Here is a 72,089-nt window from a genome sequence, read left to right as displayed (position 1 = left end):
TGGGCCATTCACGAGTGTCACACAGCGGCATGGCCCCACCCCTTTTTCTCCTCCATTTCGGGCAAATTTTTCACTGACTCGAGTATAAGCCGAGGCGGCTTTTTTCAGCCCAAAAAGTGGGCTGAAAAACTAGGCTTATACTCGAGTATATACAGTATACCAGTTTTCATTTGTTCCCCTATTAGAATTGCCTTATCAGCAGCGAAATATCATTATAATAAGTTCTTAACCTTATACATTATATCACCAGACCTTATATTAGTACTTCCTTATATCATTGTTGAATTATTTCACAGCATAATTATATCATCATTTACTTTTTCCAATTAAGACATAAGTGTATCATTTTTCATTTCCAAAATTTTGTTTTTTTTTCCTTAGCCATTGATAAAACAAGTCCCATATCTTATAAAATTGTTCATCCTCTTGCTCTCTAATTTCAAATGTCAATTTACTGATTTCGGCACAGTCCATTATTTTTCGAATGATTTCTTCCTCTTTTGGTATTGTTTCATTTTTCCAGTTTTTTGCAAATACAATTCTGGCTGCTGTTAACACATTTAAAATCAAATATTTTAAGTCTTTGTTGTAAATTTCTGGTAAGATTCCCAATAAGAAGACCTCTGGTTTAAAGTCTATTTGTTTGTGTATCATTTTCTCCAACCACATGTGGATTTTAGTCCAGTATCTTTTGGCTTCAGTGCAAGTTCACCACATGTGGTAGTATGAGCCAGGTATCTGGTGACATTTCCAACACTTTTCTGATTTATTCTTGAACATTCTTGCGATTCTGGTCGGGGGTAGGTGCCACCTGTAAAACATCTTATACAAGTTTTCTCTATATGCAGTAGACATTGTCATTTTGTAATTTTGAGATCACAATTTCTGCCAATTCTCTAAATCAATCCCATACTTAAAATTTTCCCCCCAAGCAATCATAGTTTCTTTAACTTGTTCTTCATGCAATTTAAACTCCAATAAATATCCATATAGTTTTTTAATTACTTTTTCATCGGTACCTGTTAGAATTTTGTCTAGCTCAGTCATTTTATTATAGAGACCTTTAGTTTTTCTATCCGCAACTTGGGAGTCCTCCTGGATCCACAGCTGAGTTTTGACCACCATTTGTCGGCTGTGACCAGGGGGGCATTTACCCAGGTTCGCCTGGTGCGCCAGTTGCAGCCCTACCTGAACCGGGAGGCTCTCACAACAGTCACTCGAGCCCTTGTGATCTCTAGGCTGGAATACTGCAATGTGCTCTACATGGGGCTGCCCTTGAAGAGCATCCGGCGACTTCAGCTAGTCCAGAACGCGGCCGTGCGAGTGATCATGGGCGCACCACGGTTCGCCCATATAACACCGATCCTCCGTGAGCTGCGCTGGCTACCTGTTGATCGTCGGGTGCACTTCAAGGTCCTACTTACCACCTATAAAGCGCTCCATGGTAGTGGATCTGGCTATCTGAGAGACCGCCTCCTGCCAATTACCTCCCTGCGTCCCATCAGATCGCACAGGGTAGGCCTCCTCCGAATTCCATCCGCCAGTCAGTGCCGACTGGCGACTACGCGGAGGAGAGCCTTCTCAGTTGCAGCTCCGACGCTATGGAACAACCTCCCCGTGGAGATCCGCACCCTCACCACAGTCCAGGCCTTCCGCACAGCCCTCAAGATCTGGCTATCCCGTCAGGCCTGGGGATAGGATTTATTCTCACCCCGCCCGAATGTTGAGTGAATGTTGTGTTTTTATGGTTAATTTTTTTACTCACGTTTTTTCTTTTAAGTTTTGTCTTGCACTCCCTTTCCCCATTGTTGTAAGCCGCCCTGAGTCCCCTCAGGGAAAAGGGCGGCATATAAATGTTCAATAAAATCTAAATCTAAATCTAAATCTATCTTCATTATATCTAGATTGTATCTGTACATATGAATACCAGTTCATTTCCATCCCTTCTTGCTTCAACTCTTGACTAGATTTGAGCTCACCCTCTGTATTCAATAATTCTATATATCTAACTGTTTGTTCCTTTTTATGTATTATCGGATACGAAAATGCTTCAATTGTTGATGTCCAGACTGGAATTTTTAAATAATGTAATTTTTTAATCTTTTCCCAATTTAACAACAACGCCTCCCTTATATAATGTCTTCTAAAATAACCATGTGGTTTAGTTCCCTTATACCATAAGAAAGCATGCCATCCCAACAGCAAATCGTGACCTTCTACGTTCAATAATCTAGAGTTTTTTAATGATATCCACTCCTTAATCCACATCAGGTTTGCTGCCTGATAGTATAGCTCCCAATCGGGTAAGCCAAAACCTCCTCTTGATCTAACATCTTGTAGTAATTTAAGCTTTATTCTAGCTTTTTTCCCTTGCCAAATAAATTTCAAAACTATTTTATTTAAGTCTAGAAAAAAATCCTTACCCAGTCTAATTGGGATTGTCTGAAACAGATATAGAATTCTAGGTAGAATGTTCATTTTAATTGTGGAAATTCTTCCCATCATTGATAAATGCAAGTTTCCCATTTCTCCAAATCGATTGCTATTTGTCGTTTTAATCTGGTATAATTATCCTCTTTAAGAGTGCTACATCTAGGTGATAGATGTATCCCCAAATATTTAATCTTACTTGTGTTTTGAATCTGCAACATTTCTGACAACTGTTCCTTTTGTGTAGCTGGGATATTCTTTGTCATGATCTTTGTTTTATCTTTGTTTATTTTCAAGCCTGCTACTTCTCCATATTCCTCTATTCTTTCTAACAATTTGGGTGCGGTTTCTAATGGATCTTCAAGAATAAAAACTAAGTCGTCTGCGAACGCTTGCAGTTTATACTCTTCTCTCTTAATTTTCATTCCTCTTATTTCTTCTTCTTCTCTGATCTTTCTATTTAAGACCTCTAGTGTTAGGACAAAGAGTAGCGGTGATAGTGGGCAGCCTTGTCTTGTACCTCTCTTTATTTCAATCGGTTCTGTTAGTTCTCCATTTACCATTATCTTTGCTGCTTGTTTCTGGTATATCGTTCGTATACTTTGAGTGAATTTCTTACCAAAGTTCATCTGCTCCAGTTGCAAAAACATAAACTGCCAATTCACATTATCAAAGGCCTTCTGCGCATCGAGGAACATCAGTGCCAATTGTTTTTCTGGGTGGGCCTCATAGTATTCCAAGGTATTCAAAATTATTCTCATATTGTCTTTGATTTGTCTTTTAGGTAAAAAGCCATTTTGATCTGAATGGATGAAGCCACTTAAGTATTTTTTAAGTCTCTCAGCTAGTATAGATGCAAATAGCTTGTAGTCTGAGTTTAATAAAGAAATTGGACTATAATTCTTGATTTGTGTTGAATCAGTTTCTTCCTTGGGTAGTAATGTGATATACGCTTCTGACCATGACTTCGGTATTTGGTTCTCAGTCATCACTTCATTCATGACTTGTAAGAGTGGGAGGGTCAATATTTCTTCAAATGTTCTGTAGAATTCCACGGGTAGGCCATCTGGTCCTGGGGCTTTCCCATTATTTTGTTTTTTAAGTGCCTCTGTTAGTTCCATCATTGTTATTTTTCTTTCTAACATTGTTCTAGTTTCATCTGGTACCTGGGGGAGATTGGCATCTTGTAGATACTTTTTGACTCGTCCCTCCTCCACCTTCTCTTGTTCATAGAGTTTAACGTAGTAGTCATGTATAATATTTTTTTTTTCGGTATTTCCATATTGAATTTATCTCTTAGTTGAAGTATTTTCTTTGTTTCTCTCTCTTTTTTCATCTTATATGCTAACCACCTGCCTGGTTTGTTCGCATTTTCAAAATAATTCTGTTTGGCACCTCTAATTTTTTGTGCCAGTTCTTCCTTTTCTAATAGGTCCATTTTGTGTTTAATTATGTCCCTTTTTATTTTAATATCTTTTTTTTGTGGTGCTCTCTGTAGGTCTCTTTCAAGTATTTTATAGTCATTGTCTAAAGCTTTGTGCATTTGTCTTTTTTTTGAGTTTCTCTTCCTTGTGTAGTCTATTGTCAAACCTCTGATAACAGCCTTCATTGTGTCCCAGAGATTCTGCAACGACGTATCTTCTTTCCTATTTTCTTTAAAAAAAAGGACTAGCTCTTTTTCCATTTTTTGTACAAACTCTTTTTCTTTCAATATAGTGTTATTTAGTGTCCATCTAGATCTTGCCCTTTGGCCTTTCCATTTAATTAAAATTGGATTGTGGTCCGCCCAGGTACTTGCTTCAATCTCAATTTCTTTTATGTTGGAGCTCAACTCCGCTGAGACCCATATCATATCTATTCTAGAGAATGAAGAATGTCTATTTGAGTAGAAGGTATATTGTTCTTTTTTAACGTTTCTTTCTCTCCATATATCTTTTAAATTTAGTTCATCTGTCATCCTAAAAAAAGATTTCGGCAGGGGCTTCCTATTTAATTTTTTTGTTTTATGTGTTTTATAGTCCATATTTTGATTCACAATGCCATTAAAGTCTCCCATCATACAAATATCAGCATAGTCTAGTTCCAAAACTTTTTTGTGTAGTTTTTTGTAGAATTCATCTTGTTTTTCATTGGGGGCGTAGATTCCAATTAGGAGTGTCTTTTTGGTATCCATAATTTCCACCATCAAAATTCTTCCCTCTTCCTCTGCGTATACTACTTTTGTTGGCATGTTGCCTTTAATATAGAAGACCACTCCTCTTTTCTTACAATTTGCCAATGATGAAAACATTTTCCCAAGCTTTGGTTGAGTTAGTAAATGTTCATATTTCTTTTGAATATGTACTTCTTGCAGACAGATTATGTCAAGTTGTAATTTCTCTAATTTATGAAATACTTTCTTCCTTTTAGTTACCGAATTGAGTCCATTAATGTTAATTGTGATCATTTTTCTTTCTTCCATGTTTATACTTTATATACAGGGTTTATCGCTCTAGTGGATCTAGGTTCTCGTTTTTCTTTGCGGCTCCCATTCCCTGTCTCCCCTTCTTTCTCACTTCCACCTACTGCTCCTTCTATTTTTTCGGTTGCGGTTACAGGTGGTTCCAGTATTTGTATCGCTGCATTGTCTTTCCCAGCTTTCTCCGCCGTTTCTCTAAAGTATTCTTCGTAGAAAGCTTCTGCCTTCTCAGTTGTATCTATCCTGTGTCTTTGTCCTTGCCAAGTACATAATAAACCTTTCGGTATGAGCCATCTGTAGTTAACACCTTTTTTATCAATACTTTGGTCAGAAATTGATATTCTCTTCTCCTCTCTCTCACCTCTCTTGGAATTTGTTTGAGTACTACAATCTCCTTTCCTTTATATTCTAATTTTCTATCTCTCATTTTCTGTAGGATTTGTGATTTAATTGTTTTCTTAGTAAATCTTACATGCACTTCCCTTGGAAGAGCATTTCTCATTGCATACCTTGTGTATACTCTAAAAGTCTCATCGATTGTTTCTTTTATTTGGTCCTGGGACATCCCCAGAACATCTATCAAAATATTTGAAATTATCTGAACTAAGTCCTCTCCTTTTTCTTCTTCTATGTTTTGAAATCTTAAAAAAAATTCAGACCTGTCCATCTCCCATCTTAATATTCCACTGCTCTCTCTTTCTACATCACTTAGTCTGATCTCTAGCTTTTCAGTTTTCTTCTCTCCTTCTTGAATCTTATTTTCAATTTTTTGAATCCTATTTTCATATTTCAGCATTCAGTTGTGTATACTTTCTACTTTTCCTTCCATATTATCAACTTTTTGCACTATGCTTTGGTTTTGTTGTTCCATTGCCTCCATTTTTTTTACAAGGGTATCGTTTCCTGCTTGCATTTTCTGCATCATTTGTATAAGTGTTTCAAAGTTGGCTTCCTTCTCTTTTTCCTGATGGGACATCGTCTGTGTTGTCCTCTGGCCTCCCGCAGGTGAGGGGGCAGGGGTTGATGTAAAGCCAGAGGCAGCTGCTTTTCTACTCATAGCCAATTAGTATTAGAGGGTGGAGGGTTATAAGTATAGTGGATTAAGTACGTAAAGTACACAGAGGAGAGGGGGGGAGATAAGAAAGGGGGGAAAAGAGAAAGGGAAGGAAAAGAGAGAAGGGAGAGAAAAGGAAGGAAAGAAGAGGAAACTTTTTTTTATTTCAAAGATGAAATGCAGTAGAATGCAATAGGAAATATATATATAAATAAGAGAGTATGAAATAGTAAAAAAAAAAAAAAAAAGGAAGACACCCCCCCTCCAAAAAGGGGAGAAGGGGTGCTTCAGTTACAAGTGAGAAAAGAAAGAAGCAGAAAAAATGTAAATAGTCAAGAGGTGATCCAAAGGTTAAAAAGAATAATCAAAACAGAAAAGAAAAAAAAAATGTAAAAGATCAAAAGGTCGATGGTGATGATCAAAAAGGAAAAACTCAATGTCGATGTCTCCACAGCCGGTAATATGAGAATGGTGTTGGGAGATGAAAGGATGCCAACAAGCTAAAACAAATGATTTTTTCCGGACTCTTTCCCCCCCCCCCCCCTAAGATAAGAGTCTCTTCAAGGTCACGCTCAGCTTTGCTGTTTTATCTCACAGGTTCCCAGCTGCGTAAACACGTAAATCAAATGCATTACAGGGGGGATTTTAATAACAAAGTTCGAGTCCACAAGATGGCAGTGTTGGCTTGTAGTTTGTAGTTTACAGCTTGTTTTAGTCCGTTCCGTTTGTTAATTACTAATTGTTAAAAAAAAACATCAAAAGGGCTAAAAGGCAACGAAGAAAAACAAACCAAAAAAAAAGAGAAAAAAAACCAGATCTTCAAAGCACTTTAAGTTTAAGATTTAGTGCCCCATTAGATTCAAAGTTAAAGGTATCGACAACAAAGAGAAGGAACGCAAAAAGCCGATTCGAATTACAGGAAAGTCCAGCCCGGCTTCCAGGAATTAAAAAAAAGGAACAGAAAAATAAACTTCCAAGTGGCAAACATTTATCACCGCCGCTTTTCTCACTTATCAGCCTTATTTTAAACTAAGTTTCCAAATTTAGAGTGTTCTCTTTCCAACAAGAAAAAAGGATTTAAAACTCACATCAAACGACATGTTCATATTCAGCTCTCTGTCTGGGCTATCGCAGTTACAGTCGGCATCGAGCCGATCCGGAAGTCACTGGATTAGGAAGGCTTTCCTTAGGTTCCCAGAGATTTTGCGAACATCTCTGGGACCACTGGAGTTCCTCCCACGTCACTGTCTCTACGAGACAGCTTAGATTCAAACGAATCCTCCAAAAAAGACTCCGGTATAGATGGTCATTCAGGAAATGCCTGAAAGTCCATCTTCTCACTGCTAAGCCCCGCCTTCTTCTCCTCCGATGGTGTTTGTTTAATAAAAAATTTTTTTAAAAAAGAATATTATGAAATTTTAGAGAAAGAGGTAAAATATATTTGTACTTATAACTCCGATGAAAAATATCGGAAGACTTCATACTAGCTTTTGTTAGTTTTTAATCATTTAAAACTTTCAATGAACATATTAAAAATCAATATATTTGCATTAAAAATATAGTTGGACTTTTCTATTAAAACCATGGATATTTGGTGCATTTAAACCTCTTGTCTTAGCTGACATTACAAGTTTTGACATTTGAAGAAGCTCAGTGTGGCTTAGTGGTAACGAACCCAAGCGTTACCACTAAATCGGAGACCGCAAGTTCCAATCCTGCCTTAAGCACAAACCATCTGATTTGGGAAGAGCCCTGGGAAGAAAGGGGCGAGGCAAAACCACTTCCAAAGTAAGTTGACAGGAAAACTTTTCCAGGCAGTCACCAGGAGTCAAAAACAGAATGGAAGGCATCAAAGCACCATCAACAACTGCTGAGGTTTTCATGGGTTTTTTAAAACCTTGCAGAGCACAATGCCTTTTTCATTGTTTTGCATCCTTAGCGATGCACATTGCTTCTTCCTCCCGGGGTCCTGCTTTCACCCAGACTCACCCAGGGAACTTACTCAGCTTCCCAAACCCTGTGATATTAGTGCAACTCTTGTCCTGCAATGAGTTGTCCTGTGGCAAGATGGCCGTGGCCAGTTGTCCTGCAGTGAGTTGGTCATGGCAAGTTGGCTGTGACAAGTTGGCCATGGCAACCTGTCCCAAACCCCTTCCAGGAGTCCATCACAGAGGCATCTTCATCAGATTGATCCTCTTCAGCAGATCACCTGTGTGTGCGCGCCCGCACACTCCCATGACAGTCTGTGCTCGTGCATGTGTGCGTGAGAGAGAGAGAGTGAGAGAACACAGAACGGTCAGCTGGGGCCGCATGGGATCGGGGGATAATGAAATCATCCAAAGGACACAATTACTGGGAAGCCTTCAGTTCTTCCATATGGGCTCTGGGAATCACATCCATGACATTAATAAAGGAACCAAAGAGCAGAAGTTCCCAGGCCAATATTTGCATTCACTTTGACAGACAACCCTAATGTAACTGATGGACTATTTTGAGTCAGCTCCGCCTCTCTTTAATGGGCAGGTCATCCAGCCTCATTTCTTTAGGTGGCCAAATTTTCAGTGCCCACTGCAAAACGGTAGCCAAATGGCACAGGAAAGAGGGATGCTCTGATGAGAACACTGAAGGCCCAAGCACACTTTTACACAGCATTCATGCATAAACAATTTAGAAGGGAAAGTCATCAAATTTGCAGACACCACCAAGCTGGTAGGAATAGCCAACACTCCAGAAGACAGGCTCAAGATACAGAAGGATCAGTTATTTTTACTAGGTATATGTACTGATTTTACAGTGGTAGAGACTAACTTGATTCTGCACCTAATAATGGCAGCAAGACTGTTGGTGGCGCAATACTGGAAGAAGGAAGACTTGCCTACAATCCAAGAATGGACATTGAAAGTCACAAACTTAGCCGAGATGGCTAAAATATCGGCATATCTTAAAGATCACTCAAATGAGAGATATAAACGAGACTGGAAAAAATGGATTGACTATATACAAAATAAATAAGGGACCAAGAAATTCCAGTTAGCCTATGCTTAAGATCAGAAATGATTTAAATTGTTTAAAGTTAGTTCAGCAAGAAGAAGCTAAGGTCAATGTAGAATGTCATTGATTTCTTTATTTCTTTTTTCTCAATAGATTTTAGACTGTGTTAGTTAAAAATCCATACCGTGTACGGGTTCTGGGAAGTCGGGGGGGGGGAGGAGGAGGGGGGTTGGGGGGTGGAGGGAGGGAGGGGCATACAAAAAAATTGTACTTCAATGTTTTAATGATTGACGAATGATGAAATATTTGTGTTTTTTAAAAGAAATAAAACCTTTGGAACATAAAAATATGAAATTCAATGGTGAGAAAAGTCAGGTTTTAGGCAAGAAAAACAAAATGTATAGGGGATTCTCTCTCCTTAGTTCTGAATCGGATCACTCTTTGATGAGCTTCCACTCGTCACTTATTGTCCTGCTTTCAGGTCCTTTGGAGAATAGGTCAAAGCCTCTCAAATATTAAAACACTGCTATCATGTCTGCCTTAGTCCTTCTTGTCATTAGACATTCCCTGAGCAAACTTCATTCTCCAGCCCCCAAACCCCAAATCATTCAAGATGATTATCTTTGTTGCTCTTCAGTATTCTAGCAGAATTCTAGAGGTCCAGTATTCAAGTATCCCAGTACTTCATCTAGCATTCTAGATTCTGAACTATTGCCGAATCTACAGTACTCCTCAGTGAATCTGTTAGAGTCAATGCGATGAAGTTGTAACCATAGAAGGGCTGGCAAAACAAGGAGCCTGGAATGAATGGAAGAAATGTCTCTCTACTTGTGGCAAAGGGATGGAAAGCAATCAATATGGAGAAAATTGGGGTGGAGCCTCATGTCTTGGTGCAATTCATCAGTTTGGTATATGCTCTCAATGAAAGCTTCCATGCCCAGAGTCAGGTGATCTGGTTGTCCAGCTGCTCTTCTGCTGCTAGGCTAAGATTAAGTCAGAAGGAAGGAAGAATCTGGTAGGTTTAGGCAATCAAGTTCTGTGGTTACTCTATCCTTGCGACCAAACCTCAGTCACAGGAGAAAGGAATTCTCCATCAAGGAAGAGGCAGGCTGAAGTGCTCCGACCTGAACCAACCCCTTCACAGGGCTGACTTTTGGTCAACTAAAGTTAAGCCAGATCTCTTGGCCTACAAGAGATCTGGGGGACAGGATCATCTCCCCATTGCCCTTTGGGGGGGTGTGGGGAGTTCATCAATCTGTTACTTAGATTGCTTCGTTAATTGCTCTCCATGATTTAGGAAGCAGGGCGGATGGGTTTGCTGGTAATAACAGCCTCCACAATGCTAGCTGGTTAGCTCACATGTATAAGAAGCTGGTTTCTAACTTTTGCTGAAGGCACACGGCTTAACAGCAAGCCCTCCGCCCCCCATTGGAAGGGGAAGAGACAGAGCAAAGGCTGGGGAGTGGGCTTGGCTTCCAGCATCTCTCTCGTCTTTCTGCACGACCAAACCATTTTCTCTCCTTCGCTTTCTCTGAGAATAAGGCATTGGAGGTATGGGGAGTTTTAACCCAGAGGCTTCACTGCTTCTCCCAACAGCTTCACTGTGCCTCTTGCAAAATGGCAGGTGAGACAGGTCACCTAAACAGGTGGGGAGACAAAAGGATGGGTATATTTTTATCTATAGACGGATTGTATTTATGGCTCATTTTCTCCCCATTGAGAACCAGTCTCTGGCTAGAAGCCAGCAGACCAGAGTTCGAGTCCCGCATGAAGCCAGCTGGGGGGCCCTGGCCGGACCCTTTCCCAGTTCCAAGGTAAACCATTCCCATAATTTTCCTAAGAAAACTCCAGGGATTGGTCCAGGCAGTTGCCAGAAGTCAACACTGACTCAAAGTCCCCAACAAACAAGCAAAGATGTTCTCCAAAGCTCCAGCCTACTCAACGCTCCCCTGTCCATCCCCTCCCTCCCCATTAAGTCATCAGGAAGGTGCCTGGGCTGAAGTCCTCTGCAGCAGCTCCAAGGGGGGGGGGGGCGGCAGACCAGGCCACCAACTCCTTGGGAAGGTGAGACCTTGGATCCAGAAGGGCGCTCAAAATAAAGCGTTGCACCCCCTCCCCTCTTTGTGCCTCCACCTGAGCTGCTTCCAAAATAGTTTTACTTATTTCCTGCAATAGACAGCCATCTCGTTTATGTGGGGTTTTGATTGTCTCATTTCTGAACTTAAAAGAGGCTTCAGTCTCTCTTGCCCTGGTGTATTTCCACCCCCCTCGATCTCCACACTCAAACCTGAACTGGGGTGCCCCAGATCTGACATCTTCAGTTGTTCTGGAGACGGTGCAGGCATGTTTCACCACTGGATGTGGAGAGGGAGGAGAAAGGCTGGCTGGCTGCATGTCGTCAGACACGTGTGCATGCCAGCATGTGTGTGCGTGTGCGTGAGATGCAATTATCACAATGTGAGCAGAGTAGATGAGATTTTCTGCTGGAACACAAGTGAGACCTGGTGCTTGTGCAGAATCAGGCCCTGCAGTGGCACTACTGATCCAGGCCCCCCACCCCCCGTCCTCCCCCAGGGAAGCCAGGCTGTCTGACATGCCGCTACACAAACTTAGCCTAAACTTGCCATTTATTCCCAAGTGGCTACTAAAGCTTCATGACAGAGACTGGTGGCAGGAAGAAGGATCAGCCGTGGCAGAGAGAGACTCGTGGCTGGCCAGGGGCCACTGAAGTGGGGGGGGGGGAGGTCCATGACAATTCGTCACAGTCAACCTACCATGACCAACTTGCTGCAGGACAAGAGTTACATTAGTATCAAAGAAATGGTGGAATAGAATCATTAAAGAAAGTGCAAAAGGAGGGATAGAATGAAATGTGAATGGCAAAAATTAAAATCATTTCTATTTATTTTAAATAATTAAATAGAACTGTTAAATTGTCCCATCTTGTGGGTAATTGTCCTGCACCAGGTTGGCTGCAGTGAGTTGATTGTGGCAAGTTGTCCCATTCCCTCTGGAGGGCGGGTGGTCCAAGGCCACCACTCTTACTAGGGGCTGGAGGAAGTTAGCACCCACCCTTCTCCTAGAAAAATGAAATATCCTGGGAAATATTGAAAAGGCAGAATATTCTATTTCCCTAGATCAGAAATGGGGAAACATGTTTTTAGGCAGGAAACAGGCTTACTCTTAATAGCCCCCACCTTTGTCAATGTTACTCTGCATAACGAAGATAGGATTAGCCTTCAACAGAAACTCACCACATGGCAGTCTAGAGAGTTGCCCTTCCATGGCCTGACAGAAGTCTGGCAACCAATCAGAATACATTTCTTACATGGGAAAAGGAAAAAGAGAGGCGGGGCCGAACAGAGCGTATAAAAAACCCAGCAAGGCCCTTATCTCTTTTCTTCTTCACCCAACATCTGGAAGCATCTGATCCCCCTTTTCTGTTCAGGACTCAAGCCATGTGGTCCTGTCCACCATTAAACCATATTTCCAAGCATCCTCCATGTTTCCAGTGTCTTTTTCCCCACTGAAACTGAACTGAACCCAGAAGGACATTTCTTCCAACAGGGCCACGTTTGAAATGTATTTATCAGCTTTCAAAAGTGCTTGCCAGTTATGCAGATGATGAAACAATGGACAGCTGAAGACACCTTGATCACTGCCTTTATTGGAATGTGATTCTGGAATCAATTGCGAGGGGAAAGCAAAGTATCTGAGAAAGAGGGAAGGAGAAGACGGCCAAGGCATCTGCAGGTGCGTGAAGGAATTCCAGGAAGCAGGAACAGAGGGGTGGGGGGCAGGCAAGAGCCACAGGTGGGAATGCCTGAGAACATCCTTCTGGAATGAGGGGAGGAGCACGTGTGCCCATCTGCAGCATCTGAGCTGGAAGAGGCTGGAATTCCCACTCCGTCTTAAGCGCTGCAGGCATCCCCAATGATTTCCAAGGCAGGACAGGCAAAATCCAGTTGACTGCAGATCAGAGCCCTTCCTTGGCTGCTCAGGGAGCACAGCTACTAGAAGGAAGGCTACTGTCCATGGCACCTTAAAATTTTAGAATACAACTGGAAGGCACCTTGGAGGTCTTCTAGTCCAGCCCCCTGGCTCAAGCAGGAGAACCTCCTCTCCTCCCTAAGCAAAGCCTTCCAGATCTGAAGTATCAACACAGCAGAGCTGAGAAGGGACGAGAGAGGCCCAAGGGCAGCCTCACTGAGCCCTTGCTAACTTGAGGCGGGTGGGGGCCAGAGGACTATGGTCTTCACAGTGAGCAGGCGCTGGCGTGGGCAATACTTGGGTGATTTTCGGTAAAGGTTGCTTTTCCCATTCACCCTAGAGAGAAAATGGAGATTTTAAGGGTCTGGAGTCCAAGCTATCAATCACCTACAAAGCCAGGTGACAATATGCCCCACCTTACTTGGAAAAGACAGATAAGCATTGACTTATATAGCTGCAGGGGCAGAAGGACCTCAACCTCACCCCTGGAACCTGGAGAAGCCCTTCCTGTAGTAACCATGAGAGTCCTAGTGGGTCCCACACTTCAGGAGGAGCCAGAGTCCGCTGCATCTGGCAAAAAAGCCAACGCAGTCCTTGGCTGCCTTAACAGAGGGAGGGCATCAAGTTCGTGTGAAGGGGAACGCATCGCTTTATACTGCATTAGTGAGGCCACACTCCGAGGACGATATACAACCAAGTTGAAGGTCTTCCAGTCCTACGTCCTGCTCCGTGGCACGACAAAACCACGCTCAACTAAAGTGCGCCCGATTAAACCGCGTCGCTGACGTCATCAACAGGGCGACAACAGCGAGCGCGGAGAAAGAAGGGCACTTTAAATAGCGCTTTGAAAGCAAGCCGATTCAAGTTAAGGTAAGGGTTAGGTTTAGGATTAAGTTTAGAGTTAGGTTTAGGGTTAGGTTAAGGGTTAGGATATTGGAAGACTGCTATCACGTCACCCCGAGCTTTTCTCTTCGTTAGATTACCACACAGTTCCTTGGTTAGGGAATTGTTTTTTGCCTGATGGTCTGGTATCAATCCCTGCTTCTCTGGTCTACACCACAGAAGTCTACGCTTCTGATGTCATCGAGCCCTTGGTGACTCCTCCAAGATGTTGGCTGTGGAGACAATTGGTTCTGATCTTTTTCTTTCTTAGCTTATTGTCTCTTTTGAAGGGTTTGTTTCTATGTCCATAGGTGGCTGATTTGTTCAAATGCCAAGCTTCCAGGGATTGACTGGGACCTCCAGGCTCCCACCCTTGGTCATGCCTCCTTCTCCGCCAGCCTCCCGCCATTTACAGCCAGTTTTCTTCCACCACTGGCCCTCCCCTAGTCATTCACCCTGGCCAATGGGCCTCCGCCCCGTATCCTTCGACCTGGCTCATTCATGGAGGCACTCTTTGTCCCGGATCTTTGGTTGCGCAGGACAGTTAGCTCCCAGCCAATCGGGTGGCAGGCGGAAACTGGTTCAAGATCACAGGGGCTGTGGGGCTCTGGGAGCAGTGCAGCAGCCAAACGGCAGAGACCTCAGGTGCTTGTTAGGGTAAGGAAGGGGAGGGAGGGAGGGAGATCACATCCTGCCCCCAGCCCCATGGAAGGCAGCAAGAAGCTCATCTCTTAGAGGTCCTAGTGGTTTGGGTCTTAATTTGATCTAGGTACAGGATGTTCATAAGTTTCCAGTGGACATGAACAGAGCCATAGTTCAGCCACAAACAAACAAACCCTCTCTCACACACAGACAGGAACTTCTCCCCCCTCCCTCCCTCCCTCCCTCCCTCCCTCCCTCTCATCAAGAGCCCATAGAAGCCCAATCAAAAGGGATGGGCTTGTATGGGCAAGAGGCCAGATTCAGCCCCAATCCAAGGGATCAGCAGAGCCCTCCAGCCAAGCATGCCCAAGGACGCCTTGAGGTTCCCCAGAGAGTCCTTCCTACCGGAAATCGGACAGCTGAGGATTTATTGCAGTGCATGGAAATTGGAGCAGAGTCATAAAGGGCTCTGAGGACTTCTCTGCTGAACAGGTTCCAAGAGACGGAAGAAAACTGCCTGGTGACTGAGGTGTCTGGGCATGTGCAGATGTCTTCATCGTTGAATCTACCGGAGGAGAGATGCTGTGCATCAGGAACGGGAAAGTGGGGAAGGGGGAAGGGGTCCCAACAACGAGAGCCAAGAATACAGAAGGATTTTACAAAGGCTCTGCAGTTTCAGTCTAGTGGTGTGGGAGAGATAAGGAACACATCTTTCAAAGGACCTGCTTTAGAAAATTCAGTGTAAAAGAAGATGAGGGGGAAGAAGAGGAGGAAAGTAATAATGAAACAATCCCATTTAATGAAAACACAGTAAACTAATCCTACGTTGCATCCTCCTTTGTCCACAGGGAGTTTTCAAGTATAAAGTGGATATAAGAGCCACAGTGGCACAGCGGTTAGAGTGTAGGACTGCAGGCTCCTTCTGCTGACTGCTGGCTGACTGCAATTTGGCAGTTAAATGTCAACAGGCTCCAGGTTGACTCAGCCTCCCGTCCTTCCGAGGTGGGTCAAATGAGGATCCAGATTGTTGGGGGCAAGAGGCTGACTCTGTAAACCACTTAGAGAGGGTTGTAAAGGACTGTAAAACGGCATATAAGTGCTATTGTAAGTAAGTCCATAGTAAATGCCATTGATATTGTTATTCACTATTTTGCACTCAGCTCTGCTTTTAATGGTATTCATATTTGTATAATTACGGATCACATCCTACCACGGTAGTCTTCCAGTTGGGTGGAAAGTTATGACAGCCCCCCCCCAACCCAAGTCCTGGCAAGTGTATGACTGCACAGACACTCCCCCCACCCACACCCTTGCTATCCCACAACTGTGTTTTGAACATTTGACAACTGATTCATATTTATGGATGTTTGCAGCATCCTGCAATCAGGCAACTGTGAATTTTGGCATTTGGGGCTGGTTTCCACAGTGTTTACTTCTAGTGTATGGCAAAAAAATGCCCATTGGGTAAAATGGATTTGTTTAACATTTGCTTAACAACCGTTGCAAAAAAAGTTTACCAAACCAGGCTTAGTCTGTAACTTGCTTAACCACTGCCACAACTTACAACTGTAATTCCGGGCTCAATGACAGTCCCAAGGCCAGGACTGCAGAAGAACGTCACTGAATGTTCACCAAAAAAGACATATTGCTTAAAGAACACCATCGGTTGTGAATCCAACCGGTTCCGATTTTAGAAGCCTTCTGAGAAGAGTCCTGGGATGATGGTGGGCCCTTTCCTCCTGCTTTTCAGCAGGCCCTCTTCCCTCTCTAGGCACCCAAATACGTTTTCTAAAGCCTCGGGGGTGGGGGCAGAGAACCAGCAGCCTTTGCTCCAACGAGCCTCAGGATTCCCTGGTGAGGGAGCTGCCAGGATGAGGAGGGGGCTCCACAGCCTGTATGTAGCCCCCCCTCCTGCTGAGCTGCTCCTTGGGGCAGCCCTCACTCCCTCCTCAGTCCGTAGTCAGAGAGACGTCCCGGCTGCCAACTCACCAAGGCTGATGAAGGCCTGGAAAAGAGCCCCTGGGGGTCTTCTCTGTGCCCAGCCATCTTGCGCTCCTCTCTTGCCCTCTTGTTCACCACAGCAGAGCAGAGCAAGGGCCCCTGGAGAGAGACGTCCCGAGGAATCGCCCTTCTTCCCTTGGCAGCAGAGACCTCATCTTAAAAACATTGCCATCCCCCACCTGGGATGCCCAGCTGCTGCTGCTGTCCCTGCATCGAGTTACCTGTCCAGAAGCTGAAAATAGCGGTGCAGGTATCCCGGGTCGATGGCACTTTTGCACAGCTCCAGCTCCGTCTGGGGGTAGTAATGGACGTAGTTGACACACATCTCTTCCATGATTCCAAATCCTCCCTGCAGAAAAGGGAAGTGAAGCTCCTCAGCATTCCCCCCCCCCCCAGAAAGCCTTCCCAGTCCCTCACCATTTTCCCTCCTCTGCCTCCATTTTGCCTGCTCCACAGTCGGGACTATGGACGCAAATCATTCCTGACTGTTATCCACTGATGCAAATTCCCTCCCTGAGAGCATAATGATTTGTCTCCCTCCCTCCCCCCTTGCAAAGGGGGGGGGCGGCGACATTGCCAACTGGACAACAGAAGCCTACTCCCAATCTCTGGCAGTGCTGCCTTCCTCTTGGCTTGCACGGAAGCTTGAATGCATGGAAGCTGCCAGGCTCCTTCCATGCATTCCCAGCAAAACACCCGAGTTTGGCAGGTGGCAGCAGGCACAGATCCCTTCTGAGGGATCTCTGTGGCCTTGGACCAAAAGGCCTCCCTGCCTTTCGGCAAATTCCAGGGGCCCTTGCTCTGCTCTGCTGTGGTGAACAAGAGGGCAAGAGAGGAGCACAGGGTGGCTGGGCACAGAGAAGACCCCCAGGGGCTCTTTTCCAGGCCTTCATCAGCCTTGGTGAGTTGGCAGCCTTCTTGGGCTGGCCGGGGGGGTCTGGTGATGGGGAGCTCATGCAAAGCCTTTCCTATTATAACGTGTATAAATAAGCTGCTTCAATCGAATAACATTCTAATATGACCGCTCTCACTATCAGGAAATGTCTCATTTCTAGATTGAATTTCTCCTTGTTCAGTTTCCATCCATTCTTCCTTCTCTGACCTTCGGGTGCTTGGAAGCTGAAGGTTAGAAGACTCCCTAATAGGAAGGTCAGTTGGAGAGGTGGGGGCTCCAATGGAGCAGACGGCCATTCTTCTGCAGGTGAACTGAAAGCCTTCCTTCAATTGCTGGTTTCTGACTTGAGTCTTGGGGCAGCATTTCAAAAGTAGCCCAGCCCAAAATTCCAGCCCAACTCACCACTGTCATCTCATTCCTGTCTTCTGTGTTGTACATGCAGGTGGTTCTCAGCACATCGCCCTGCGACAGAAAGCAGGCATGCTACAGCTACAGGAGGACATCTAAGGCAGGGGTCTCCAACCTTGGCAACTTTAACCTTTGCTGGCTGTGGAATTCTGGGAATTGAAGTCCACAAGTCTTAAAGTGTCCCAATTCTGTGCTGCTAGCTATGTGTTGCTACTGCAGCTGCTGCTAATGCCCTTGTGACTCTCCTCCAGGGGTGCCCAGCGGCTGAAGGTTGTCCCAAAGGTACTTTTTTTCAAGAGGCAACTGGACTTTATGTTTTTTTCTTTGAAGACGTTTCACTTCTCATCCAAGAAGCTTCTTCAGCTCTGACCCGATGGTGGTGGGTTTATGTTCTCATAAACGCATGGCTCAACATAGGAGAACAAGCACATCAGGACTAGATTCAGCAGCCCATCTGCATTCAAAAGACAAAGCCCACTCTTTTGAAGGCAGAAAAGTCCACATTTTGGACAGAGAGGACCGCTGGTTTGAAAGAGGGGTCACAGAGGCCATCTCTGTCCAAATTCAACAGCCCTCTCTCCACAGAGGTGAGGGGGGAGCGATACGACACCATCTATCTCCAGTCTAAAACACGGTCCTTTCAGCAGTTCCAAGTAGGCTCCACACCCATTTGCACCATTCAGGTGACCCTAAGGACAGAGACAAACCTCCAGGTGGCCTCAATGACCCCCTAAAAGGATGCAAATGGCCAGCTGTCTGCAAGGATATAAATATCCATAGATATCACCACTATCCATTCCATTCCCCACCATCCAGCCAGAGCTGAAGAAGCTTCTTGGATGAGGAGCAAAACATCTTCAAAGAAAAAAACCACAAAGTCCATTTGCCTTTTGAAAAAAGCACCTCTGGGACAGCTACGTCCTGGATGACTGAGGATCTCCATAGACATCTGTCCTCAAGGGAAGAGCACGGGGGCCGGGGGGGGGAAGCATGGGGAGGGGGCAAAGCTTCCAGCCAGGCATTAGGTGAGCCAGGGAGGAAGACGGGGTACCTGGCTGTTCCTCCTTGGCTGCTCTGGTCTGGCCAACTGCTCTGGCCAACTGTGCTCCCCTGCCCAGGGGGAAAGGGCTGCCTCAGTTCCACAAGGGGAGCTCTGAAAGAGGAGCCCATTCTGGTTCCTAGTTAAGCAATTCTAAGTCTCCCCCCCACCCCAAAGCAGAGCTGCGCTTGCTTACCGGGTAGACGGAGACCTCCTTCTTCAGCATGCGGATCTCCTGGAGAAAGATGTGGGGGGGAGGAAAGGTTGGGAGGGTATCAAAGAAGGGGAGGGCCAGGAATAAGATGCTGCTGCCTTCAAATTCTCAGTGTATTCAGCAGACCGATATCCTGACATAATCCTAAAAGATTCTTAGCATTTGACAAGCACCAACCAAAACAGCTGTTCTCTGGATGCATGGCATTGGACACCCCCCACCCCCCCCCGCCGCCAAGTCCTGTCCCCTCCTCAAAAGCTCTGCTTCCTTGCTTTCTTTCACTGGAGACCAGGGGGATGCCAACAAGAGGCCATTCCATAATGCTGCCCCCCCCCCCCGCAAAAATGCTTCTGGCCACCAGATTGAGGGATGCGTAAGTGCCACCTGGAGCCCTGGCAGAAAGGAGCCATCACAGCCCCCAAACGCAGCTCCAGCTTCAGCCCAAAATCCTCCCAGAGCATCTCCCTCCGAGGTGCACCAGGCCGACTTCCAACGTGGCTCATCTCCCATCCTGAAACCAGAGCGACAGAGGGGCTTTGCTTTGGAGGAAGACCCCAACCCCTCATGGGAGAGCCTGATCCACTCAGCTCTGATCGTGGTGTCTTGGCATCACCAAGACGAGCATGCAGGCCCTGGCACAGGAGGGGCTCTAATGTATCAGGAGCTGCTTGCAAAGTAATAGTACAGCCCTTTCGACTTATCTACCGCTTCACAGTGCTTCCCAGCCCTCTCTAAGCAGTTTACAGAGTCGGCCTCTTGTCCCCAACAATCTGGGTCCTCATTTTACCCACCTCGGAAGGCCGAAAGGCCGAGTCAACCTGGAGCCCGGTGAGACTTGAACTCTGAAATTGCAGACAGCAGAAATAGCCTGCAGGACTGCACTCTGATCAATGCGCCACCGAGGCTCAGCTGCAAAAATGGTCTTTGGCTTTTGATGTTCCTTTTATAATTTTGGTTTATAACAGATATCAATTGGGGGGGGGGGGCTTCACAAGCCTGGCCTGGTTTCCACGGCTGTCCTGATGCAATCTGTTTCTTTCTGCAACTCTCCTTTGCTGCCTGGCTTCCCAGCCTGCTCCCCTCCTGGCCCGCCTTGGCCTCCCCTGTGTCACTTTTTCCCTTCTCAGCTCAGAAGCTGAGCACATGCTCCTCAGAAGACACAGAGCCCTCCCACAGGGTAAGTGGGAAGAAGGAGGAAGTAGATCAGCCCCTCCCGAAAAGCCACAAGGCAGCTCAGCTACTCTGCAGCAGCCCCAGTCGCCCTTCGGCCTTGGCACTGAGAAAAGGCACCATCCTGGGCCAGAGGAAAGAGAGACAGCACCTGTGGGGCAGATTCCCCAGGAGCTCTCTGGACAAAGGCCTGCTCAGAGCCATTGGGGGGGGGGGAGGCTTTTGCCCAGCAGAATGGTTGCTTTTTCTTAGAGGGCGGGGATGGCAATGGCTGCTACTTTGAGGAGGGGGCTGAGTTTCTCTTCTACTTGCAGCAGAGACACATCCGTCACTGAGAGGGAAGACCACAATGCCGTCCCCTGGGTACCTGGAAGTGAGGGCTGTAGTGCCTGTCCCTGTTGACAATTTCCCAGTCTCTCCCTTCGTGGGACAGCGTGGTCACCACGCTTCTCCCAGCCAGGTGGGTGTGGAGCTGAGAAGCAAAGATGTGGATCCCGTCAGGTGGCAAAGCCTGCAGGGAAGAGGAGGAAGATGAGCCCATTCCTTCGCAGGGAGAACACTCCCCTGGGAGGGGATCGGGGGGGGGGAGGACCCTCGGAGGAAGGGGCATTGCAGGTGAAGACTCTGCCTGATGCCAGACCTGGTGGGCCCAGGGTGGGCTGCGGGCAAAGGCACAGCTGCAGCTTCCCAGAGTGCCCTTTAGGGAAAGCGCTAGGTTGCCCGCCGTTTGCTTCTCACCCGCTGAATGCAAGGCAGGATCAGAAATGAAGTTTCAGCTCTGGATCTCTCCCCTCTCCCATTTTTCAGAGGGTCCTAGAAGGCACTGCAGCTGAGGGAACTGATACGTGAAGGGAGCCCTGGACTTTTAGGGTAGCCATAAGCTGAGAAGGGGGCACTCAAATGGGGCTCCTGCCAGGCTCTGCTATGGGAGGGAAGACAGGGGTCCCCCCTCAGGTGTTCCTAGCTCCTCTGCAACTAGACAGGGGGGCTGGGTGGGATGCCACTGCTGCCTTGTGGATGGGAAGGAAGCGACCAGCGTTTCCATGTAAATTGGTCTTTTTAACCAATTGGGGAATTTGGACGTCATTTAGAATCAGACTGACTAAAAAGAATGGCTGGTTGACTGGCCAGCCGGCCAGCCGGCAGGCAGGCAGGCAGGCAGGCAGGCAGGCAGGCAGGAAGGAAGGAAGGAAGGAAGGAAGGAAGGAAGGAAGGAAGGAAGGAAGGAAAAAGAAAGGGGATGGAAGGAATGAAGGAGGTGAGGCAGGCAGGAGGAAGGAAGGAAAGAAGGAAGGAAGGAAGGAAGGAAGGAAAGAAGGAAAAAGAAAGGGGATGGAAGGAATGAAGGAGGTGAGGCAGGCAGGAGGAAGGAAGGAAAGAAGGAAGAAGAAAGGGGATGGAAGGAATGAAGGAGGAAAGGCAGGCAGGAGGATGGAAGGAAGGAAGGAAGGAAGGAAGGAGGGGGGAGGCAGGCAGGAGGAAGGAAAGAAGGAAGGGGATAGTCACTGGAAGTGCTGCAGGCCATGCCCCCCCCCAAGCAGCAACTTCTCCACTTTAAGAGAGAAGAGAAGGGACCCCTCCCACAGCCCAAGATCTGCAAGGTTAGAAAGGCAGCCTAAGAAAACAGCAGAGGCCTTACCAGCTGGGTGCACTTGTCCGAGCAGTAGCCGGTGAGGAAGAAATGGCTTTCGCCAGGGGGAATTGCCATCACGGGCGTGTAGACCAGGCCCAGCTCCATGATCCCTGCATCATACTGTCGGAGGGAGGCCGTGTAATGGAGTCGGATTCCGGAGGAGTCGTGGTGGCCTAGCAAGAAGCAAAGGGGAGGGGGGTGTTGCACAAAGACTGCTGAATAATGGGCACCGCCTTCCTTGCAAGAAGCACCCCAGCGGGGCCCAAGTTAAGTTATGGGCAGAATCCCAAGGGGTCAGCAGGATGGCATGGACAGTCTCTTTGATGTTGCTGAAGACCCCCCTGGAAAGAAGCACTCTACTCATAAAGGATCCCAGCGGTGATGTCAGGCTCCCATTTGCCATCTGCCTCTCATGGTAGCTGGGACTGGGATAGGCTGTCTTGAGAAGAGACCGGGCCTTTCCTCTCCTTGAGTCTCCTGCTCTTCTTGTCTGGGGCCTGGAAATTACAGCAGCCCTTTTGCCCTGGGAGAGTGGGAGGATCTATAATGCCCTTCGGGTCCTGGCAGTGCCTATTGGCTGATCCCATATGCTAAACAATCTGCCTCTCCAGTCCTTTGGCAACTCCACTGCCCCATGGGAGTCCCCCCAGACCTAAGCCCAGCAAGGCCAGCCATGAGTTCCCTGAAGGACACCGAAGGCATTTCTTCAGGAAAGGGACTTCTTCTGTGCCTTCTCTGAAGATGGGATGGCCAGGTGGTCCTCCTGCCAACCTCTGACGTGCTCTGACGACCGGCCAAAGGCTCACCGGACACAACTCTTGCCCAGAAAACAAAGGCTGAATCAGAGTGTTCGTTTGGGTTGAAGGGGAATTGCTTCCCTCCTTGTTTTCAGGGGGTGCCCCCCAGGACAGAGCTATGGGAAGGTAAAAACAGAGGTCTCCTTGAAGCCCAAAAAGCCTCCTTCAAACCATCCCAGGAAGACAAGTACAAGCAGTAGAAAGTAGAGGGAAAGCCCCTTCCCCCCGGGCAGGTTCTGCCCTGAAAGAATCGCCAGGTTCTGCAATGAGACATCCAGCAGTCCTTCCAGGTCAAAGGAGGGAGGCCCTGGGCCTGGTTCCAGGATGGGCTTTTGGCAGGGAGAGCTCCACCAGGACCTCAAGTCCTCCTCATCATTGCTAACCATGGATTAGATTAGATTAGATTAGATTAGATTAACAGAGTTAGAAGGGACCTTGGAGGTCTTCTAGTTCAACCCTCCGCCCAAACAGGAGACCCTACACTATTTCTGACAGATGGCACTCCAGTCTCTTCTTGAAAGCTTCCAGGGACGAAGCTCCCACAACTTCTGTTCCATGGGTTGATTCCTCTCACTGTCAGGAAATTTCTCCTTATTTCCAGGTTGAATCTCTCCTTGGTCAGTTTCCATCCATTCTTCCTTGACTGGCCTTCAGATGCTTTGGAGAATAACTTGACCCCCCCCCCTCCTCTCTGTGGCAGCCCATCAAATATTGGAAGACTGCTATCTTGTCTCCCCTGGTCCTTCTCTTCACTAGACTAGCCATGCCCAGTTCCTGCAACCGTTCATCCTATGTTTGAGCCTCCAGTCCCCTCATCATCCTGGTTGCTCTTGTCTGCACTTTTTCTAGAGTCTCAACATCTTTTTTATAGTGCGGTGAACAAAACTGGATGCAGTGTCCTAGGTGGGATATTACTAAGGCTTTATAAAGACTGGTATTGCTACCCAACTGCCATCCAGTCACCCCTTGCCTGCTTGCCAGAGGTGGGCAATCAGAGGTGGTGAGCGGAAAGTGAGTTCTGATGAGGCCGATGGAAGCTGCCAGATCTGATCAGGAGCAGCAGCTCAGCCTTCGGGAGCCACATTGGTTTCTTCCCTCTTCCATGCAGGAGAGCAGTCCTCTTCTGCCTCCAATCTAAATGGAGAGTTCAGATCACTTGAGCAGCTGCTTCCTGCCCAGATATTCTTTGACCCCAGATTTCCCCAGAAGAGGAAAGGTCATCAACCAGTGGAACCAATGCCCTCGTGATGGCTTAAGGGCAGGGGTGGGGGACAGGCAGCTTTCAGCTGCCCATGAACTGGGGAGGGGGCAGGAATCAGCCGGAAGCTCCCCACCACTAGTCTCAGGAGCAGCAGGCCGTGGGGAGGCCTCATGGCACCCAATAGAGAGGGATGCCATGATCAGGCCAGCAAACCTTGATTTGGGGGGGGGGGAGGTGGGGACTGTCCCCTTCTACCGGCCACATTGCTGGTGGCCATCAGAGTAGCGCTATCTTCCCAGGAGGCCCTGGGGCTGCAGCCAGAGACAGCTGCTGGGCGGCTTCTTCTCCACCTGGCTTGCACTTCAGCGGAGGTGCATCAAGGTGCCGGGGATCTTATGGGTGGAAACGAAGGACTGCAAAGCTTTCATTCGCCAGAACTGCCATACCTCTCAGCCCTAGGTGCGAAATAGCACAGCCCAGAGGCTGCACTTGTCTAAAATTACCCTTCAAGAACAGCAATTGAGTATGGAAATGTGGCCCCTCCCCACTTCCTTTTTTAAACCTCCCAGCTGTCAAAACAAGGCAGTGCAAACAGAGGAAAGCGTGCTGACTGAGTTAGCTGGGATAAGGGGGAGGCTCCTTCCCAGGTCAGCGAAAGACAGCAGGGATGGGGGGAGCTTTCACAGGGGGGAAGGGGGAGCAGGGCCCCCTATGGAGATCTGTAAAGTGACAGGGTGGCCCTTTTTCAGCTCCAAGCTGGTCGGAGGCTGCTTTCCTTCGCTTTGAAGGAGGCAAGGCTGCAAGAAAGGGTCCACTGGCTCAATTCAGGCAAAGCCAGGAGAGACCTTGGCAGGGGAAGAGGCAGCCTGAAAGATGGAGGGTGAGACGGCTGCCTTGTTCCTCCTGAAGAAAGCCCCTTCTCCTCTCCTCCCTCCCTCCCCTCTGTTCTCTCTCTGATCCCCAAAGCCTCAGCATCAGACTCCAGGGGCCAGCCCAGGTCTGCTGGGTCTAACTCACCTTCCAATAGCAGGGGATTGTGGTAGTGGACTTCCAGGCGCAAATATTTGGAGGAGCCGGGACCCCCAAAGGCGAGCCCTGCGTCTTTGGGGTAGTAAAAGGCCTGGAAGGAAGGAAGAGAGATCCTTGGTGGATCTGGCCCACTTCAGCAGCTCAAGCCAATCCTTCTCTGGGGACATCAGACCGAAGGTCCCCCAATATTTCTAGCTCAGCTTTTAACAAAGGGTGAGATAGTTTGCAACAGCACTTTGGGCTTCAACTACTACCCCGTCTTGGTGGGAGGCAAGAAACAATGAAGGACTCCTGGCAGATCTACATGTCCCCCCCGCCCCAGCTTTACCATATCGCTCAGACCTCCCCAAGCCCCCAGAATCCCTTCAAGGGAATCTGGGGAGCCCAGAAGAGGCTGTTTCAGAACAGGGACCCAAAGGAGCCAGCCTTGTTTGGACCGCTCTCCATTGCCCCAAACCCCAAGCCTGGAACAAGCGAGCAAGCAAAGCGATTTTCCAGAGACAAGGTGAGCAAGCAGCCTTGGAGACCCCTGGTGGGAGAGGAAGGTCACGTCTTCTTCATTCAAAATGTTGCTGGAGGCGAAATAGTTAAAAAGGTCAATAGTTAAAAAGGTCAAATATTTAGGAGTTCATATTTCAACCTCAAATGGGAAGTTATATAAGTATAATTATGAACCACTTTGGCATAGTATACAGACAGAGATGAAAAAATGGGGAAAGTTACAGTTATCCTTGCTGGGAAGAATAGCAGCAGTGAAAATGAATATTTTACCTAAATTTTTATTTCTTTTCCAAATGCTACCTATACTTAAAAAGATGTGAACCTGTTAGAATGGCAGAAGGGTATTAATAAATTTGTATGGGCAGGGAAGAAGCCGAGAGTAAAACTAAAAATAATGCAAGATGCGCGTGAGAGGGGAGGTTTGAAATTACCCAATTTAAAACTATACTACGACGCAGTGGCTTTATCTGTAATTAGTGATTGGATTAATTTAACAAATGATAGGATATTTAATATTGAGGGGTGTGATCTGGTATGTGGCTGGCATGCTTACCTGCTTTATATAACAAAAAATTGGACAAGAATTTTAAAAGTCATATTTTAAGGAATGCTTTACTGCGGGTCTGGAAAAAATACCAATACAAATTAAATGATAAGATACCCATGGGGGCAATTCCTAGACATGCAATAGGAAATATGAACATAGTACAAAAACAGGATATAATTACTTACAGACAGCTTCTTACCCTAGAAAGGGGTGTATTACAACTAAAATCCTTGGATGAATTAAAAGAGGAAAAGGTAATACAAACATGGTTCCAGTATGGGACAGCTACAGCCCAGGTGGAAAACAGATCAAAAAATTGGTTTTATGCAAGTCGAGGATAATTTATTTAAACAAATAAGAGATCAAAGCTTAATGCATATAAAGAGACTATACAATGTATTAATACAGATGGACTCCGAAACAGAATTAGTTAAAGACTGTATGATAAAGTGGGCTCAAAATATTGAAGAACCAATAATGTTGGATACATGGGAAAGGATTTGGGTAAGAAATGTAAAATTTACACAAGCCCAAAACTTGAGAGAAAACTTTTATAAGATGTTTTATAGATCGCATTTAGATCCTAAAAAGTTGGCTTCTATGTATCCGAACTTACAACCCAAATGCTGGAGATGTGATTCTCTCGACGCTACATATTTTCATATATGGTGGACTTGCAAGAAGGTTAAGGCATTTTGGATAAAAATATGGTGGATTATGCAAAATGTTCTTTAAAAAAGGACAAAGTTTACTCCTCAGTTATTTTTGTTAGGTATAATTACTGATGGTACAGCTGTAGAGATTAATTTGATTCTGCCCTTAATAACTGCAGCTAGATTGTTGGTGGCGCAATACTGGAAGAAGGAAGATTTGCCTACAATTCAAGAATGGATATTGAAAGTCACAAATTTAGCCGAGATGGCTAAAATATCTGCATATCTTAAGGACCACTCAAACGAGAGATATAAACGAGACTGGAAAAAATGGATCGATTATATACAAAATAAATATGGGACTAAGAAATTCCAGATAGTTTATGATTAAGATTAGGAATGATATAAACTGTTTAAAGTTAGCCTAACAAGGAGGAGCTCAATTTAAAGATGTTATCAATTTTCTATTCTTTTTTTCAAATATATTTTAGACTGTTTTTGTTAAAGATTTATACCGTGTATGGGTTCTGGGAAGTCGGGGGAGGGAAGGCTGGAGGGGGGGTTGGGGTTGAGGGGGGGAGGGTAGGATGTATATTAGGCTTGACAAGGGGTGTTAGATTTTAAAGTAATATGATTGCACATGTATACTGTCTTCTCTTATTTTTTCTTTAAAACTAAGATATGTTAAGTATATTGATATGGAAGCATAAATACCATCAACATAGAATGGAGTTTGCTCAGAAGCTGAAATACACCAAGTGAATGAGAGGAAGAGTGGGAAACAGGAGAGAAGAAAAATAGGAAGAGAGGGATAGGAGTGTAAGGGGGGAAGATGAGGAGGATAAGGAGGAGTGGAATGAAGAGAGAGGAGAAGGTGAAAGGAAGGGGAAGTAGAGTAGAAAAGGATGATGGAGGGAAGAAAGGAGGTAGGAGAGAGGTAGAAGAAAGAGGTGTATGGAGAGCAGAAGGGCTAATAATGGGTTTTTATCTTTCTGAGCGTTGATGGCAAGAGGAACTGATGTAATTACTACTTAATACAATAGGATATTGGCTATGTAATAGTATACATGTGATTATATGTTATGAAAATGGAAAATAAAAAAGTATATTTAAATTAAAAAACAAGGTGTGGGGGGAAAAAAATGTTGCTGGAGGCCAGGATGGCCGATTTGGGGCCAAAAACAGCCTGGACATTTCCTGAAGCATCGTCTGAGGACAGCGGAGCCAGGGGGGCTTCCCACCCAGGTCTTTCTCCCCCCACAGTTCCTGGTTAAGGCCCCTGAGGCTCACCTGCGCACCCATCGCCCAGGCAGCCAAGACGTGCCGACAGAAATTCAGGCGCTGCGGCTTCATCTCGGAGTGGCAGGGGCCGCTGTAGTGGGGGAAGGCTGGGAAGTGGGGGCTGCACTGGAAGACTTCCATGTGATGCACCAGGGCTTCATTGCCACCTGTGACCACCGGCTCATACTGAGGGAGGAAGGGAAGAGGTAGTCACACTCCAAGCCCTGCAAACACTCTTGACAGGAGAAGCAAATCCTCCATTTCATCTCCTTAAAGGCAGACAATTTAGGGTGGATAAAAGTCCCCTCACCAGTGTGAGAAGCCACACTGGAAAGTCCCCATTGGGCTCTTCTGCAAAGAGGAATCTCCTTGATCTCAAAATGAATCAGGTGGAGCATCAGCATTGCTCGCTCATCTGAAAATCCACAAAAATGGAAAATGGCCGTAGGCTGACTGTGATGAGGGGACTGAACCTCCTTCCTCCTGCTGGATACGAAGAAATAGCACAGTCAGCTTAGTTAGCCCTCTCTTCTGGGTTCACACAACATGCTAGCTAGATTCTCAGAAATCCCCGTGAGAACTAAACCCAGGCCAAGGCCTTCGCTCCAATGATGCCAAACTAAAGAGGCCCAGTTCACGCAGCATGCGGGGGCACCGCTGAGTCCCAGCCGTGGGAAATGTTTTTCCCGCCAGAGGCAGGACACCCCTCTCCCCCTTCCTCTTCCTGCCCCCAAGAGGCAGAAGGAATAGTTGGACAAGGCGGGATCCACTTTTCCTTCCTTTGCACAATGCGGAAGAACGTTGGAACTAAGGCTAAAAATATGATGACGAAAAAGGAGGAGAAGAGACTGGGCTGCCATCTTTCAGAAATGGTGTAGGGTCTCCTGCTTGGGTGGGGGGTTGGACTACAAGGTCCCTTCCAACTCTGTTAATCTGTAACTTGTAATGATGATGTTTTACCGTGATGGAAGAAGTACTTCAACCACTGCATTTGAAATGGACTCTGCAAAGCTTCCATCTAATCTAACCATTGGAAGAGACCTTTGCTGAAAGCTGGAAAAGGGGGAAACAATATAATCACCATATTTTTTGGATTTTTTTCAATCTTGACTGAGTAGGATGCTGGCTGCATAGATGGGGCCACTGGGGATGGTTGCAATCCTTGTGTGGAAAGTTAGCATCCACCCCTCTTAGAAGAATGAAATATTTTACAATATATTTAAAAAGGCAGAATATTATATTTCCCCTGAAGGAGAAACATGTTTCTAAAGACAGAAACTCAGAGCCACAGTTCCCTGCTCCCAAGCAGATACTAAGCCGAGGCCAATTTTTAGAAATGCAGTTTTGGTCATCCATTCAAGACAGGATATTTTGAACAAAGGCAAAACGGTAGGATCAGGCCTCACTCAAGATCCAAACCAGGACAAAGACATTAAGACACAATAGGAATGGCCCAACACTCTTTCGAGACACAAGCCTCCTCATTATATCATCTCAGAGAGTCCAGGCTTCAATCAAACTTAATTCAGACAACCTAAAAAGTTAGCTATCACCCCTGCTGACGCCCCACGAGAGTCTGACAACCACTAGAACAGTGTTTTTCAACCTTGTCAACTTGAAGATGTCTGGACTTCAACTCCCAGAATTCCCCAGCCAGCGAATGCTGGCTGGGGAATTCTGGGAGTTGAAGTCCAGACATCTTCAAGTTGACAAGGTTGAAAAACACTGCACTAGAAGACATGTTCTTGCACAGGAACAGGAAGCTCAAGCTTTATGCCCAAGAGAGGGTATAAATAACCCTCACTCTCAACAATTGTGTTCAGCTGTCCAGGACTTCAAACCATGTGGTCCTGTCCATCAATAAACCCTTAAAATTATTCTGTTATATTATTGTTATTGTTGTTAGTACACGTGTTAATATTTCTTTTTGTTCTTTCTCTGTTTCTTTGTAAATGATATACCCTGACAATAAAATGTATTCAAAATGTTTATGGAACAAACAAACAAACCATCTTTCCAAGCAGGCTCCATGTTTTCAGTGTCTTTCTCCTCACTTGGAACGGAACCAGATGGATATTTCTTCCAACACTTGTTAGTGGCTATCTTGCACAAGATGGCCATGATTCAGAAAGAATTGGACCCCTGCAAAGCACCTTGGAGGACTTGAACCTGAATCTGTGAGGGAGAAAGAAAAGGGGGAGGCAGGGTTTCTACTCACCATGACAATATGATGCTTTTCAAAGCCATCCGGAAGTTTGATCATGTAACACCAGTATGTGGTCTCCTGGTGGGGAATGGTCACGTCTGGGACTCGGATCTCCATGGTCTTCAGGTCCCCAGGCAGTGGGGGAACTTGGATCTTGGGCTTTAGAAGTTGCACCCGCTGCAGTCCCTTCCGGAGCAGAGCAGAAATATTGATGGCTTCGAGAGACGGAGCTGGTTTCTCCAAAATGCCGTAAATGAGATGCACAGTTCCATCCTGGAAGGGAAGACATCAAGCACTCTCTCTGAGCCACCAAGGATAAAGCTGGGCAGCCCGATTTAGGTGGACTCGCTTGCTGGCTGGAAGAAGCTCAGAAAGAAAACAGTGGCCACTGAAAAGGCTTCCTTGGGTTGGAGAATGATCAGAGCCCCAAGGCTGGCTGAAGGGCTAATTTAAACAGGGAGCAGCATCCTCTGTAAGAGATGCCATCATGGAAATGAGCACAGCACTGAAAAGAATTCCCAGCAGAGTCTAACCACCTTAAGACTGCATCATAAAACAGGGAATGCCAGATAATAATTGCCAATTAAGCCTCAGTGCAATCCAGCGGCCTGTGTTTTGGCCACTGAGCTCCATAAGGACGAATCTCTTGAACACAAGATTTCAATGACTATTCTAAATGTACGTTTGCCGTAGAATATCCTTACATTTGAGTCCAACAGTTTCTCTTAACTGAAATTAAAAATACTGAAGCCACACGAGCACATAGAAATTCCAACAAATTGTAAACGTTCAGCAATGTTTTTTTTTTAAAGAAAACTAGCAGCATTGCTCTTCAGATTTTTCTAAAATTTTAGGTCAGCTGGCCTTGCGATCCATTTCTGCAGCTTAGCTTGTTTGGCCTCAGCTTGTTTGGTCTCAAAGGGGGTTGGCTCCCATCACAGTCTAAATCTAGAAAGGCCCCTTTGGGGCTTTGATGGCATAATGCGGGCTTGCTTATATATTTAATTATTTAATATTTCTTATTTTTACAATAGGTATAACTTACTCAGTCCATAAGGGTGAATAAAATGATCCACTCTCACTAAATACATTCTGTCATGCCCCCATCAGAGTCTGAATCTGAGATGGGGCTCTGATGGCTGTGGAGGAAGCTGGGGAAGGGAAAAGTCAGGCTGGGCAGAGCAGGGAAGAGGTAGAACAAGAAGAGGGGGTTCTGATGAAGACGAAGACCTTCCTCATCCTAGGGCACGCAGGGAAGAATGCAAAAGAGAGCAACAACGGTTGTGTGGTTTACGAGGAAGGAAAGGGCCCTGATTCCCTTCCCAAGGCACACCTGGGGATGGAGTTTAAAGGAGAGGCAGTTGGGAGGGGCGTTTGTCAGGAACAATTTCATTCATTTCATTTTTTCATTTCATTTTCATTTTACTTTATTTGTATGCCGCCCTTTTCCCTGAAAGGGACTCAGGGCGGCTCACAATTCAAGGGAGGGGGAAAAACAGACAAAATTACAAAACATAAAGACCATACACAGTTAAAAAGCACAGCAATCATACACTGAGTTCATCTAGTGTTGAGAGTTGTGGCCTGCATTTCTGGCATTCTTCCTGACTGTTTGAATTTATTGCTGTGCTTCTGTGTGCTTATCTTGCCTTGTTGGGATTATTCACTTCTTGAACTCATTACTTGCCCTGCTGGGGTGATTGATTGCAGTCATTCTGCTTACAGCATTTGGACTGGAGTATCTGCAAACAGAGGCTGCTGCAGGCTTGTGAGAGAGTTTTTCTCCAGGCCGGAGAGTAACGAGACATTGGGTCAAAGCTGGAGCCAATAAAGAGACTCACATTCTTTGTGCCAAGCCCCAGGTCACCACACATATCCATCAAAAAGCAGTTCATCAAAGGCATCATTCACTCAATCTGGGCTGCTTTGCTCTACCAATATTCCTCATTTAGCAACTGACTCATTCAGTGACCCTTCACTAAATGGTGATGAAGAAGTAACTGTGCAACCAGTTTTCACATTTGAGATCTGGAAGTCTGTATAGTAAAAGAAAGCTGAAGTAAGGTCATAAACACAGTTGTGGTTTCGCTTAGCAACTTCTTTGCTTCTGAGAATTGTGGTTGCTAAACAAAGACTACCTGTTTTGTGAAATACCCCCAGAGCTGGGGCCATCCATATTTGTAGGTGAGGGAGTTATTCCTTACTATTAAAATAGTCTATTCCCTCTCCAAGCCCTGACAAAACTGTGAGGAGGAAAACTTGTCACAGGCCCTCTCTAAAATATTTGAGCAAGTTAGCATGAACGATGCCACAAAATTCAGGATTGCAGCATTATTTCTCTCTGTGTTCTTTACTTTCTCTCTTCTGGCATTGCGGGCCAGTTAATATTATGAGATTTGGGCTGCTTTCAACTGCCATGAGCCCTGTTAGATGGAAGTGAAGGGTCAACAGCCTGGAAGGTCAACATACAAGAGAGACTGACGAAGCCATTCAGGCAGGGAAAACCAAAGAACTGTTTTCTTAAAAAAAAAAAAAAAAGGAGAATGGAGATTTAAAAGTTCAGCAATTCAGACTTGAGGTTTTGATTTCCATTTTCAAAACATAAAATTAGATTGTTCAAAACAAAGCATTTTCAGGATATTCTGCCTCCTTCCCTGCATTTTTCTCTTCAGATTTGGGACAGTTCTTTTTCAAAATTGCTTTCTGAAGCAGAAGGTGACTAAAAGTTCTACCTCAATCAGATAATCCTTTGGATCACAGGTGGCAAAGGGCCTCTTGAAGAGGAGGGAGAGCCCACCGCCAATTCTCTGTGCCGTCAGAAGATGGTAGTTCTGCTGGGCGTCCATGTGCAGCTGTGTGCCTTGGTCACTCCAGGCATCCTACAGGTGAAGCAACAAGAAGGTTCGTATTTCAGAGGGCAGAGATCAAGAGGGCATTGCGGGCCAGTTAAGCATCAGGTCTGGGATTTGCACTTTAACTAAAGAAATCTTGGAGTCCCCTTGTTAAATTTTCAAAATTAAGACTATAAGTAACAATGAACTTGCAAAATTGGAATATGGATACTCTGAATTTTTGTGAGTCCCTAAACTGTAGCTTCTTTAGCCCATAATGAATTCAGGGCTAAAGTAGGTTCCACCTAATCTACTTAGTTTGGAATCGCCTCATTACTTTTTTTGGATTTAACAACATGAAACAACATGAGAGAAAAAAGCTCTGGAGGTGTCTCTATACACATAAGGAATTTATAGATTTCATGAAGAATACCAATTCAAGGCCATGCCTGTCAGGCATGCCTCCTTCTATATCCAAGAAAGAAAAACCTCAACTCCATTTGAATAGAGATGAATTGAAAGTAGTGAAAAGGAAAGCAAGATCTGAGCCAAAAAGGTGCAAACATGTACATATCAAACATTTACCCAGCACCCTCCCCCCAATTCCCCAACCCAGTGTCCAATCTGCAACTCCCTAAGGTGTCATGTGGGGTACATCTTCAAAAAAGCCTCATCAAGTTGGTATGCGAGACGGTTGGCCTTGACCAAGTCCAAACACAGGCCACCAGCATGCATAGAAGATGGTGAGAACAAAACTCCCTTTTTCATACTCCTCCAGCACCAGTAATTCCCCCTCCCAAATATCTCAAGCCCTCTCCTTCCCCATTTCTATGGCAGCCGATAGCAAGCAAGGAGAGTAGAGGCTGACAAAGAAATACCTCAGCTGAGCTTCTAGCACCAGGACTGGCTGGGGCTGGACCCAGATTCGCCTGACATTTCTTTTTAAGAAGAAACTAGACAGCCACTTATCTGAAATGGTATATAGGTTCTCCTGCTTGAGCAGGTGGCTGGACTAGAAGATCTCCAAGGTCCCTTCCAGCTTCTATTCTATTCTATTCTATTCCCATTCTCATTCCTATTCCATTCTATTTCTATTCTATTCTATTCTTCTTGGGCTGTGGAGCTAACTAAAATCCCATGGAGATTTTCCTTGTAAGCACCAAGTTAGAAGCAACAAGAGAACTATCTCCTCAACGTCCGAATGGGGAGACCATCCAGGATTTTACAGCTTGAGTCATTATTCTGTTTTTCTGCAAGAATCCTGAAGCATTTCTTTGCAGTCATCAAGCTGGGCCTGAGGCTAAAGCCAAACAAGGCAGGTTGATCTGGAATCTGTGCTGAGATCAGCTCCATCAGGATATTTATGGGGTGGGACAATTCATCCAGGAGAGTCAGGGATAAGGGAGGGACGTAAAAAGACCAGCAACCACCTCAGTTGCACGACCAGAGCTCAGAAATGGTCAAACAGTCTCTGAGCATCCCTGCTTGCAATCTGGAACTTCTACGGGCCTCATGAAATAAGATGAAAGTCTCCAAGATGGAAATATGCCTCGGCCACTGCTGGTGTGAATCACCTGCCAGCTTTACCCCTCCATCTCTTTCTTGCTAATGACCGCTGTTACTCAGAAAGAGACCCAAGGAGGCTCAGTGCTGGGAGAGGTGAGGGAGCAAAAGGTCAGAGATGCTTCTGCAAAAACTCTGCTTGGGACTCATCTGGGTAAGACCCACATTGGTGTGGGTTACTCTTCACATAAAGAGGCTTTAGGCCTCGGTGGAAGGCATCTTCTTTTAGAAAAATTTCATACCTCAGTATTTGATTTTCCTGGAGTAAATGTGCTCTTTTTCTTTTAAGCGACTCTGTTTCTGAAGCATACTTTAGCAGAAATCACCAGCAGCCTCATTGATCAGACCCCTTAGTTGGCATCTCAGCTCTAAGCCTCCTTGTTGTGACGCTCATCTACCAAAGATTTTACACTCAATGGCTTCACTAGGTTTAACAGATTAATAGACTTGGAAGGGACCTTGCAGGTCATCTAGTCCAACCCCCTTCCCAAGCAGACCCTACACCATTTCTGACAGATGGCAGTCCAGTCTCTTCTTGAAGGCTCCCAGTGATGAAGCTCCCACAACTTCTGTTCCATAGGTTGATTGTTCTCACTGTGAAAAAAATTCTCCTTATTTCTAGGTTGAATATCTCCTTGTTCAGTTTCCATCCATTGTTCCTTGTTTAGCCTTTGGAGAATACCTTGACCTCCCCCCCCGTCTGTGGCAGCCCCTCAAATATTGGAAGACTGCTATCTTGTCTCCCCTGGTCCTTCTCTTTACTAGACTAGGCATACTTACGGTAGTTCCCACAACCATTCATCCTGTGTTTCATCCTCCAGTCATCTGGTTGCTCTTCTCTGCACTCTTTCTAGAGTCTCAACCTCTTTTTTATAGTGTGGTGACTAAAACTGGATGCAGTATTCTAGGTGTGGTCTTACTAAGGCTTTACAAAGTGGTGTTAGTACCTCACTTGATTTTGATTATATCTCTCTGTTAATGCAGTTTAGGATGTGTTGGCTTTTTTGGCTGCCCCTGCACACTGCTGATTCATATTCAGCTGGTTGTCCACTAAGACTCCAAGATCTCTCTCACAGTCTCTACTATTAAGCCTGGTTTCACCATCTTTTTGTGTACTTTTGGTTCTTCTTGCCCAAGTACAAGACTTTACTTGTCTCTACATTGAATTTCATTTTGTCCCACTACCTCTCACAGACCCCAGGCTTTAAGTTAAGGGAAGCCATTGAGTGGGCTTGTGTTACCACAAGTGTGTGTGTGTGTGTGTGTACTATGGTCTTTGAACCTGACATTTCTCCAGCCCATCTTTTGAATTTGTTCCGGGTGGGGACTTTTGCTGCCTTGTAATCCTTCTGATGGTGTCCCACCCTCCTAATCTTTGGATATTGTCACTGGCAAGAATGTAGCCTTGTTGACCTGCATGGCTGGTCAGAAAAGTCCCTTTCAGTGGGGCAATTGGGCCTCATCTTTGCCAGGGAAGCACCCAGGCTCACAGGTGCAATTACCCCTGGGCATCTTATATTCTGGGGTAGAGGTTCCCTGTTGTAATATGGTTCCTTGTGTAGGTGTGTGTCCTCCATGGCCTAGTTCATACTAGAGCCTGCAGAGTCACGCTGAATCACACAGGAGAAAACAAACTCCTAGAAAGCCATAACAACCTGATAGTGAATAACATAACATTCTGAGATGTGTTCTACCATTGACGTCCAGGATTTGACCATATATAGAGAGAACTTTCCTGAAGCAGTAGATTAGAAATTGTACTTTTACAGGCTGTTTTTTAATCACATGCTATTGCTCCTCCTGCCTTTGTCCTATCTCAATAAAAGGGGCTACCAGACCCCCAATCTGGGTCGCTCCATCCCGAGAAAATTTGTCTCCTGTCTTTTCTCAACATTGGCTTCATGGGCGAACAGCGGAAACTTCACAGTTCCCCGCGGAAGGAGGGACAATTCATGTTAAAAGATAAAACCCCAAGAATCTGTTTTCAGTTATGGTTTAAAAAATAAAATAAAAATTAGCTAAACCAAGCATAAAATAATGATGAATGTTAATTTCAAGTACATTCAGTGCAGTTTTAATATTAGCTTGTTCAAACACAGACTGTTCCTTGGCTCATACCTTAAAAATAGCAGACTTAGAATCAGAATCCTAGGGCTGGAAGGAACCTTGAACTCCCTGCCCAAGATAGAAATCTTGAGAGCATCCAAGGCAAATGGCTGCCTAATCTTTTCTTGAAAACCTCCAGTGATGGGGCACCACACAGCTGCAGAGGCAAGCTGTTCCATTGATTAACTGTTTTCACTGTCAGGAAATTTCTCCTTACTTCTAGCTTGGACCTCTCTTAACAAGCTTCCATCCAGTGCTTCTTGTCCGATCCGGGATGAAGCGGCAGAAACCCACTTCTGTTGTTGCCCCCGATCCTCCTTTTCACTATACTAGATAGACCAATTCCTACAATTGTTTTTCACATTACATCACCAATCACCTTTGTTGTTCTCCTCTGCACTCTTTCCAGAGCCTCAACATCTTTTTTGTATTGTAGCAACCAGAACTGGATGCAGGATTCCAAGTTTGGCTTTACAAGTATACTATAGACCTTTGCTCTGTTGATGCAGTCCAGAACAGCATTGGCTTTTTTGGCAGCTGCAGCACACTGCTGTCCCATGCTCAAATGGTTGTCCACTAAGACTCTTAGATCTGTCTCAAAGTTACTACAGCTTTAACAGATTAACAAATTGGAAGGGACCTTGTAAGTCATCTAGTCCAACCCCCCACTCAAGCAGAAGACCCTGTACCATTACTGAAAGATGGCAGTCCAGTCTCTTCTTGAAAGTGCCCAATGATGAAGCTCCCACAACCTCCGAAGGCAACTTCTGTTCGATTGGTTGTTCTCACTGTCAGAAAATTTCTCCTTATTTCTAAGTTTAATCTCTCCTTGATCAGTTTCCATCCATTATTCAAGTGCCTTGGAAAATAGCTGAGCCAGGTATCACCGATTCTATTTCATGCATTTGGTTTTTCCTGCCCAAGTCCTGACCTTACTTTTCATATCACTGGAGAGGGCCTTTTCTCTTGTCTGTCAAGGTCCTTCTGAATCATGAGTATCTTCCAAAATGTTGGATATTCCCTCCAGTTTTGTGTCATCTGCAAATTTGAGTTCCCTGTCTATTCCCTCATCAAGAGCTAGACCTTCTCAAAGCCTGTTTCGTGGTCTGGTCCTCCCCCAGGTTCACCCACTCAGTGACCAATGAAGGAATTAACCCCAGAGATATAGAAGCAAGGCTTCCTCTTCCTTGGACATGCTCCTTGGAATTAAAAAACTATGTCGTGTCAGTATCAACAGAGATCCCAATAGAGGAAGGAGACCCCCAGCCCAGGTCTAAGTTTGGCATAGGAACTGCTTCCCTGCTTACCCACCGCAAAATAGAACTGGACCCCATCGCTCCATAGGACAGCCAGATCTGCCTCCTGAAAGCCACCACGGTCTGACATGCCAAAGAGAAAGCCATATTTCAGCTCCTTGGCCACAATCCGGAAATGCACCTCCTCCAGGTGGTAGCTGATGTTCCAGGAGAGCTCCAGGAGGCCCTGAGGGTCCAGGGGCACCTTGTATGGGAAGTTCTCTCTTCGCTCTGTGCCTTGGAGGGCCACCACCAAAAGAACCAAGAAGACAGCGAGCAGGGAGAAGTACAGGGATGCTGCTTCCCGGACCTTGAGCACCAGGCAGGCATCTCCCTTCGGCCGCCTCCCAGAGCTTGGCATTCTGGCCAGCAAGAATCACGGGGCCCTCAGCTCTTCCCATTTATAAAGAGACCCTCCTAGCAATTGGATCGGTAATTCCCCTTAATTACATTTGGTGGGTGGAAAATCGGATTGGGCCACTGAACAGACCTGCCTGTGTCCTCATGCCCCTGGGCCCGGGTGCTTGTCGCGTTCTGCTTCTCTCTAATTGTCTTTAATTGTTTGTGGACATCATCAATGAGAATTTAAGTGGACTGGATAGGGTTTTTTTCTTTTTTAATGTCCTTTTAATGCTTTTTGAAAAGCTGGCCTGGAAGTTGATTTGTCTCCCAATCCTGTGTGTGCTTTGTCTCTCTTTCTCTGCTGTTCTCTTCCATCCTCCAAAATGGAGTCAGAAATGAGACGTTGTGGGAACTGCTGAGTGGCCAGAAAGTCTCACCCTGGTGTACCAACAGCCAAAGGAGGCTGGGATTTCTCCCCAAAGGCCACTCCATAATTGCAGAGAGCTGCCCTTACTCTAAGCCCTAATGCCCCAGAATTTGCAATTGCTCCTTGTAGAAAGTCAAGACACACCCACCCCTCCTAAAGAATGAAATATTTGAGGAATATTAAAAAGGCAGGATAGAATATTTCCTTTAAAGGAGGATTGGGGGAAAATATCAAGGGAGGCAGGAGCCAGCCCCAGTCTCCCTGCCCCAAGCAGAAACGGAGAAGGCCAGCTTTTAGAAATGCAGATTTGGTAATCCATTCAGAAAGACTGGGTCAGATAGAAACTTCAGATAAGCAACAAGCCAAAGATTGACAAGATTAGCTCAGACAAACACCTAGGATTTGCATTTCCTCTTTTGCTTATAGAACCAACCATGATCCCTACATAAAGATCCAGAAGGTATAAAATCCACCCGCTCTCAACTCTATTTTGTCAGCTGACTCAGAACTGTACACTGTGTGTGTTGGTTCTGTTCACCAATAAACAGAATCTTTCTTTCCAACCAGCCTCCATTTTATTCCCAGCTTGGAACTGGATTTTTTTTCTTCCAACGCCCTCTCTACTACAGGCGGGCATGAAGGGCAGCAGGTGCAAAACTCTGTTGTGTCCATGAAGAAGCAAATTTCTCACTGTCTTCAACATTCAATTCCTTCAGCTCTTGAGCTTGCACGATATGCTTATTGCACATCTGGAATACATGCATCTGGAGGGAGAATCCGCCAGGAGACAAGGTGAGTGCCTAGGCCAGAGTTCAAAGGAGAACTTACAGCTTCATCACTTCAACTACATGAAAAGGGGTGTAGTAGCTGGATGCATTCATTTCTGGCTGAGGCAGACTAAAAGCTAGATCTTCTCTTGGTGGCCACCCGGCTCTGGGCATCTCTCCCTTCTGACTCTTGGAAGATGGCTCAGCCTGTAACATCTGGAGTGCCATTTGAGCACCATCAGCATTGATAAAACTACCATTAGTAAATTGCAAAAGACAGCTTGGCTTGGAAGAGCTCACATCCTGCAGTAATACCTTTGATACGATTGCACAACAACATCTGCTTCTCCCAAATCCTTGGGCAGGACTTGATAGGTGGAAAAAAATGCCAAATCCAGTCTAAACATCTGACTTACAATGTGTGAGCATCATCATCCAATCCGGCTCTTAGCTTTCTTAATTTGGTTCTTAATAATATTTTAACTGTTTTATTTTAATTGGTTTAATATTTTAATATTTTTACTTGTTTTATAACCTATAAGCCACCTGGAGTCACCTTGTAGGGGAGATGAGTGGCATAAAACTCAATCAATCAATCAATCAATCAAACAAACGAACAAATAAATGGCATTTTCTTTTATAGAGTGTTTTATATAGTCTTACCTACTGAAACAGGAACTTTGCAAGTGGCCTGGAATCTTCACTTATGATTGATCAGGAGCCCAAGTAAGTCAGCCAAATAAGTCCAAATAATGCTCTCAACTGTAGTAATGCCCTGTAGGAGGTGTTCCATCATACTTTGAAATAGTCCTGGTGCCATGCTGACCACAAATTGGAACTGGCAGCATTTAAATGCTCCCCTGTGTGTTACAATGGTTTGCGCCTCTGTGGTGGCATCGTCCATTGGCAGTTGCTGATACACTTGGGCTAAATCAAGTTTTGCAAAAGTCTTGCCCTTTCTCAATGACTGTAATAAATGTTGTATGACTGGTACAGGGGAGGCCAGCAATGGCAAATCTTTTTAGCTCGCGTGCCATAAGTGGGGGGAGCAAGGGGGGGTGGGTCATGTGCGGGCGTGCTGCACCCATAATGCAATGCATGACACCCCCCCCCCTCAGTGTGCATGGGTGCACTACAGACACGACCACCCATTTTTTGCTTTTTTTGAAAACAGCCTCCCCCGCCCCCCTGAAGCCCTCTGGAGGCTTCAGGGACCTTCAGAAGGATTCCCTGAAGCCTCTGGAGCAGTCAAAATGACCCTCTGAGCAAAGTGGAAGTCACTTCCGGTTTGCTCGGAGGGTCGTTTTGAGCGCTCCGAAGCCTTCCGGGACCTTCAGGAGGCTTCCCTGAAGCCTTTGGAGCAAAATGACCCTCTGAGCTTGGAGGGTCGTTTTGCGCACTCCGAAGCTTCAGGGACCTTCAGGAGACTTCCCTGAAACTGCAGGCAGACGGCAGTCAGCAGAAAAAGCCTGCAGGACTGCATTCTAACCACTGCACCACCTTGGCTCTAAATCTGTCTATGTTGTGCAATGAAAGAATTTTCATCATGTCTTCTGATTGCCAGTTGTGTTCGTGGATGCCTTCTGCCAGTCTTCTGCCTGTTTGTCCAAGATAATGGTTGTTGCAGTCCTTACATTGTGTGTTATGTAAATGACTCCTGTTTTTTCTTCTTCTGGGGTTGGTGGGTTTCTTGGTCTGCTTGGGATGTTTTGAAGAGCTTTAAGTTGGTTTGTCTGCTGTGTTGATTCCATGTGGTTGTAGGAGTCTCTTGGTGGCTTCTGAGATCTTCTTCATGCATGGCAGTGTGATTTCTTTTAGGGCTGGTGTTGGTTCTGCTGAGTTGAGTGTTGGGTTAAGTGGTCAGGGACTTACTGATAAAGTTGTATGGGTATCCATTTAGTTGGAATGTGTTATATAAATGTTCCATTTCCTTTTTCTGCTGTTCTGGGTTGTTGTGGTGTGTTTGGGCTCATCTAAATAAAGTCCTTATGCAGCTTCTGGGTGGTTTTTCTGTAGACTTGAGTGTCTAGTTTGCACCAAGGACCCCTCATGTCAACCCTGACTACAAATATTCTCCCTTATTTACAGGTAGTCCTTAAACGATGACCAGAATTGAGCCCAACATTTTTATTGCTAAGCAAGACAACTTTAAGTGAATTGCTGCAGTTAAATTAGTAGTACGGTTGTTAAGTGATTTCCCTATTGACTTTGCTGGTCAGAAGCTTGCAGAAGGTGGTCACATGACCCCAGGACACAGCAACCATCATGAATGCAAGCCAAGCATCCGTATTTTGACCATGTGACTCTGAGGATGCTGAAACGGTTGCTAAGAGTGAAAAATGCCACTTTCTTCAGTGCCACTGTCACTTTGTACGGGCACTAAATGAACGGTTGTAAATCAAGAACTGCCTGAACTTTCTCAAGGTAGGTAGGGCGTGGTCATCACGGGTTCTGGCTGCCACCACTGCCAGTTTGCTCAGGGATGCTCTGCATGGGGTTGGTCGTGCTATGCCACACATGCACACTAATATAAAAAAAACAAGATGGTGGCACCATAGCACTGCATAGAACCAGTTCAGGGGCATGGCCGGACAAATTACTACCTAATCAGCCGAACCAGTCCGAACAGGTAAGAACACTGATTACATCAGTGATTTTTAAATTTGCAATGGATGCTTGAAAAGCAATAAATTAAACACAGTTTATATTGAAAAGGTTCAACTGCATCTCAGTTCATCCCCTCCCCCCTCCAGTGCTCTGAATCAGAGTGGCTAACTTAATCAGCATCCCATAAATTGGATCAAGACAATCATGGGAGGAGATGGGGTTCGGTCTGGTGGTAAATGGCAGAAGCCTCCAGGCACGGAGCCCATTTGTTTACCTGGACAGCAGCCTGTCTTTTTCCTTACCTCTCCATCTCCTCCTTCAATTTGAGTCAGATTGCAATGCCACCAGCCATCTCTGTGACATTAGCTCCAAGGAGAACTGCCTGTTTTAATTCCTCATTTAGTGCGTCAGCAACACTTTTGAAAATCAACTTTAAAAACCAAAGCAACAGATATTACAAGGTAATATAGGAATAACGTAAATGTTTCTTTTGCATTCTCAAACTGGTTGCTGATTTCTCCTCACCGAAATTATTCAAAATTATCGTTTTGTTTCCCAGAAAAATTACACAATCCTTAGTTATACAGTTTCGTATTTATTAGTAAAAACTAGCATGTGGGAAGGGACTGTTGTGTGTGGGTGGTAACTGGGTTTTACTTTCAGCAGCTGGTTTTTTAAAAAACAGCAGACGGGTCTTTTTTGCAATCTGGCTGAGAAGAACAGCAGATGAACAAAAAATTGCCAAGTCTATTTCTGCCTCAGCTGTTGATGGAAAAAAAACCCCTACCAGATCCATCCTACAATTTCGGTCTAGTCCTTTGCAAAGATCATCCAGTAATAGCAAAAAATGAAGGAGACATTTATAAAAAGTTCTGTACTAGATGATCCAGGATTCCTCCCAATTCTAGGTTTGTTATTAGTGCACACCAGCACTTATGTGGCAATCACAGCTCATAGTCTGACAAGAAAAGGATATGTTCAATTTTAAAACAACACTTTTTAACAGGTTTATGTTGCTTATGCATGCTAGCACTTTCTGTAGCAACAACAATTTAACTGTAGAGCAAATTCATATTTTTTTAACTAAGGAAGACAAAAAAAGCTGAATATGTTTGCACCCATGTTGACCCATCAAAATAATAATAAAGAACACATCATTAACATTATGCAACCAATCATGTACTTTTGAGGTGAATCCAAAATAACATAATGGTCACTCAGTTTTATAACTCTTCTTTTGGGTTGGGCAATTAATTTATATGGCCACCCATCTCAACAGCGACCCTGGGCAGCCAATCATAATTAAAACCAACATATTATTAGCCCAAAACAAATAGGGCTAGGTAAACAGCAAACAGCATCAGTATGACCAATTGCCTTAGTCCAGGGGTCACCAACGTTTTGGACCTCAGGGACCACTAAATTCATAATTTTAAATCCCGTGGACCACTAATATGATCTGCCTAATGACTGGCTGCTGGGTGGGAGTGGCAAGGTGGTCATGTGACTGAATGGGCATGGCCAACCCATTGAGGGGGCACCTTTCCGGACTCTACTTGCCCCTCCCCTCTTAGCCACTCCTCGCCTTCGCGCCTGGGCTCCTTGGGGCCCTAAGAGGAAGCAATTGTTGGATGTAAGCAGTCACCATGAGAAAGAATTGGCAATTTAGCTCAGTTCAAATTGGATCTGACTGAAAAGGAGGCTCAGCAGAAGCACCTCACTGAGGATTACGAGCAGAGGCTTTCCAAGCAGAAGAAAGGCAGGTACTGGCACCTGGAGGCTCAGCGGGCTGAGATGGTCAGCCAGTTCCAGGCCATGATACAGTCCCACTAGAACAAGGTCCTCCGGTTCTTTGCCACCAGTGGCACTTCCATCCAGCCTTCGCCCAAAGCCCCACACCAGAATGCTGAAGCAGACCCCAAGTCAGAATTTCTGCCCCCCTCCGACCCACACAAAAAAGACCCCTCCGACCCACACAAAAAAGACTCTCTGCAGTAACATAAGCATTCAATGCACATATCCGGACCAGGACCATAGTTTGAGGACCCCTGATTTAGTGCAATATAAAAAATGCAAATTATTTTTTTTGCAGATCACCAAAATTTTCTCACAGATCACCAGTGATCCATGGACCACCAGTGGTCCATGGACCACCAGTTGGTGAACGCTGGTTTAGGCCATCCAGAAGAGCAGTTAGATCTGTGGTTTACCGGAGGACTTCCGGTCTGGCGTCACGCTGGAACGGGCTGCTGACAGACTCTCTGTTCGGTTCGCCCGGTCTTTCCACGAGCGTGGCCGTAATAGGCAAGGTCCCTTCGAGGTGCGAGGACCTTTGGAGAGGGGAAACCTCTGTGCAGTGGAGGGTGAAAGGCGATCTCCTCCCACGAAGCAAGAGGCTCCCTCAGAGTTCGTGCAAAAGAGGTCGGCTGATTAATGGCCGACCAGAAGGCGTGACTGCCAGCCACTAATAAGGAAGGGAGAGACAGCTGCAGGGAATATAGCGGACCAAATGACGGTAATCACAAGATCTGACTTAAAAGCCTAAACCTAAAAGATAAACAACTTTACTGCAATAAATACAGATACGTATGTGGGCGCATTTATCTGCAGCGGCTATTAAATACAAACAGTGAACTTTTGTGAAAGCTGATTGACGTTGTGAATAGAAGAAGACAGGCTTTGGACTAGTTAAATTTGAGGATTAACAGAGGACGAGACGAAGAAGAGAAGCTGGATTTGCCTGCCTGGGAAAAAGGAAAGAAGTTTAATCACAAGGGTTTGAAGTACCCGGTATCATATTACAGCCAGAGACAGCAGAAGGAAAACACTACACTGACAACAGGAAGAGATTGATGGGTGAGTTCTAAATACTTTCTGGCCTCTCCTGCACCCTGTCGTATCACGCTGAAACGTTTCTCTTCCTGACTCTCCCAGATACTATAGAATTAACTGAGCCTATATTTCACAGCCCTGCTCCAGCTTAATTACCCTGTATGTACCCCGGGCTCTGTATAACTACTTAAGCAGCACTCAGAAGGTACTAGACTTACACCTTATAGGGGAAGAGCTGAATTAAAGCAAATGGCAACGAAAACAGTAACCTTAATTAAAGGGAGTAAAAAGCAAACTCCCCTATCTACCCCGGTGAGGGAAAAGTCCCCTGAGGGCAGGCAAACGGGAGATAAGGCAGCCCCAACCCTGCAAGACCAGGAAGTAACAATGGACTCCCTACAAGAGACAATATTGAAGATGGGGGAAAGTGTCGCCAAAGGCCTGGAGGGAGTAAAGAATGAAATGCGTGAAGTAAGAAACAATATGGGAAAAATTGAGGAACGTATAGGAGTAATACAAACAGCGCTGCTGAAAAATGAGCAGGAAATTCAAAATGTTAAGGGGAGAACGGAAATAGCGGAAAAAAGGATAGACAAAGTGGAGGACAATCTGGAATCTATAAACTCAAGCCTGGAGGAGGCCATCCTCCAGCTAGAATTAGAGCGATCAGCATATTATTTAAGACTACAAAACGTGGAGGAAGCAAAAGATGAAAACCTCCGGGAGCTGATTGGAGAAATCCTGGGATTAGTCCTCGGCAGGCCGAAAAAAGAGGTTATTAATGATCTGGACGAAGCCTATAGAGTCAATACAGGCTTCGCGAGACGCCACCGGCTTCCGAGGGAGATCCATGTGAGGGTGTTGAGAAGACAGCTGAGAGAGGACATTCTAAGTACAATAAGAGGGGACTCTCTAACATACAAAGGTAAAGAAATTCTCATCTTAAAACAGACTCCACGGAGAGTCAGAGAGAAGAGAAGGAAATACAACTTCCTCTCCACACGTTTAAACAGAGACAGAATTCAGTTCAGATGGCTCCTTCCAGAAGGAATGTTGATAACATGGAGGGAAAAGAAATACCGAATAGATACCTTGGCGAAAGCTCAAGAATTCCAGGAACTTTTACTAGCAGACGATGAGAGATTTAATAAAGAAGGACTTTTAAGACAGGGGGACACTATAATTGAAACTCAACCAGAGGGGCGGGGGCCAGGAGAGGCCAGAGAACGAGAGAGATATGGCAGAGAAGATTCGAGAGCAAGGTCACCCATCGAGACTCGATCCAAAGGTGCCCTCAAAGCGAATAACGTGTAAGGGAATTGAAGAATGGGAAACGAATGTACTATCAGCTAATGTAAATGGTCTTAACATAACTTCCAAAAGAAAACGTGTACTGTTGGATCTAGTGAAACAAAAGTTAGATGTAATCTGTCTTCAGGAAACCCACATTAAAGAAAAATACAATAACCTGTTGGTCTATCCAAAACTAGGTAAAACATTCTGCTCGTCAGCACAAACCAGAAAAAGAGGAATTGTGATGTATATAAAAGAATGGTTGAACCCCAAATTAATATATGCAGACAAAGATGGTAGGGTATTAATGGTGGAGATAATTAATGGTGGGAAAAAATTTTTACTAGTTGGAATCTATGCCCCAAATCAAAAACAAGAGAGATTTTATATTAATCTATATAAGAGGATAAATGAAATAGAGTGGCAAAATATATGTATTCTAGGGGATTTCAACGCTATAGCAGATGGTAAGATGGACTATAAGGGTACCCACAAGAAAAGCACAAGAAGGAAACTACCGTCTGCCTATGTAAACATGGTGAAGGATTTAGATCTTTATGATGTCTGGCGAGCAATGAATGACAAGATGCAACAGTACACGTTTTACTCCCATCCACATAATTCATGGTCCCGTATCGACATGGTTTGGTCAAACTCGGAGCTACTCATGGATACTGTAAATATTGAAATAATAACCAACAAGTGGGCCGATCATCACCCAGTCTTATGGCAATGGAAAGGGAAGGCAAGGATAAAAGCTAGGTGGACATTAAACCAGAACATACTACAAGAGAAACAATTTGTACAACAAATAGAAAAGGAACTGGGCTACTTCTTTAAAGAAAACGGTAAAGAGCAGACCTCAATACAAAATGTTTGGGACACGATGAAGGCAGTTGTGAGGGGAATTTCCATAGCCTATATAATAAGAAGAAACAAAGTACACAGGGAAAAACTTAATACACTGAACAAAGAACTAAGAGAGACGGAACTGCTGACCCAGAAAGAGCCAGAAAATAGTAGACACAGGGAAAAAGGAGAGTTAATTAAACACCAAATAAATTTGATCTCCCAAGAGGAAATAGCACAAAACATTAAGAAAATGAAGCAGAATTATTTTGAACATGCAAATAAAACTGGGAGATGGTTGGCCCACAAAATAAGAAAGGAGAAGGTCAAAAGAATTATTAAACAACTGTATGACGAGGAGGGGAATCTGAAACAAGAAATAGGAGAAAAGAAAAAGATAGTACAGAACTATTATAGGAAACTATATAAACAAGACGAAATTAATGAACAGGACATTAGAAAATACCTTATAAAGCAGAAGCTTCCAGTCTTGTCGGAGGAGATGAGAGAGATGCTCGATAAAGAAATTACACAAGAAGAACTGAAAAAGGCCATTCAAAAACAAAAAAACAATAAAACACCTGGGCCGGATGGGCTCCCGTCGGAAATATATAAAAAACTTCAAAATACCATAGAAGACAAATTATTAGAACTATGTAATGATACATTGCAAAATGGTAGGGTCCCAAAATCATGGGGGGAAGCTTACATTACCCTAATACCAAAGGAAGAGGCGGACAGTAGCAAGGTCCAAAATTATAGACCCATATCCCTGTTAAATGCAGATTACAAAATCTTTGTATCAATACTGGCGGAAAGACTAAAAATAATATTAAATCAAAGTATCCATTCGGATCAAAACGGCTTTCTCCCAAAAAGACATATTAGAAACAATACAAGAATAATAATGGACACCCTGGAATTCTATCAAACAAGATCCGAGAAACAACTCGCATTAATCTTTGTCGACGCTCAGAAAGCCTTTGATAACCTAGATTGGAACTTTCTAATCACTCAACTAAAAATGATGAAATTTGGCGATAAATTTATTAAGATTATAGAATCTATATATTCACGGCAATCTGCAAATATTATAGTCAATGGGGAACTAACGGAGAGGATACAAATTGGAAAGGGTGTTAGACAAGGGTGCCCGCTCTCCCCACTACTATTTATTACGTCTCTAGAGGTCCTTTTAAATCGGATAAGATCAAATCAGGAAATTAGGGGCCTGACCATAAAAAAAGAACAATATAAAGTACAGGCCTTCGCGGATGACATGGTCTTTATCGTGGAAGACCCCTTACTTTCAGGACCGAATTTGATGAAGGACATTGAGAACTTTGGGTGTGTGGCCGGTTTAAAAATAAACAAGGAAAAAACAAAAATGATTATAAAAAATTTCCCCAAAAACCAGATTGGAGAACTAGAGGAAACAATGGAATTAAAGGTAACTAAAAAAATTAAGTATTTAGGGATCTGGCTGTCTGCGAAGTGCTCTTCCATAAAAGAAGACAACTATGATAAGTTGTTACAGAATACCCAAAAGGACTTAAAAACCTGGTCAAAACTACAACTATCACTGATGGGAAGAGTCGCAGTAATTAAAATGAATGTTCTCCCAAAAATCCTCTACCTATTTCAAACGGCACCGGTTAAGCTAGGGGAAAAATTTTATAATGATTTGGACAAAATGATTCGAAACTTTATATGGAATGGTAAAAAGCCCAGAATAAAATATATGCACCTGCAGGATAAAAGAACTCAAGTGGGAATGGGATTACCGGAATGGAAAACATATCATCAAGCAGCAACAACTATGTGGATAAAAGAATGGGTAATGTTAGCTAATAAAAGAATCTTAACAATAGAGGGCCACGACCTGCAATACGGGTGGCACAACTACTTATGGTGCGAGGGAAATAAAATCCACAATTATTTTAGTAGTCACCATTTAAGGGGGGTATTGATTAAGGACTGGCTCGAAATTAGAAGGAGATACTATACGCAACTACCTAAATGGATATCTCCGACGGAAGCCCTGATATACCCGAATTTGATAAACTTGGATAAAATTGTTACCTACCAACAGTTGCTAGACGACCAAAACAAACTAAACCCCAGGGAAAATTTGGCTGATAAGGGAATAAACATCGATTGGTGGCCATATCTTCAAATTCAAAACAAACATAAATTCGATCTAGCACAACCTGGCTTCCAGAACAAGAACCAGGAATTAGATAAAATTTTAATTGGACCAGATGAGAAATTAATCTCAAAAATATACAACTGCTTACTGATTCGAAAAACGGAAGCAGAAAGAGTAAAAGAAGTCATGGTAACCTGGGCCCAAAACATCGGCCACTCAATAGATCTAGACGACTGGGAAAGAGTCTGGGAATGGAATCTAAAATTGACAAAGTCGACGGCCTATAAAGAAAATATATATAAAATGTTCTACCGCTGGCATCTTCCACCGACAAGACTGGCGAAAATGTCTTCAAAAGTTTCAGCCATATGCTGGAAATGTAAAACGGTGCTGGGCACGTACTACCATATGTGGTGGACGTGTCCGGTAGCCAAAGCATATTGGAAGCAAATACTAGGATGGCTGAATGGAATCCTGTCAATTAAACTATGCTTTAAGCCGGAAACTTTCTTATTAGGAATAATAGATCAAAAAATTTGCAAATCTGACCAATACCTCCTAGTCCATATTCTGACAGCGTCAAGGATTGTTTACGCACAGTGCTGGAAGAGTGAAAATGCCCCCACCAACACTATGGTGATGAATAAAATTTTAGAACTAGCAGAAATGAACAGACTGACGATGTGAATTAATGACAAAGAAGACACAGACTTTTATACAGTCTGGGAGAAGCTATACAAATGGCTTGATGAGTCAGTGAAGACCTAGACATAAAAAGAGATAGCTAACTAACCTATCACGATTAAACCAATAACTCAAATGAACAATATACAACAACTGAGAGATAAACGAAAGGAGAAATGTATCAGGGGCGAGAACCCACCGTCGAGCAATCTTGTCACGCTACAATGCTGGGAAAACTTTAAAAAGCTGATAGGAAATTCGCTATAATTACCTGCATGAAATTAGTGATCAAACTTCATTTTAGATGAGGCGAGAAGACGTATAATCCTTGCCTCTTCAAGCAAGGAAAGGGAAAGAGAACCAGATTGTCCTCAGCAGAGGAAAATATGCAAATGTAACAAAGGTTAGAAGGGAGGGAAGGAGGATAGTAGGGAAGTCAGGATGGAGAGGAGAAAGGAGAGGAATAGGAAAGGCAGAAGAAGGGGGGAAGAAAGAGGAGGAAGAGAAAGAAGAGAAGGGAAAGAAGGTGGGAAGAAAGAAGGAGAGAAGAAAGAGAAGAAACTGGGGGAGGAAGGAGGGAGGGAAGAAGAGAGGGTAGTAAAGAGGGAAAGAGGGAGGGAAAGAAAGAGAGAAGGAGAGTTGAAAGGAAGGAGGGAAGGAGGGAGGAAAGGAGGGAGATTAAGAGAAAAGGAAGGAGGAGGGAAAGAGGCAGGGAAGGAGGGAAGGTATGTGTGAAGGAGGGGGGGAGCGAGGGAGGGAAAGGAGGGGGAAGGAAAGGAGAAAAGGAGAAAAGAAAGGAGGGAAGGCAGGGGAGAAGGAAGTAAGGGGGGAGGGAAGAAAAGAGGGAGGGAAAGATACCTAACCTTTGATGTTTATAATGATTTGATAGTATGGGAATATCTCGAAATGTAGTTGTATTGTTTGGTACAAGTTATGGATGTTGTATTTTCTTTTTACCAATAAAATCTTTAAAAAAAAAAAAAAAAAAAAGATCTGTGGTTTACCTATAAATTCATCTTCAGGCATCTGCAAAGGCCATGTTCTAAAGTGCAGGCAATGTAAGAAATAATCCATCAGTAATAATTTAATGTTAAACAGTGGGCTCCAAGTCTTAGTGGATGCATACAAAATGTCTCTGTCTCAACACCCTTAGGTGCAATAATAATAATAATAATAATAATAATAATAATAATAATAATAATAATAATAATCTAAATTGAATGGTGGAAATACAATCAAGGCCATAAATACCTGGGCAATACCAGTTATAAGATACACAGCTGGCATAGTTAACTGGACACAAGCTGATTTGGACCTTTTGGACCGAAAAACCAGGAAACTAATGACAATGCACTACAGTTTACATCCACGTGGTGATACTGATAGACTATATCTGCCCCGAAAATCAGGTGGCAGAGGATTATTACAAGTGAAGCAAACAGTTGAAGAAGAAAAACATGCACTGGCTGATTATTTAAAAGAAAGTCAAGAACATCTATTAATCGAAGTAAAGAACAAAAATCTACTGAAGGCCCAACAGACAAAACAAGAATACAGAAAAGATGTGATAAAATCAAGAATGGAGAGTTGGCAGAACAAAGCACTGCATGGTCAATTTCTGGAAAAAATAAAAGATAAAGTGGACAGTGAACAAACTTGGCTATGGTTAAAAACAGGTACATTAAAGAAAGAAACAGAGTCACTAATCCTGGCTGCGCAAGAACAAGCTATCCGCACAAATGCCATTAAGGCCAAAATCGAAAAATCCTCTGATGATGCCAAATGCAGACTTTGCAAAGAAGCTGATGAAACTGTTGATCACATACTCAGCTGCTGTAAAAAAATCGCGCAGACTGATTATAAATTGCGGCACAATTCAGTAGCACAAATGATCCATTGGAATTTGTGCAAAAATTATAATATTAAAACAGCAACAAACTGGTGGGAACATCAGCCTGAAAAAGTCACCGAAAATCAGATGGTCAAGATCTTGTGGGATTTCCGTATACAAACCGACAAAATACTGGCGCATAATACACCAGACATCACACTGGTTGAGAAAAATAAGGTCACAATCATAGACATCGCAATACCAGGTGATAGCAGGGTCGCCGAGAAGGAACATGAAAAAATCGCAAGATACCAGGACTTAAAAATCGAAATTCAACGACTATGGCACAAACCAGCAGTGGTAATTCCAGTGGTAATTGGCACACTGGGTGCTATTCCAAAAGCACTGGAATTACACTTAAAACAGTTAAAAATTGACAAAATCACCATCAGTCAAATGCAAAAAGCCGCACTGCTTGGATCTGCACGCATATTACGAAAATACGTTACGACGTCCTAGGCCCCTGGGTGGGGCCCGACTAGTAACCAATGCCAAATCCGGCGAAACAACTGGCCGCTGTGATACAATTGTATAATAATAATAATAATAATAATAATAATAACAACAACAACAACAACAACAACAAAACAACAATGATAATGATAATGATAATGATAATAATAATTCCATAATAATAATTCCATAATAATAATAATAATTCCATCATCATCATCATCATCATCATCATCATCATCATCATCATCATCATCATCATCATTCCAGTGGTAATTGGCACACTGGGTGCTATTCCAAAAGCACTGGAATTACATTTAAAACAGTTAAAAATTGACAAAATCACCATCAGTCAAATGCAAAAAGCCGCACTGCTTGGATCTGCACGCATATTACGAAAATACGTTACAACGTCCTAGGCCCCTGGGTGGGGCCCGACTAGTAACCAATGCCAAATCCGACGAAACAACTGGCCACTGTGATACAATTGTATAACAACAACAACAACAACAACAATAATAATTCCATAATAATAATAATAATAATAATAATAACTCCGCCGTTGCCGGTCCCAAGCCCGGATGAGAAAGGAGGAAGGTTGGGATCAGGTTGGCATCTGGTCCCGTAAAAAACCCCCCGCCAACCCATACAATATGGTGAAAAAAACGAATAAGAATTCCATACCGCATCGGTCGTCGCGCGGGTTAACAAGGGCCGCAGCGGATGTTGGGGTCCCTGAACATCCGTCGACAAGTGGGCTACAAGTGGACCAGCCAACAAAACGACAAAAATATAGTGCAGATGAAAACCGTGCCATAATGGCCTGTTACTACAACTCAGAGCCAGAAAAAAGAGGATATTTAAAGCGAATGTATGAATTATGGAAACAACAATATCCAGATTCAAATGTTAGTGAACAACGACTAGCAGATCAAAGGCGATTTATTATACGGAATAAAGTGTTTAGTGAAGTTGAACTAGAGGAAATTCAGGCAAATTGCAAAACCAAAAAAACAATATCACAAGCAGAAATAACTGATATACAGGACACAACTAAAGACGTTATAGTAGAACTCCCAGAAGAAGCTCTCGGGGAGGAAATAACACCACCACCATTAGAACCAGTTATCACTGAACCAACTGATGAACTAACTCAAAAACAAAAAGAATTGAAGGATAAGATCATGGAGCATTTTCTGCTTAATGAGGAAAGGCAACGTTTACCATCACTAAAAACTGTGCCTAAGAAAATTTTGGCCTCTATCATGAAAATGGTTAATGCAGTGTTTTCAACAATTGAATCGGGATCCATCTTGGAAACGAACCAGTTAATGTACAGCGCAGCTGTAATAGTCACTAATGAACTAGGCATTAAAATTAAAATACCTAGTCACACAACAGAAAAAGCATCAAAGCCAAAGTGGAAAATCCGTCTAGAACAAAAAATCAAAAAATTAAGGGCAGATGCTAGTAACTTAAAGAACATGCATGAGCAACGGCTTAAAAACAACAAAATCATAGATCGGCTAATCAGAAGATATAGATTGGATACAAGAAACATCAATGAAGCTGTAGAGATTGTAAAACAGCAGATAACAGCAACAGCTAGAAAAATTGAAAGATATGAGGCACGAATCATCCAATATAAACAAAATCAGCAATTTCGATCAGACCAACGGCGTTTTTATCAAAGTCTTAATGTGAATGGTTACACCAAAAGTGAAAAACCAGAAAAGCAGGCCACAGTTGAATTCTGGAAAGAATTGTGGGAAAATGCAAAGGACTACAACAAGGAAGCAAAGTGGATACATGACTTTGAGAAAAGCATTGGCAACAAACAAATGCAAGTATTAGAAATAACAACTGAGATGATCAAAATCGAGTTAAAAAGGTAAAGAATTGGACATCACCTGGAAAGGACCAATTACATGGTTTCTGGCTCAAATATCTGACCAGTTTACATGCAATATTAGCCAGGCAACTGAATGAAATTTTACAAAAGGGCCAAATTGATGAATGGTTGACAACTGGAAAAACATACTTGATTCAGAAAGATCCAACTAAAGGAACAACACCTGAAAACTATAGACCAATAACATGCTTACCAACAACCTTCAAATTACTCACAGGCATTATTGCAGATAACATGATGGATTATTTGGAAACAAACAACATCTTGCCAGTAGAGCAAAAAGGCAACAAAAGAAGGAGCAGGGGCACAAAAGATCAGCTTCTAATTGATAAAATGATATTAGAAAATTGTAAGAACAGAAAAACGAACTTGAATATGGTCTGGATTGATTACAAAAAGGCATTTGACTCACTGCCACATAGTTGGATCATAAAATGCTTAGAAACAACTGGCATTAGCAAAAATATTACAACCTTTACTGAAAAGGCGATGAAACAATGGAGAACTGAGTTGGCAGTAGGGTATGAGAGCTACGGAATGGTTAATATCAAGCGAGGAATTTTCCAGGGTGATTCACTTTCACCTCTTCTCTTCATCATCGCAATGATCCCACTATCAGTAATCTTAAAAAAAATGAAATTAGGCTACCAAACAGCCAAAAAAGCTGAAAAAATTTCGCATTTACTATATATGGATGATTTGAAACTCTACGGAAAGTCAGAAATAGAAATCCAATCATTGACAAATACAGTCCGAGTATTCAGCACCGATATTTCAATGCAGTTTGGCATGGAAAAATGCGCCACTGTATCCATAAAAAGGGGCAAAATCACTGCATCTGAGGGAATTGAAATGCCCAATGGCCAACTAATTAAATGCAAAGAAAATGAAGCCTACAAATACTTAGGCATTCTGCAGTTGGATAACATCAAGCATGGAGAAGTAAAAACTATTGTCAGACGAGAGTACACCAACAGAGTTAGGAAAATTTTGAAATCTAAATTGAATGGTGGAAATACAATCAAGGCCATAAATACCTGGGCAATACCAGTTATAAGATACACAGCTGGCATAGTTAACTGGACACAAGCTGATTTGGACCTTTTGGACTGAAAAACCAGGAAACTAATGACAATGCACTACAGTTTACATCCACGTGGTGATACTGATAGACTATATCTGCCCCGAAAATCAGGTGGCAGAGGATTATTACAAGTGAAGCAAACAGTTGAAGAAGAAAAACATGCACTGGCTGATTATTTAAAAGAAAGTCAAGAACATCTATTAATCGAAGTAAAGAACAAAAATCTACTGAAGGCCCAACAGACAAAACAAGAATACAGAAAACATGTGATAAAATCAAGAATGGAGAGTTGGCAGAACAAAGCACTGCATGGTCAATTTCTGGAAAAAATAAAAGATAATGTGGACAGTGAACAAACTTGGTTATGGTTAACAACAGGTACATTAAAGAAAGAAACAGAGTCACTACTCCTGGCTGCGCAAGAACAAGCTATCCGCACAAATGCCATTAAGGCCAAAATCGAAAAATCCTCTGATGATGCCAAATGCAGACTTTGCAAAGAAGCTGATGAAACTGTTGATCACATACTCAGCTGCTGTAAAAAAATCGCGCAGACTGATTATAAATTGCGGCACAATTCAGTAGCACAAATGATCCATTGGAATTTGTGCAAAAATTATAATATTAAAACAGCAACAAACTGGTGGGAACATCAGCCTGAAAAAGTCACCGAAAATCAGATGGTCAAGATCTTGTGGGATTTCCGTATACAAACCGACAAAATACTGGCGCATAATACACCAGACATCACACTGGTTGAGAAAAATAAGGTCACAATCATAGACATCGCAATACCAGGTGATAGCAGGGTCGCCGAGAAGGAACATGAAAAAATCGCAAGATACCAGGACTTAAAAATCGAAATTCAACGACTATGGCACAAACCAGCAGTGGTAATTCCAGTGGTAATTGGCACACTGGGTGCTATTCCAAAAGCACTGGAATTACACTTAAAACAGTTAAAAATTGACAAAATCACCATCAGTCAAATGCAAAAAGCCGCACTGCTTGGATCTGCACGCATATTACGAAAATACGTTACGACGTCCTAGGCCCCTGGGTGGGGCCCGACTAGTAACCAATGCCAAATCCGGCGAAACAACTGGCCGCTGTGATACAATTGTATAATAATAATAATAATAATAATAATAATAACAACAACAACAACAACAACAACAAAACAACAATGATAATGATAATGATAATGATAATAATAATTCCATAATAATAATTCCATAATAATAATAATTCCATCATCATCATCATCATCATCATCATCATCATCATCATCATCATCATCATCATTCCAGTGGTAATTGGCACACTGGGTGCTATTCCAAAAGCACTGGAATTACATTTAAAACAGTTAAAAATTGACAAAATCACCATCAGTCAAATGCAAAAAGCCGCACTGCTTGGATCTGCACGCATATTACGAAAATACGTTACAACGTCCTAGGCCCCTGGGTGGGGCCCGACTAGTAACCAATGCCAAATCCGACGAAACAACTGGCCACTGTGATACAATTGTATAACAACAACAACAACAACAACAATAATAATTCCATAATAATAATAATAATAATAATAATAACTCCGCCGTTGCCGGTCCCAAGCCCGGATGAGAAAGGAGGAAGGTTGGGATCAGGTTGGCATCTGGTCCCGTAAAAAACCCCCCGCCAACCCATACAATATGGTGAAAAAAACGAATAAGAATTCCATACCGCATCGGTCGTCGCGCGGGTTAACAAGGGCCGCAGCGGATGTTGGGGTCCCTGAACATCCGTCGACAAGTGGGCTACAAGTGGACCAGCCAACAAAACGACAAAAATATAGTGCAGATGAAAACCGTGCCATAATGGCCTGTTACTACAACTCAGAGCCAGAAAAAAGAGGATATTTAAAGCGAATGTATGAATTATGGAAACAACAATATCCAGATTCAAATGTTAGTGAACAACGACTAGCAGATCAAAGGCGATTTATTATACGGAATAAAGTGTTTAGTGAAGTTGAACTAGAGGAAATTCAGGCAAATTGCAAAACCAAAAAAACAATATCACAAGCAGAAATAACTGATATACAGGACACAACTAAAGACGTTATAGTAGAACTCCCAGAAGAAGCTCTCGGGGAGGAAATAACACCACCACCATTAGAACCAGTTATCACTGAACCAACTGATGAACTAACTCAAAAACAAAAAGAATTGAAGGATAAGATCATGGAGCATTTTCTGCTTAATGAGGAAAGGCAACGTTTACCATCACTAAAAACTGTGCCTAAGAAAATTTTGGCCTCTATCATGAAAATGGTTAATGCAGTGTTTTCAACAATTGAATCGGGATCCATCTTGGAAACGAACCAGTTAATGTACAGCGCAGCTGTAATAGTCACTAATGAACTAGGCATTAAAATTAAAATACCTAGTCACACAACAGAAAAAGCATCAAAGCCAAAGTGGAAAATCCGTCTAGAACAAAAAATCAAAAAATTAAGGGCAGATGCTAGTAACTTAAAGAACATGCATGAGCAACGGCTTAAAAACAACAAAATCATAGATCGGCTAATCAGAAGATATAGATTGGATACAAGAAACATCAATGAAGCTGTAGAGATTGTAAAACAGCAGATAACAGCAACAGCTAGAAAAATTGAAAGATATGAGGCACGAATCATCCAATATAAACAAAATCAGCAATTTCGATCAGACCAACGGCGTTTTTATCAAAGTCTTAATGTGAATGGTTACACCAAAAGTGAAAAACCAGAAAAGCAGGCCACAGTTGAATTCTGGAAAGAATTGTGGGAAAATGCAAAGGACTACAACAAGGAAGCAAAGTGGATACATGACTTTGAGAAAAGCATTGGCAACAAACAAATGCAAGTATTAGAAATAACAACTGAGATGATCAAAAATCGAGTTAAAAAGGTAAAGAATTGGACATCACCTGGAAAGGACCAATTACATGGTTTCTGGCTCAAATATCTGACCAGTTTACATGCAATATTAGCCAGGCAACTGAATGAAATTTTACAAAAGGGCCAAATTGATGAATGGTTGACAACTGGAAAAACATACTTGATTCAGAAAGATCCAACTAAAGGAACAACACCTGAAAACTATAGACCAATAACATGCTTACCAACAACCTTCAAATTACTCACAGGCATTATTGCAGATAACATGATGGATTATTTGGAAACAAACAACATCTTGCCAGTAGAGCAAAAAGGCAACAAAAGAAGGAGCAGGGGCACAAAAGATCAGCTTCTAATTGATAAAATGATATTAGAAAATTGTAAGAACAGAAAAACGAACTTGAATATGGTCTGGATTGATTACAAAAAGGCATTTGACTCACTGCCACATAGTTGGATCATAAAATGCTTAGAAACAACTGGCATTAGCAAAAATATTACAACCTTTACTGAAAAGGCGATGAAACAATGGAGAACTGAGTTGGCAGTAGGGAATGAGAGCTACGGAATGGTTAATATCAAGCGAGGAATTTTCCAGGGTGATTCACTTTCACCTCTTCTCTTCATCATCGCAATGATCCCACTATCAGTAATCTTAAAAAAAATGAAATTAGGCTACCAAACAGCCAAAAAAGCTGAAAAAATTTCGCATTTACTATATATGGATGATTTGAAACTCTACGGAAAGTCAGAAATAGAAATCCAATCATTGACAAATACAGTCCGAGTATTCAGCACCGATATTTCAATGCAGTTTGGCATGGAAAAATGCGCCACTGTATCCATAAAAAGGGGCAAAATCACTGCATCTGAGGGAATTGAAATGCCCAATGGCCAACTAATTAAATGCAAAGAAAATGAAGCCTACAAATACTTAGGCATTCTGCAGTTGGATAACATCAAGCATGGAGAAGTAAAAACTATTGTCAGACGAGAGTACACCAACAGAGTTAGGAAAATTTTGAAATCTAAATTGAATGGTGGAAATACAATCAAGGCCATAAATACCTGGGCAATACCAGTTATAAGATACACAGCTGGCATAGTTAACTGGACACAAGCTGATTTGGACCTTTTGGACTGAAAAACCAGGAAACTAATGACAATGCACTACAGTTTACATCCACGTGGTGATACTGATAGACTATATCTGCCCCGAAAATCAGGTGGCAGAGGATTATTACAAGTGAAGCAAACAGTTGAAGAAGAAAAACATGCACTGGCTGATTATTTAAAAGAAAGTCAAGAACATCTATTAATCGAAGTAAAGAACAAAAATCTACTGAAGGCCCAACAGACAAAACAAGAATACAGAAAACATGTGATAAAATCAAGAATGGAGAGTTGGCAGAACAAAGCACTGCATGGTCAATTTCTGGAAAAAATAAAAGATAATGTGGACAGTGAACAAACTTGGTTATGGTTAACAACAGGTACATTAAAGAAAGAAACAGAGTCACTACTCCTGGCTGCGCAAGAACAAGCTATCCGCACAAATGCCATTAAGGCCAAAATCGAAAAATCCTCTGATGATGCCAAATGCAGACTTTGCAAAGAAGCTGATGAAACTGTTGATCACATACTCAGCTGCTGTAAAAAAATCGCGCAGACTGATTATAAATTGCGGCACAATTCAGTAGCACAAATGATCCATTGGAATTTGTGCAAAAATTATAATATTAAAACAGCAACAAACTGGTGGGAACATCAGCCTGAAAAAGTCACCGAAAATCAGATGGTCAAGATCTTGTGGGATTTCCGTATACAAACCGACAAAATACTGGCGCATAATACACCAGACATCACACTGGTTGAGAAAAATAAGGTCACAATCATAGACATCGCAATACCAGGTGATAGCAGGGTCGCCGAGAAGGAACATGAAAAAATCGCAAGATACCAGGACTTAAAAATCGAAATTCAACGACTATGGCACAAACCAGCAGTGGTAATTCCAGTGGTAATTGGCACACTGGGTGCTATTCCAAAAGCACTGGAATTACACTTAAAACAGTTAAAAATTGACAAAATCACCATCAGTCAAATGCAAAAAGCCGCACTGCTTGGATCTGCACGCATATTACGAAAATACGTTACGACGTCCTAGGCCCCTGGGTGGGGCCCGACTAGTAACCAATGCCAAATCCGGCGAAACAACTGGCCGCTGTGATACAATTGTATAATAATAATAATAATAATAATAATAATAACAACAACAACAACAACAACAACAAAACAACAATGATAATGATAATGATAATGATAATAATAATTCCATAATAATAATTCCATAATAATAATAATAATTCCATCATCATCATCATCATCATCATCATCATCATCATCATCATCATCATCATCATTCCAGTGGTAATTGGCACACTGGGTGCTATTCCAAAAGCACTGGAATTACATTTAAAACAGTTAAAAATTGACAAAATCACCATCAGTCAAATGCAAAAAGCCGCACTGCTTGGATCTGCACGCATATTACGAAAATACGTTACAACGTCCTAGGCCCCTGGGTGGGGCCCGACTAGTAACCAATGCCAAATCCGACGAAACAACTGGCCACTGTGATACAATTGTATAACAACAACAACAACAACAACAATAATAATTCCATAATAATAATAATAATAATAATAATAACTCCGCCGTTGCCGGTCCCAAGCCCGGATGAGAAAGGAGGAAGGTTGGGATCAGGTTGGCATCTGGTCCCGTAAAAAACCCCCCGCCAACCCATACAATATGGTGAAAAAAACGAATAAGAATTCCATACCGCATCGGTCGTCGCGCGGGTTAACAAGGGCCGCAGCGGATGTTGGGGTCCCTGAACATCCGTCGACAAGTGGGCTACAAGTGGACCAGCCAACAAAACGACAAAAATATAGTGCAGATGAAAACCGTGCCATAATGGCCTGTTACTACAACTCAGAGCCAGAAAAAAGAGGATATTTAAAGCGAATGTATGAATTATGGAAACAACAATATCCAGATTCAAATGTTAGTGAACAACGACTAGCAGATCAAAGGCGATTTATTATACGGAATAAAGTGTTTAGTGAAGTTGAACTAGAGGAAATTCAGGCAAATTGCAAAACCAAAAAAACAATATCACAAGCAGAAATAACTGATATACAGGACACAACTAAAGACGTTATAGTAGAACTCCCAGAAGAAGCTCTCGGGGAGGAAATAACACCACCACCATTAGAACCAGTTATCACTGAACCAACTGATGAACTAACTCAAAAACAAAAAGAATTGAAGGATAAGATCATGGAGCATTTTCTGCTTAATGAGGAAAGGCAACGTTTACCATCACTAAAAACTGTGCCTAAGAAAATTTTGGCCTCTATCATGAAAATGGTTAATGCAGTGTTTTCAACAATTGAATCGGGATCCATCTTGGAAACGAACCAGTTAATGTACAGCGCAGCTGTAATAGTCACTAATGAACTAGGCATTAAAATTAAAATACCTAGTCACACAACAGAAAAAGCATCAAAGCCAAAGTGGAAAATCCGTCTAGAACAAAAAATCAAAAAATTAAGGGCAGATGCTAGTAACTTAAAGAACATGCATGAGCAACGGCTTAAAAACAACAAAATCATAGATCGGCTAATCAGAAGATATAGATTGGATACAAGAAACATCAATGAAGCTGTAGAGATTGTAAAACAGCAGATAACAGCAACAGCTAGAAAAATTGAAAGATATGAGGCACGAATCATCCAATATAAACAAAATCAGCAATTTCGATCAGACCAACGGCGTTTTTATCAAAGTCTTAATGTGAATGGTTACACCAAAAGTGAAAAACCAGAAAAGCAGGCCACAGTTGAATTCTGGAAAGAATTGTGGGAAAATGCAAAGGACTACAACAAGGAAGCAAAGTGGATACATGACTTTGAGAAAAGCATTGGCAACAAACAAATGCAAGTATTAGAAATAACAACTGAGATGATCAAAAATCGAGTTAAAAAGGTAAAGAATTGGACATCACCTGGAAAGGACCAATTACATGGTTTCTGGCTCAAATATCTGACCAGTTTACATGCAATATTAGCCAGGCAACTGAATGAAATTTTACAAAAGGGCCAAATTGATGAATGGTTGACAACTGGAAAAACATACTTGATTCAGAAAGATCCAACTAAAGGAACAACACCTGAAAACTATAGACCAATAACATGCTTACCAACAACCTTCAAATTACTCACAGGCATTATTGCAGATAACATGATGGATTATTTGGAAACAAACAACATCTTGCCAGTAGAGCAAAAAGGCAACAAAAGAAGGAGCAGGGGCACAAAAGATCAGCTTCTAATTGATAAAATGATATTAGAAAATTGTAAGAACAGAAAAACGAACTTGAATATGGTCTGGATTGATTACAAAAAGGCATTTGACTCACTGCCACATAGTTGGATCATAAAATGCTTAGAAACAACTGGCATTAGCAAAAATATTACAACCTTTACTGAAAAGGCGATGAAACAATGGAGAACTGAGTTGGCAGTAGGGAATGAGAGCTACGGAATGGTTAATATCAAGCGAGGAATTTTCCAGGGTGATTCACTTTCACCTCTTCTCTTCATCATCGCAATGATCCCACTATCAGTAATCTTAAAAAAAATGAAATTAGGCTACCAAACAGCCAAAAAAGCTGAAAAAATTTCGCATTTACTATATATGGATGATTTGAAACTCTACGGAAAGTCAGAAATAGAAATCCAATCATTGACAAATACAGTCCGAGTATTCAGCACCGATATTTCAATGCAGTTTGGCATGGAAAAATGCGCCACTGTATCCATAAAAAGGGGCAAAATCACTGCATCTGAGGGAATTGAAATGCCCAATGGCCAACTAATTAAATGCAAAGAAAATGAAGCCTACAAATACTTAGGCATTCTGCAGTTGGATAACATCAAGCATGGAGAAGTAAAAACTATTGTCAGACGAGAGTACACCAACAGAGTTAGGAAAATTTTGAAATCTAAATTGAATGGTGGAAATACAATCAAGGCCATAAATACCTGGGCAATACCAGTTATAAGATACACAGCTGGCATAGTTAACTGGACACAAGCTGATTTGGACCTTTTGGACTGAAAAACCAGGAAACTAATGACAATGCACTACAGTTTACATCCACGTGGTGATACTGATAGACTATATCTGCCCCGAAAATCAGGTGGCAGAGGATTATTACAAGTGAAGCAAACAGTTGAAGAAGAAAAACATGCACTGGCTGATTATTTAAAAGAAAGTCAAGAACATCTATTAATCGAAGTAAAGAACAAAAATCTACTGAAGGCCCAACAGACAAAACAAGAATACAGAAAACATGTGATAAAATCAAGAATGGAGAGTTGGCAGAACAAAGCACTGCATGGTCAATTTCTGGAAAAAATAAAAGATAATGTGGACAGTGAACAAACTTGGTTATGGTTAACAACAGGTACATTAAAGAAAGAAACAGAGTCACTACTCCTGGCTGCGCAAGAACAAGCTATCCGCACAAATGCCATTAAGGCCAAAATCGAAAAATCCTCTGATGATGCCAAATGCAGACTTTGCAAAGAAGCTGATGAAACTGTTGATCACATACTCAGCTGCTGTAAAAAAATCGCGCAGACTGATTATAAATTGCGGCACAATTCAGTAGCACAAATGATCCATTGGAATTTGTGCAAAAATTATAATATTAAAACAGCAACAAACTGGTGGGAACATCAGCCTGAAAAAGTCACCGAAAATCAGATGGTCAAGATCTTGTGGGATTTCCGTATACAAACCGACAAAATACTGGCGCATAATACACCAGACATCACACTGGTTGAGAAAAATAAGGTCACAATCATAGACATCGCAATACCAGGTGATAGCAGGGTCGCCGAGAAGGAACATGAAAAAATCGCAAGATACCAGGACTTAAAAATCGAAATTCAACGACTATGGCACAAACCAGCAGTGGTAATTCCAGTGGTAATTGGCACACTGGGTGCTATTCCAAAAGCACTGGAATTACATTTAAAACAGTTAAAAATTGACAAAATCACCATCAGTCAAATGCAAAAAGCCGCACTGCTTGGATCTGCACGCATATTACGAAAATACGTTACGACGTCCTAGGCCCCTGGGTGGGGCCCGACTAGTAACCAATGCCAAATTCGGCGAAACAACTGGCCGCTGTGATACAATTGTATAATAATAATAATAATAATAATAATAATAATAATAATAATAATAATAATATGATATTACACTATCAAACAACATCTCCTAACCCCAGGTCCTTGAGGAGGACGATAGGAGGATAAAAAGTCCAGACTAACCATATGGCTGATTGTCCTAAATGTGCTTTTCAGGAGGCAACTGGACTTTCTTCTTTTTTTTCTTTTGAAGATGTTTCACTTCTCATCCAAGAAGCTTCTTCAGCTCTTACTGGATGGTGGGAAATGGAAGGACGTGTATTCCTTGTAGACAACTGGTCTTTTGCATCCTTGTAGAGCAGTGGGTCTCAACCTTTCCAATGCGACGACCCTTTAATACAGTTCCTCATATTGTGCTGACCCCCAACCATAAAATTGATGTCTCGGTTCCTAAGACCATCGAAAATATGTGTTTTCCGATGGTCTTAGGTGACCCCTGTGAAAGGGTCGTTCGACCCCCAAAGGGGTCCCGACCCACAGGTTGAGAACCACTGTTGTAGAGGGATGTTGTAGCACTTGGCGGTTTCTCCGTGTCCTCAGGGTCACCTAAGTGGTGCTCCTGGTTCCTGTAGTCTGCAATTTTTTTTCCTCTGGGAATCCATTCCTGGTCCCACTCCATTCCAAGGATGTTCATCCCAAATTGTATAGCTAAAAGTCTGTAGAAATTCTCAATCATCCAGGTCATGGTTGTCCCCAAGGTGCTTTTTCAGGAGGCCACTGGATTTTCTGGTTTTTTTTCTTTGAAGAATTTTTGTTTCTCATCCAAGGAGCTTCTTCAGTTCTCACAGTGTTTCAAGGACCCTCTAAAAGGATGCAAAAGACCAGCTGTCTGCAAGGAACATAAATCCTTCCATTCCCCACCATCCAGCCATGCAGCCAGAGCCGAAGAAACCTCTTGGATGAGAAGGGAAACGTCTTCAAAAGAAAAGGAAAAAAAAACAAATTGCCTCCTGAAAAAAGCACCTTTGGGACAACCATGACCTGGATGACAGATAATCTCTACGGACATCTGGCTCATTATGTGACCAAACACAATGCATTAAACTTGTACCCTCACAACGATTCTGGGAGGCTGAAGAGCTCTCTTTACGAAGCACCGGAGGAACGTTGGGGAAGGTGAACCAACGGCACCTCGGGGGTTGCCAGCACCTTTCTAGCAAGACAAACACGGCCCATTCGCCCCCGCTGCTGGCCAGGAGAGAGCGGGGCAGGGAAGCGCCCTTGGACGCCCTCCAGGATGGGTGGAGACGCGCCTAAACGTCCTTTCCTTGTTCGCCGCCTGCGGGCGCCGCCGGAATCCGGCGGGGCATCCGGGGCAGCAACCCGCAATCAGCTGCTCTTGTGGGGTCTGGAGCGCAAGGCCGGCCAGACCGGGGCCGGGGCCCTGTTGGGGGAGGCGGACAAGAGCCGGCCTCCCCCCTTTCCCAGGGCGCAGCCGGAGCGCAACCTGTCCCTCGGCCAGAGAAGAGAGATGCCGAAGCGGCCCCGCTCCCCGGAGCCCCTCGTCCCGGAGCCTCCATCGGCAGGCACGACGGCGGCGCGGGACTGCGAGAAGCGGGGCGGCCTCGGTGCCGGCCAAGGGCAACCGTGCAAGGCTGCTGCTGCTGCTGCTGCTTGGCGGGGGATCTCCCGGGGCCGGCTTGCCGAGCGCGGGACCGGCCTTCCCCCTTCCCCGCGCCAGAAGCGGCACCTGCGGAGGCTGCTGGGCGCGCGCGGCTGAGGGGGCGGGTCCGCCGGGGGGTGCTGTCAGAGAAGCGACGACGCCCCCGCGGAGCCGCGTCGCGCGTGCGTGCCTCCTCCTGCTCCCCCTCCCCTCTCGCCGAGAACGGCGGCGCTCATCCTTCGCTCCCTCCCGTCGGCAGCGTCCGAGCCCGCCGCGCCGCTCTGCCCTTTAGCCGCGGCCGGAGGCGCCGCCGCGCGAGCCGCTGTTGCCGGCCCAGTACGACCCAGCTCTCCCAGGGCGGCAGGTGCGGGGGTGGCGCGGCTCCAGGCTCGGTCGCGACTGGCGGGCGGCTCTCCCGGGAAAGCAGTTCCCTGCCGGCCGCTTCCCTCGCTGCTCGATGCGCCCCCGGCGGAAGCCCCGGCCAGCGGCGGTGTGCGCCTGAAGCAGACGGGCAGCTGCGCCGGCGAGTCCCGCTCCCTTCCAGGCGTCGGAGGTAAGAGATGGACGGCGGCGCCTCCGTCCCGTCCCCCCCGCCCCGGTCTCTGGAGCGGAGCCTCCGCTGCGCCGCCGCCGTCGCCTCGGCTTTGCTGCCGCGGGCTCCGCTCCGGCCGCGCGTGACGGAGGGGACTTCAAACCTTTTCCCGGAGGAGCCGCGGCAGCGCTGCCGGTCGGCCAAGATGCGGGGCCGCCAGATGCGGCCCCCGCCGCTGCCCGAAACTGGAGCCGCCGAGGGAAGGAGTGGCTCGTGCGTTTCAAGCCGGAGCAGCCGCCCCAGCCCGCGGGAGCCGCTGCCCGGAGGGCGCTGGGGGGAGGAGGGGCCCGCGAGGCCGGAGAGCCGATGCCCAGCCCGGACCTGGCCTTTCCGGGTTGCGGGAGGAAGGGAGGGCGCCGGGCAGAGCAGCGGAGAAGTTCCGGGGCTGAAGGGATTCGGGAGCCCCGGCTTGGTCCGGAGCTGGGCAGAGAGTGGCCCGGACCGTGGCTCAGGCCGAGGGGCAACCGCCAAGCTCTTCGGAGGGAAGGAGGGAGGCTGAGTGACCGCCGCTTCTCTGCCTTGGAGCGAGTCAACCATCCATAGCCAAGACGGGCGCTGAGCGGAGAAAGTTGCTTCCTCCTCCCGGCGGCGGTTTCCCGGTCTTTATTCCTGACGCCCCGAAGAGAAAGGCCGCGGAAAGGAAGGATGCGAGAGGCGTCTAAAATCATGCGCCCCTCTCCCTGCCTAACTCCTCCGCCGGCCAAGGAGGGAGCTGGCTGGAAGCCGGTTCGGGAAAGGCCCAAGCTCTGCGGCCACAGGTGTGGGGACAGGCCTGTGCCTGCGGGGCTTGAAAGGGACTTCTGACTGGTACTTGGAGGACATTTGCTGGGCTGCAAGAGGGCTCCGGCTGACCTTGGCCTGCCCCAGCAGGCTCTGCTCCTTAGTAGGACTCTTCTTGGTCTCTCTGCTGGTGAGAAGCAGGGAAGGCCGAAGGACCACGGCCCAAATCCTGAAGCCCTGGAGGGGAACTGCAGTGGCCCTCGGGTGTAAAAGGAGGGTGAAGGAAGAAGCAGGCCCTGTCGGTGGCCGGAAGGGCTGTTGTGCCTCAATCCTCATGAGAGAAGGGCTTAAAGACCCCCACATACACACACACACCTGGGCAAGAGGGTCACCTGAGGGACTTCTGTGCACCCATTGTCTGCTGGGATTGTTCCTTGCAAGGTTTGCCTTTCCAGAGGCAGGAAAGGGGGGCAGATTCTCCACAGGGTGTCCAGAGACTGACCGGGCACACCTTTCAGGACAGAACAGGAGTAGGAATTGACCAGAGCTCACAGACAGCTTGTGCGCTTCTGGGAGGATGAAAAGGTGAGCAATTTTATTTGCAGGGTCAGAAGTTAGAAAATGTTTTAATCGAAGGCTACAGGAAGCCCAGTTCAGGGAAAGCAATAGCCTTTGTTTTGCTGGGGTGTGTGTGGGTGTGTACATTAGTTTCCCAAATGGATCCTTTTAGGGATGGGGGGGGGGGAGTAAACACCAGAGTCTGAGAATTCACTCATTTTTCATTCTGCATCTGCATTTTGATGGCCACCCACAAATCGTGGGCTGCGTGTTTGGTGCCTGCTCTCCAGATGATGCCAAGTGTGGGGAGGAGGCGGTGTGGCTGTGGGGTTAGGTTTTGTGTTGCTGTGCTTGTTAACAGCTGCAGCTCCTCCTCTCTTTATTCATCCTGGGGATTTGGGGGTCCTTGAGAGGGTCCTGCTTGCCACACCTTGTGTGCTTGTCTGTTGTGGGGGAGGAGGAGGCGTATGTGAGCTTTTACTTCTATTTTCGTGGACCCTGTCAAGTGGGGATAAGTAGAAGAGCCTGGATGGCTGGACTGTCCACAGGCAGGTAGTTTGGCTGCTAGTCCATTGTTTGGATCCACAAAAACATCTTACTATGCACTTTTTAAATCAAAGAAACAAAAGATCGGTGACAGCACAATAAAGAATGTGTATATATTGCAGTGATTAAGCTAAACATTAGGAAAGTTAGAAAAAAGAATTTGTGTAACATGAGCATAAAATCCCTTTGGCCCTTAAACTCAGGGAGGCCTTTTTGAAGCATCTTTAGATCATAAACCAGGTGATTTTCCTCTAATTCAGCCAGAAAGTAAGACCTAGAAACAGCAGCCAAGGTCACAGCTGAATGAACTCAGCCTTGTAATTTAGAAGGCTGAGTGAAGCATCTTTTGAACTCATGCTTCTCGGCCACCCACTCCTTTTCAATGTCTCTTCCATCCCAGAACTGTCCACCTCAGTTTTGGGGTCCAGAGCCGAGGTGGCGCAGTGGTTAGAGTGCAGTGCAGTACTGCAGCCACTTCAGCTGACTGTTACCAGCAGTTCAGCGGTTCAAATCTCACCGGCTCAAGGCTGACTCACCCTTCCATCCTTCCGAGATGGGTAAAATGAGGACCCAGACTGTGGGGGCAATATGCTGACTCTGTAAACCTCTTAGAGAGGGCTGAAAGCCCTATGAAGCAATATATAAGTCTAACTGCTATTGCTATTGCTATTGCAGCCAGAGCCACGACCCATTCCAGACCAGCTGTGGCAAGATGGTAGTCAGTCCAGTGCATTTCCATTATGTCATTGGAGCCAAACAAGCAAAATTTCAGGCTAAAATGCAAATTGTTGTTGCTAACCTATGATTTTCTGCTTTTTTTCTAGCTTCCAAGTTGGCTAATAACAATGAAAAGCATGAAACAATGCAAAATTAAAGCAATACACATTACAAATTAGAATCCTTGTTAAAACAATTTGCCCTTAAGAGCTTAGTGAAATAGAAATAGGTGTTCCTAAAACCTGAGAGACACAAAGAGATCCAAGGATCCCTCATGCCAGAATAGATTTCCTAAATGCGTGGGTATCTGGGGGTGGGGAGCCAAAGCAGGCTCCTTCTCACCTGTCCTTCTGTCATGTTCTGCCACATTTAGTGCCGGTTAAAAAGCAGAAATTTGTTTGCAAGGCTCATCTTGGTGCCAAGATTTCTTTGGTTAGTTGGCAGCCGAAGGAAAGGAGACCAGCCATCATTCCTTGCAGCAGCTTTGGAAAATTTGGTCTCTTTGATATCCCCAAAATAAAAGCCCACACACTCCTCCTTGCAGAATAGCACATACTGTCAAATGTGAGTGTCATGTATTTCAGAACTAAAATATTGACAGGCTTGTTCCAATCAAAATCTTCTGATAAAATTTTGAGTGTGTTTGAATGTAACGTTCAGATTACGGACTCCGTTGCTGTCACTGCCATATTTCAGTTGTTTAAGTTTCAGTAAAAAAAACTGCTTTAATTGATTTGTGTTGGAGGAGGGAGGGGAAATAAAGCAAACATATTTAATGTAATCCAAATATCACATTCAAAATTTTTTAAAAGTTGCTCTGGGTTCCAAATCAAAATGTTTTTTGAGTATTGGTTTCCCCCTGTTTAGTCTGCCTCTTTCTCTGACCAATGCTGGCTAAATCAGATCTCATGTTGGAGAGGGAAATGAAAAAAACAACTTATGACTTATCTGCTTCTCTTTCTGTCATTTGCAGCCCCTGGGGCTACTCGGTTTGAGCGCTCAGGGGAGCCCACAGCCAGTTAAATATAAAATAAGAAAAACAGTCAGAAAACAAATGATCAGTTTGAAATCTGGCGAAAGAGAAGCAGCCTCTGCTGGGACTGAGACAAGAGGGCAGGGACATGTTCCCTGGGCACCCAGGGAGCACCAATGCATGCAGAAGAGGTTGGATTCGGAGGGGGAGTCCTGAAAATGAATTCCCCTGAGCAATGGCCCCTTCCATTTTGGGTGGCCTTTGTGTGGGGTGTCCCGTGGCTGCTTTGCCACAAAGGGAGCAGATTCGGCATCCTGCTAACTTGCACACCATGCTGCTTCACCAGTGCAGGTTGTGCTGGAATAGTCTCTCAAATCTATTGAACCTTAGATGAGCATTGCATCCCCTCCCCCATTCAGCTCATACTCAACTCTTTTTGTTCTTTCCAACTTGGTGGGATAAAATCCAGAAGATCAGGCATCGATCCTGCCAGGAAGCATGGTGGAGAGCAGCCCAGATTGCACAGGTATATATATCCTTTGCTGCTACCTCCAAAGTCATCATAGAGGTAGTGTCTTTCAAGACCATTCCCACTGGCTACCTGGCCTTGGAGAACCCTCTGTGCAGTGGGGAGACCTCCAGAATTGCCCGCTTTTCCCATGAGGCTCCTGGGGAAACCCTCCTAGTTCAGACTTTGCCTTGGTCTCGTTTGTAAGGCCACACCTAGACAGTTTTGGTCACCACACTATAAAAAGAGGTTGAGACTCTAAAAAGAGTGCAGAGAAGAGCAACCAGGATGATGAGAGCTTAAATATTTATTTGTTTGTTTGTTTGTCAAAGAAACAAGTATGAAAACATATGGAAAAATGGCACAATTAAATGGATATAAATAAGCAAAACATAGCCATAAAGACATAAAAAGTACATATGGGACAGTAGGGTAGGGACAATAGGCACGCTGGTGCGCTTATGCACGCCCCCTTAGGAACCTCTTAAGAAACGCGTAAAGTCCACGGTAGACAGCTTAAGGCAAAAGGTATCGGGGTTAGAGGAACTAACAACAGGATCAGTTAGGGTATTCCACACATTTACTACTCTTGCTGAAATCGTTTTTTCTGCAATCAAGATTAGAACGGATTACATTTAGTAAATATACAAAGAACGGTTGCAGGAACTGGGCATGGCTAGTCTAGTAAGAGAAGGACCAGGGGGGACATGATAACAGTGTCCCAATATTTGAAGGGCTGGCACAGAGAGGAAGGGGTCAAGCTATTCTCAAGGTGCCAACAATGGATAGAAACTGATCAGGGAGAGCTTCAAGAAGGAGAAACTTTCTGACAGTGAGAGCAATCAACCCATGGAACAGACATTGCCTTCGGAAGTTGTGGGAGCTTCATCACTGGAAACTTTCAAGAAGAGACTGGACTGCCATTTGTTGGAGATGGTGTAGGGTCTCCTGTTTGGGCAGGGGGTTGGACTAGATGACCTACAAGGTCCCTTCCAACTCTGTTAATCTGTATCTGTGATGGACTATATTGTGTGTGTGTTGTGTCAGTGCTGTTGTAGTTGAGACAAGCATTACGGAGTGGTCCTCAAGGGAGCTGGGTCTTTGCATTTTTTGGGCCCCTTCAAGTCAGTGTTGATTCCTGGGACTGCCTGGACAAACTCACAGCAGTTTTCTTGGCAACCTTTTTTTGGAAATGGCTTCCCTTGCCTTCGTCCTAAGACTGAGATGTGCCTGAACCAAGGCACACAACTGGCTTTGTGCCTAAGGCAGAACTAGCCTTGTGTCTTAATGCCACCACCACCCCCTTTCTGGATCTCTGCATATTGGGTACAAAATATGATTCTTTCAGCCTTTGGCTTCAAGTAAGTTCTCTGAACTGATTAGTTCTATGGTCCATTCATTGGTTTTCTTGGCTATTCATGATATTCTCAGGAATTTTCTTTATCAGCAAAGTTTAAAAGCATCTGCATTCTATCTTGCTTCTTTGAAGTCCAATTTTAGCTTCCATAGAGCTTGTATTTTTGGTTTATTGTGCAGTGCACTTGAGTCCGTTTGGA

At 44.3% G+C, this 72,089-nt stretch overlaps 2 protein-coding genes across 2 annotated transcripts in view; one reads left to right on the top strand and one right to left on the bottom strand.

Annotated features, from left to right (window-relative positions):
- Nucleotides 1–13,136: 13,136 nt before the first annotated feature.
- DBH (dopamine beta-hydroxylase) lies at nucleotides 13,137–39,837 on the bottom strand. The gene is made up of 12 exons (XM_032233182.1): nucleotides 37,834–39,837; nucleotides 32,755–32,901; nucleotides 30,035–30,295; nucleotides 27,826–28,002; nucleotides 24,823–24,925; nucleotides 21,814–21,980; nucleotides 20,542–20,685; nucleotides 18,987–19,025; nucleotides 17,746–17,805; nucleotides 16,670–16,797; nucleotides 14,853–15,012; nucleotides 13,137–13,259 (listed from the first exon to the last, which is right to left on the bottom strand). The coding sequence occupies exons 1-12, from the start codon at nucleotides 38,176–38,178 to the stop codon at nucleotides 13,137–13,139; spliced, it is 1,854 nt and encodes a 617-aa protein (XP_032089073.1). The 5' UTR covers nucleotides 38,179–39,837.
- Nucleotides 39,838–66,139: 26,302 nt separating this feature from the next.
- The window catches only part of FAM163B (family with sequence similarity 163 member B), a 68,111-nt gene continuing 62,161 nt past the window's right edge, over nucleotides 66,140–72,089 (top strand). The window contains exon 1 of the mRNA XM_032232742.1: nucleotides 66,140–66,472. The gene's annotated coding sequence lies outside the window, so the exon portion shown is untranslated. The remainder of the gene's footprint in view (nucleotides 66,473–72,089) is intronic.

The sequence above is a fragment of the Thamnophis elegans genome, chromosome 16 (assembly GCF_009769535.1).
Source record: "Thamnophis elegans isolate rThaEle1 chromosome 16, rThaEle1.pri, whole genome shotgun sequence".
NCBI lineage: Eukaryota > Metazoa > Chordata > Lepidosauria > Squamata > Colubridae > Thamnophis > Thamnophis elegans.
The sequence above is the reverse complement of the archived record's forward strand: the minus strand, read 5'-3'. Positions and strand labels throughout refer to the sequence as shown.

Excerpts from the sequence above, each read along its gene's own strand:
- DBH (XM_032233182.1), bottom strand. The coding sequence starts at position 38,178 with ATGCCAAGCTCTGGGAGGCGGCCGAAGGGAGATGCCTGCCTGGTGCTC. Across the intron at positions 15,013-16,669 it reads TATTTTCAGCTTCTGGACAG|ATTCAACGATGAAGACATCT; the intron begins GTAACTCGATGC and ends CTCCTCCGGTAG. Across the intron at positions 13,260-14,852 it reads CCTCAGCTGTCCGATTTCCG|GGTGAATGGGAAAAGCAACC; the intron begins GTAGGAAGGACT and ends TTTTCTCTCTAG.